The 72,089-nt window shown below is 39.5% G+C and overlaps 2 protein-coding genes across 8 annotated transcripts; both read left to right on the top strand.

Annotated features, from left to right (window-relative positions):
* The first annotated feature begins 16,042 nt into the window (after window positions 1-16,042).
* On the top strand, window positions 16,043-65,027 carry LOC131980032 (BTB/POZ domain-containing protein KCTD1). Of its 6 annotated transcripts, none has more exons than XM_059344163.1 (6): window positions 16,043-16,244; window positions 24,114-24,250; window positions 57,144-57,322; window positions 58,361-58,505; window positions 60,554-60,859; window positions 63,797-65,027. In XM_059344163.1, the coding sequence occupies exons 1-6, from the start codon at window positions 16,187-16,189 to the stop codon at window positions 63,956-63,958; spliced, it is 987 nt and encodes a 328-aa protein (XP_059200146.1). In that variant the 5' UTR covers window positions 16,043-16,186; the 3' UTR covers window positions 63,959-65,027. The 6 variants fall into 6 exon arrangements, with proteins under 6 accessions (XP_059200146.1, XP_059200148.1, XP_059200147.1 ...); XM_059344165.1 differs by having other exon boundaries at window positions 16,047-16,249; XM_059344164.1 differs by lacking the exon at window positions 16,043-16,244 and adding an exon at window positions 22,720-22,900.
* Window positions 25,275-42,777, top strand: LOC131980031 (aquaporin-4-like). Of its 2 annotated transcripts, XM_059344161.1 has the most exons (6): window positions 25,275-25,306; window positions 35,085-37,543; window positions 38,006-38,423; window positions 38,504-38,668; window positions 39,411-39,491; window positions 41,633-42,777. In XM_059344161.1, exons 2-6 carry the CDS (start codon window positions 37,482-37,484, stop codon window positions 41,882-41,884), a joined length of 978 nt encoding a protein of 325 aa, XP_059200144.1. In that variant the 5' UTR covers window positions 25,275-25,306; window positions 35,085-37,481; the 3' UTR covers window positions 41,885-42,777. The 2 variants fall into 2 exon arrangements, with proteins under 2 accessions (XP_059200144.1, XP_059200143.1); XM_059344160.1 differs by lacking the exons at window positions 25,275-25,306; window positions 35,085-37,543 and having other exon boundaries at window positions 37,574-38,423.
* Window positions 65,028-72,089: the final 7,062 nt, after the last annotated feature.

Below are 72,089 nucleotides of genomic sequence, written 5' to 3'. Positions count from 1 at the left end.
AAGTATTTGCATATTGTTCTGCATTTCAAAATAAAAATACAAGCCATTAGACAAGGGCAATTGAGTGAAGTTGTCAAATTCAAGAAGATCTATGGTGTTGATGGAAACAGAGAATACACAGTGCTATTCCCAGATGACGTAGGGGAGGAGGTAAGCTGTGTCTTGCTTTGCCCCTACAGCTTAACGCATAAGCTATTGGCAAGATATCATTTTAACAGTCTTGGTGATAACGCAAAAGTACACTTCAAATCACCTGGTTTTCAATATCTTTCTCTATAATCAATAACACGAGTTTTGAACAAAACTTTGTATTAAAACTCAAAACAAAGATATGACTTAAAGGAGTGTTGTTTTGAGACCGTATCTGAATTACCAGATATGCAAGTGATGCGGAGGACACCAGGGGATGCCTGCAGGCAGCATATGTATTGTTATCATTACGGAGATAACATGCAATCATTGTGGCTGCATTATCAGGGGACTGCTGCTATGCATCTTTTTGTGACAACCTCACCAGTGCAATTCAGTTTGATTACTTTCTCCTCACATTGTAATTGAGCCCATTCAAAACCCGTAGTGAGAGGCATCTGCATTACGATAAAATTGAAGATGCTGAGGAGTTTAAACTATGAACAACGGTTGATTGCTGCTTTGATTATTAAGCCTAATTAGATCATCAAATTCCCATGTCATGAAAAAGATTACTTGTGGCTATTTCCACAGCTTGGAAATGTTTTGAACACTTTGATATTTTATCACCAACACCAGAGTCACAAACCCACTCCAGGCAACCTGATGTGATTTTGCAACAAGTCTGTACGGTGTCAAACATATTTCTTTATAAAAAGCTGCCTGTCCCACACCTTACCCAGGGCTGTGCAGTCTGTCACCCAAACGGAGCGTGTCCATCTGTCCCTTCCCATTTCCGCTCTGTTGTTCTCACCGCGGCTGAGCCCGTCATGTAACGCAGGGATGGTTGACAGCTGTTTGTTGATTCAATGCCACGGCTTATTTCCTCTGTCTGTTTGTTTTGATGTCAGCATTCAGCGGGATCAGTGGGTGAGTCAGCGCGCCTCTGTTTCAAGGCTCACTCCTGACATCAGGACACAGACACCGCAAAGTAGTTGGTCTTTTTCCGGCATGTCCGACCAATTTGGAGTTCACCATCACAGCAACTTACAAGACTGCCTGTGTGGGTTTATCATCAGGTAGATCAGAATCACTCCTAACATGGATGTTAAATAAGTTAAACAGTGCTCAGAGGATTTGCTAAACACAAAAGGCAGTGTATGTGGGCACATGTTCATGTGGTACGTTTTATGCAGACTGGTCTCCCCTCAAAAACAGTAATATAAGCCATATGTACATGCAGCAAAATACGACTCACATTTACATTTTAGACTGTCCTGTAATGATTGACGGTAGGGATGGGAATAATTTGGTCGATCACATGGAATTTGTAATCGATCTGTGTATTTTTTTACAATTTTTATCTATGACTGCGCATCAGTACTCAGCTGAAACACGGCCGAGCGTTCAGTTCTGCGGCCGTACGTAATAATCGTACGTACGTACGTAATAAACCAATGAGCTGAGAATTAAGTTGGATAAAGCTACAGTTTGCAAACTGAAAGTTGCAATAAATTGATAAAACACACTGAAATACAAGAGTATTCATTTGAGCAAAGCTAGCTTACTGTATCAAACCTTGCTAGCATGAATTACTAGGTTTAATTTAATACAAAACTTAAACACACTTAAATATGCAAGATTACTGTGAAAACTAACCTCATGCCTCTTCAGGGGCTAAAACATAAAACATTGAACTCCTTGACGTTATCTTTACTGTATCACCTCACTTCAGCTAGTTTTACGATCGACAGGATCAACTCACTTTTCGTCCTTTCAAAATAAAAGCGTCCGTTCTCAAAACAGGCTTTTGCATAATACTGTATATATATATATATATATATATATATATCTTTTATTTGGCCCATGTATACATGTTTTTATATATACTAGACTATGTATAAAAACATAGCGATTAATTGACCGTTAATGTTATAGATAATCAAGTTGGCAGGTTACTTCCAAACACCCATCACTAATTGACGGCAATGCCGATTTTAAATGGCTCGAGGAGCTAGGGGAGGTGGATGGGTTGAACAAACGGCAGAGTTTTACCCAGGAGAACGGGCTTCATGGCCCTTGTGAAAACTTAAGACGAGATGACTTTTAATGTAACTTTTTTATGTAACTTACGTTTCTTTTGTAACTTACGTGGCTCACGTCACCCCCGTAACTAATTCACTTTCTTACAGTATACCGATTTGTTGAATTTCAACCCTTGTATCATGATGTATCACATCGCCAGATTCTTGCCAATACACAGCCCAATCTGATGATGGTGCTAGAAGTCAGAGGATTAACAAGGTTATTACAATTCATCCTGAGAGGGACATCAATGTCTGTCACACATTTCATGGCAATCCCTCCAATAGCTGTCAAGACATTTAATTCAAATGCAAAAATGTCAACCTGCTGGTGGCTTTAGAGTAAAGGTCAGGGGTTCATTAATGCCAATAGGATTCATAGTCGGGGAACAATGAATATCTGTATTTTGTGCCAATGCATGCTGGAAATGTTGAGATATTCCTCTGACTAAGTGAAAACTTTGGCCTGCTGGTGGCTCTACATGTAAAGTCAGGGGACAGCCATTATTAAGATTCATCCTCTGGGGACACTAATGTCTGTCCAAAATGTCATGGCAATCCATCAAACACTGGATGAAACATTCGAGTCTGGACCACAGTGGTGGCTAAAAGCAGCTTCCCCTATTCTGATTGTTTTGATATTCCAAATATATGTAAATAATGTGAATCATTTTGCCCTTTCAGTGACAGGGTTGGTTGTTTTCTTTGCTTATTTTGGATTCCCAGCCTTGTTTTCCCCCTACATTTTATTCTGTTATGTTCCGATTTTAATTTCATAAGTCATCTTTGACATCAAGGACTAACAGAGCTCCCAGAAACTTTAAACATTTAAAAAGGTGGAGGCCGAGGGTAATATTTAAAACTGCATGTGACTAGATTTTTTTATGACTGTTGTTCTCAGAAAGGATCTACGGTAGACATGCTACCCACTTTATTAAGTACACATTCTCATTTACACAAACAGCTTGCTCCTGCAGACAGCAAGTCATACACTGTATATGAATAATGCATGTGTGTAAATCATGCAAACAGGGTTGAGAGGTTCAGAAACTCTTGGTTACTAACTAAATGGTAGAACGGGCAGGATGTGATCTCTAAATGTGGTTTGATGTTTGATTCCAGATGTGCTAATTCCAACATAAACACATGCACTACTCTGGGCAGGTTACTCACTACGGTGACTTCGGTTTAATCAGAATGGTGCCATGAGCGAAACATATGAACAAACAAACAAGAGAGCTTCCAGTCAGTGACAGGTTTGTGGACAAAAAGGCCTTGTTGCCAGGAGAGGTCACAGCCGAACAACAAGATTTGTTCAAGCTGACAGATGGCAAACCAAAATGCAAGTAACAGCTCAGGACCACAGTGATGTGCAGGACGGCATCTAAAATCAGACAACTAGTCAAATCTTAAAATGGATGGACCACAGCAGCAAAACATCATGCCAGGTTCCACTCTGTCAGCTCAAAACGAATGAGAGGAAGCCATGGTGAGGATGTCATCGCCACTGCACCACAGGAAGCCTTGCCTAGTCCAAAGGGATCAATGTCTGTGCTGAAACATGGTCACAGCAGAGTGACAGTTAAGCATAAACTGCATGAATCCATGGGTCATTTCTGAATGTAGGCTGTGCATGCTGCTTGGTTTTTCTTGATGCATACTGGTTCCTTGAGTGCCAAATGAATATCATTTAAATGACACAGTGTACTTATTATTTCTGTCAAAATGCATATTTTAATGTCCACAGTCTATCCTTTTTTTAGATCCATTTTTCCAGCAGTACAGTGTGTCATATCATCTTGAGATTGTTCCAGAAACATCACAGTGTTGCCAGCTCGCTCCCCAGATCTTAACCCAATAAACCACCTTTGGCATGAGGTGATGCTGAATGTTTACAGCATGAATATTCCACAAAACAGTTTGTGTATTCAGAGAGAATTGAAACATATCCAGACCATAAAGGCCTGTCAAGCACTGATATAGATGTGACTTTGCCTCAGTATGATACAACCCTGCTCAAGTCCAGCACAAAGCTACCTCATAAATCCCACAAATTTTACAATATATATATATATATATATATATATATATATATGTATATATACTGCACATGTTCCATGTAGAACAAGCGTAACTGTTTGATTTTATAGAAAGTGACTGCAATGCTGTGAAAGCAATTCATTCTGTATATTAAAAAGGGATTTATTAAAGTGAGGTTGTATGAGGTACTTATTCATAATCAGTATTTTACCTAGATAGCAGTAGACACGTCACCAGTTTGGAGAAGCAGGCAAGAGTGCACAGACAACATGGTCTCACAGGAATCCGTGAAATTGCCACAGATTCGCTTAACTCAAAATCCGTGGAATAGCCATGGAATAACTCAAATTTCCGTGAAACTGACACGGATTTCGCTACAATGCAAGTTAATGACAGTCATATCCCGTGGATATTTTTTCCTATTGGTTTGTGTTCAAGTCACGTGACTTTCAAGGTTCCGGCGGTCAGAACAAAAAACATGGTGGACAGTTCTCTCATTTTTAGTGAAAAAAATCAATATTTGGACTTAGTTTCTACATAAAAATGGATTTTGATTTCATTTCTAGCGAGAAATATATGTTTTATTTTCTAAATATCCACTCAGTGAATGTACATAATCACTTTGTATGTTGGAATAGCAACGGGATATGATTGTCATTAACTTGCATTGTAAAGAAATCCGTGTCAGTTTCACGGAAATTTGAGTGATTCCGTGGCTATTTCACGGATGCCTGTGAGACCAGGTTCGCACAGAAGTTAAGCAATGTACGACTGAGATCCAGGTTAGCCACATAAAAACATCCCCCCTAAAAATATATAGTATAGTTTACACTATTTAAAATATCTTCAACCCTTTACTTCACACAGCACTGTTTCAGTTTACGCAGGGGGAAATCTATGTTTCTTCAAAGCCACACAGAACACAGTAGCTGCAGCCGTAGACCAGCAACTTCTATGTTCAGCAAGCTAAAATGATTGTTTTTGTCTGGTGGCTTTAACAAGAGCAGAATATCACTTCAACAGGGCTGTCTGACGGCAAGAAAAAGCAGTGAAAATATGCTAAATATAGCGCACACTCAAACTTATTCAGATTTTTTCAGGTGTAACATTTTTTAGGTGGTTAAAATGTGTTTTATTGCTGCCCCCATCCACAGCAGTACATTGTTAAGCTTCCATGCCAGTATTCCTGTCTGCTTCTCCAAATCGGGTGCGTGTCGACCGCCATCTGCTGTAGGTCACACACTGGCTGAAAAGGTACCTTAAACAACCCTGCTTCAAAACATTTTAAACTATCCCTTTAAGGCCATTAATTGGAAATATTTCGTCTAGCATTTTAGTTGTTTGGGTGTTTCATCAGCACCAAGGGCTTCAATTAATTGCTGTGGGTTTTGTGGTGACTATTGTTCACATTCCTCAATGAAAAATGTCTTGTAGTCACTCACATTCTATTCAGAAACAGCGCTGGTTATTTATATATTTGGATATCAAGCTGCTATCCACAGCTCACTAAAGGCTATTCTATGAATATGATAATGACAGGTATGACAGGTTGGAGCTTATTGTTACAGAAAATTCAGAATACCACATAACTGACATTTCTTCATTACACGGTACTGCCATCAATCTCTGATATGAATACATCTTTTGAATCTTTAGTTGACAAACAGATTTCCTGAATAGGCAGGAATAAATTATTCTCAATATTGCACGGGTGAAAAAGAAAAGAAAAAAGAAAACAGAAGCTTTTGAACGCACCCCAGCGTCTTGACAAAGGCACGGGAAAATTAAAGTGAACTCGACTTGTCTTCCCCAATAAGCACAGCTAGTCCATCTTGCACGTTGAGGCCCGTGTGCCTCATGCGAGACGAAAAGTAGAGCCACTCCCTGACTAGCTGCACATCAGATTCATTGTGACTGACGTCCACTGCATTTAGAGGAACATTCAATCTATCATGTGGTGGAAATGTGGTGTTTGGACTCCTTTAATGGTGGGTTGTTAATGCTGTCTGTTATTTCACCAAGTGGAGGAGGAAGTCACATGAAATTGCACATGAAGTTGCTCTCGCTACACTGACTTCAGCTATAGTGAATCTGATTTAACGTTGTGTACTACAGCTGATCACACTTGTCTGCGTTCTTCTCTGTATAGTGTTGTATGACGAGGAACACAAACTATATGATTACAAAATGCACACTTAACCATTCACCAAGGCAAACAAGTACATGTGTTTGTACTGGTTTGTAAATACCCATTTCCCGAAGCAATGCCAACTACTTTCTAGTCCAATTTGTAACCCACTTATTGGAGAGACTGAAAGAGCAACGAGATGACTACGACTTCCTGGATTCCCTACTGTGTTCCTCTCCTGAGATGCAACGCTTTCCATCCCGTCCTAGTCTCACTGATGTAGCAGGACTTTATGCCAGCAATGTTGGTGTATTATGCTGTAGCCTTTAAAAAGATTTTCTCTGTCAATCCTTTTTTTTTGCCTTCTGGGTGCTAGTGAGAAAGTCCATCTTGCTCTTTCTACTCTGTACTTTCTGCATAATCTAATCCATCCAATCAGGTGAACCGTTCATCTTCCCATTTATAAACAAGCCCTTTTCCCCTATCCTCTCTGTTGCTCATCTTGAAACCTACCACCACCCACAGCTCCACCTTCCCCCTCAATACTTGAAGCCACTGTGGCAGGCTCTGCAGCCCTCCTGCAGAGCACTCAGCCAGGATCTGCTCCAGCCTTGGACCATGCTGGCTGTAGAGTTTGCATTTTGATGAGTCAGTCTGCATCCAAACTTCTCTCATCATTTTTGCATTTTGTTTATGCATATCAAATCCCCTTTTGTACACTAATGCATGCCAAAGCCAATAAGGGGGGATGTATTATCCTTAAGTTCGCTGACGATTCTGTCATCATTATCTTTTGTCACCATAATGGCCCTGATCACGGCCCTGTAGTCATCCTTCTTGGACGAAAACTACAGAGAATACAATAGATTAATATAAGATGGAGAGTTTGTGCAGCAGTACAAGTATCTTGGCACTGTAATAGATGACAAGCTGACCTTCAAGCTTCATGTGGATACAGTGTGTGGGCACACCAATAAGTGCATGTACCTTTATCTTAGGCTTCAAAGTCTCTTCACTGATAACACCTTTATTAAAATGATGTATTCCTGATTTCTTGAATCAGTCCTCTAGTTTGCCAGCTGGTACAGGTTGCTTACCCTCAAAAATAGGAATAGATTGCAGGTTAAGTTCAAAGTGTGCAGTGAAATTGCAGGCAAGACCTTGAATTACATTTCTTATCTGTATAAGGTTAGCCACACCCTGTCCAAGGAGTTTGGTTGCTTCTGTCTGACTGCAGATACAATCTGCCAAGATGCAGGACCCATAGACTCACTTGTGCTGCCATTTGCCTTTTAAATAATGCAATATGCTCTTATATTCTATTTATTTTATGTATTGTAATGATGGTTTGTCTGATTGTTATGTGAATACTACTGGCTGCATTTTAAATTGCTCTTCAGAGGTAATAAAGATATCCTTGGGTTCTAGTTGACTTGATTTTATTGATTGTATTTCATTTTAAATAGCATAACTAGTTTGTTTACCTTGATTCATTTGTGCTGAAGAAGGTCGTAGTTTAGGTTAGTCTTCATTTGAGGTTAATGTAGTTTTCTTCGATTCCATTGAATTAGTATGCAGGAGGGACAGCAACATTGCTGAGGGATGAGATTTGCAACCATCTTGAGTGTACATTTACTATTTTCTCATTCTTAATCACTCTCAATTGCCAGCCTTACTAACACTTGTGTTGGAGAGGCAGGTCTTATATAACTGGAAAAAGTGTAAAAAAAAAAAAAGTTACTGTTCTCTAACTTCCTCCTTGCAGTGTTTTAAATCAAGAGATAGGTCAGTTACAGCAGATGAAGTCCTCTTAAGTGCAGCCAAGAAAATTGCTTTGATTTCACTCCTCTCACAAATGGGGAAAGATATTTTAGATCTACCAACACTGCTATGGACAATGTCTGAAGACATATTGAGCTCAGAACCTTTTCATCCTGAAGTGGTGTAGAGTAGGCTATAAACGGGCAGATGGACAGAGAAACTGAACAAATGAAAATGGATGTATGGCGGAAGGAAAGAAGAAATATCCCTCAGATTTTAATAGAATCTTTTCCCTGGGCAGGTTATTACTGAAAAATGTCTTCTTATACAAATAATCCTTTTTTCTTCTTTACCATGCAGCACATTGGACATATATAGTGCTAAGTGCTGTCTTAATGAGCTCATTACTTGTCCTTCTGCTTCAAAGCCAGTTGATTTACTGTCGCTTTACATATTTCCCCAGCGGGTTTAGTTTCTTGTAATATTAATATGCATTCCACTAATGTTCTTTCTGTGTCTCAGCTCATACAGACTACTATATCCTGCTACTGTATCTTTGCAAGCACAAAATCTTTGTAAGTTACACTATTGCCTGCAACATGAGTACTTTAGTCTATGTTAGCAGCACAACTGGCTTATTCAGAAGCATTACAAATCTTTTAATGCTCATTTACGTTTAAAACTGGAGAAATGGCTGCACAGCTCAAATGTCAGTGAATCTGCATAGGGATGGTTGTGCAAAATTCATGCTAATCACATTGAAATCATTGCAGCGGAGGACAAAATGTGCACGGGTTGCTTAAAAGTAAAACATAAGCACGAGAGATAGGAGTTAATAATGCACGTCTGAGAGAGTGGAATGTTAAACTTTTATGAGACAAAGAAATTATACAGACAGAATGACTGGTTTTCGAAAACATGTGAGTCTATAAGGGAATGTATCTGTATTTTCTGTGGGTGACGTTAACATGGATGTCATGCAAGCACAGAGGTGCACAGGGTTGAGTAAGTGAGAGAGAGAAAAAAAACCTACGGAAAAATATTGTTTCACATGGAACAGAAATATTTGGGGGGAATAAGTTGTTGTAACCTGCAGTGGCACATGAGTGACTACATATGCTGCTTTATAACAGGCCAATGATGGTCTGAAGAGGGTCTGACGATGCAGGTTGGAACTCAGCCACGCTGAAGCCTTATTTGCAGCTTCAAAACCGTCCATCGAACAGTATGTCAGGGCTGAAGAAGGAGGGAGTCTCAGGAGAGCAGCATGTTAAGGCCTGGGATAGGATAAGAAGGGGCGACTGCTTCTGTCTGAGCTTGAACTGCAAGTGTAGTGCGGCTTTCGGGCCAGTCAGCAAAATCTTTAAAGCGCTGGGAAGCAGCAGGGGGATGTAGCACTACCACAGTTCATCCATCAGTTCAGAGGTGCACTTCCAAATTAATTCTTTACTGAACAGTTAAAAATAAACTGAGGAATATACAGCACAAATCAATGCTGGTGCAATTCCAAGACAATGTGGAAAATCTCCACCTAAATGCAGCAAGAAATGTAACACACTGGGGTTACATCAAGTATTTACTGTAGATAGACACCAGAGGCTGCACCAGACTATTATTTTGTTTGTAATTATAATACAGAACAAGCTTATAGAATGCACAAAAAGAAAAGAGGAAGAGAGAGTCACTTTTCATGTCGACACCGCAAATCCCAAACAAAATTAAAAGAAAAGCGCTGATGCATCCTCCACTGCACTGATTTTCTTTTTGTCCGCTAATTTATCAACGACATCACAAATATGAGGCTTTTTAAAGAAACCTCAGCCACTCAGCTCCTGTGACATTCTGCAACTGTATGTAACTAGCTAAAGTTAGTTAGCTGCCATTTCAGCAATTCATCATACACTCAGTGCACACAGCACTGCTGTTCCGTCTCCTTGGACACAGTGCTCAGTGTAACGTTACGCTCTGCCGCTCCGAGAGCGTGGAGCTCTGAATAACAAAAAAAGCTCGCCCGGCGATCGGAGTAACTTTTTGCAAACGGATGGAGCCAGCTAAGATCACGACTAAAAGACAAGACTACACAATAATTAATATGCACTCACCACCAACTGGACAGCGGTGTGAACTACTTGGAGTTATGGTACATTGCCCTGATAAACAGCCAATGACAGAAAATATTCAATTAATTTTGGATGGCTGATAGACACTACCGAGACTGTGCACTTTCAAAAATTCCAAATTTCTGTAACAGCCATGTTCAAACAACCTCCAGCTCCAGGTCCACTGACTGCTTATATTTCAAAAATAGATAATCAATTATACAACAGTGTGAAACCTAATTTGTTAACCACAGATCTGTCTATTTGTGTGTTAGCACTAGCAAGAGTAAAGACCACATGCACTACAGGCTACAGAAAGTGTTCTTTTTCACACAGAATTAGCCCAGTAAATTAATTATTACAAAAGCATCTACTTCCCCTCTGGTTCTGATTAGTCACATGCCAACACGGAGTGAGAGTTTGTACCTTAAAACATTCACTCTGACTCAGTTAGCTTGTGTCTATTTAAGATAATATATGTAGGTGAAAGCAGTTCTGGTATTCGTGCTGAACATTTGCCAGCTTTATTGATTCCCTTCTCAGCCTGGGGAAAAGCTCAGTTTTTATGTGATTAAAATACCATATAATCCTATAATTTCACCTGGTCGTTGCAGATATAAACAAATTAGTGATTTGTAGTACATTATATGCTAAGCACAATTTGTAGCCAGTGGCCGTTGTTGTGCATGAAGATCAAAGAGCAGCATGATGCACATATTGATTTTCTTGTAAAGTACACACACAGAGGGAGTTTTCAAACAAAAGGTCAAGAAAAATGAGATGGAACTTTCTTATTATAATACTGACATTCCCCATTTGGTTCAGAGTCATGAACTGAATCCTTGGTCACCACTACACCCCAGAGAGTAATGCAACACTTTGAGTTCATAAGTGCTTCAAGGACACTCTAGCCCATTTACTTGCGAATTGAGGTAGTTATTATCGTTACAATTATGATATCATACACTACAATGTGTCAGTGGAAAACTGGTATGAATGCAAGGTGAGAGAAGCTCTTCTTTATGTGGAACATTTTAAAAGCAGAGGAAGGCAGTATAAAGGGAAAAGAAGGATTATTGGTGCCTGCTTAGTAAGACCGCTTTTTGGAATATAAATACAGAACAGGCTCTTCCCTTGATGAGGATAATTATACTGCTTTTTCTTCAATCAGCTTTCCAGCTCAGCATGAGACCCAGGAGTCTAACTTGGATACATTTTTCATAGCCTTTCAACAGCATTCAGTTCCAGCTAGTAGGAAACTGACATAAGAGGAAGAGGATACTTAGCTAACCCAAATAAACAGCACAAGTGCATATACCCAACAGAAGGACACGGCATTGAATATGCTGCAGCTCTCTGATATTGTTCTCCTGAAGTGACAGGATCCTCTCCTCTCACCATTATGTGCCATGGCAACACATCTGTTTGCTTCATTCGAGATCCTTTTGCCTCTTCCCTCACTCTGCTTCTGTGTCTCCCTACAAGTTGTCAAATTACCTCAGGAAAAAGCATGTTCGGGTACTAGATGCTACTACAGCCAGAGTAAAAATCTACCTCGAAGTTGTACTTCAATTCTCTCCGGCACTACTTTAAATGCATTTCCACAAGTGCCAGGTGTAAACTTGATAAAGTAAACAAGATATTTACAGGTGAACTACAGTGTACTGCAGTGTGAGGAAAACTTTTAGCAGTAACAGTAAGGAATTGGTATCAATACCACTGAGGAAGAAGTGGTTGTTTTTTCATAGAGAGGTTATGCTTCAACAATCAATAAAAACTGACGGTCATTTGATTTAAATATTTAATTGTAATTCACTGAATGATTGTCTAAAGTTAATAGCAAATTAATTGCATGCTAATAACACACTTATTTATCTGTTGAAAATTAAGATCAAGATTAAGATTTCCTTTATTAGTCCCGAAATGGGGAAATTTCAAGAGTTACAGCAGCAAAGTGGATAGCAAAAAACAATAAATAGTAAACAGCAGTATAAAATAGAAATATAAGCAAATAAACAAGTAAAAAATTTAATAAAGTATTAACAACAAAAATGTACCTGAAAGGGATATTTTTCAAGTAATTAATACTGAGAGGGCAAATATGCTTGTTCTATGCAAATGTATGTACATTTATTTATGGAAATCAATTAACAACACAGTAGTTTGAGTGCCCCAACTCCTTTACTACTTGTGCTTTCTGTCCGTCACACAAGTTGTGTAACTGATCACTGATGAAATAATCACCAATAACTAAGTGAGAAAAGGAAAATAATAGAACATCTAGAACAGTTTGGTAACTTAAATTACATCGCTTTACTGTGATGCAGCCTTTAAGAACAGGAAACACTTATGCCATATTAAGATATTCATAATCTAAGAGGATGTCTTGTCTCGTCTCATATCACAATATTGATATATTGCCCTGCTCTAATCAGTGTAGATGTAATAAGGTCACAGGCATGATAATAAAGAAAATGTGCTATTTGACAGGGTTTATGGATGAATACACATTTCATAATAGCAACTTTAACAGATGCAATCAGGAGAAAGAGAAGAGAGAATTTGCTCATTTATTGTCCCTATACACTGAGTGTAGAGTGCATAAAAAATGTGGCCTTCACACAGAAGTTTTTGCATCAGTTTACATTGACTCATGGGAGCAAGTCACATGTCCTATGGAGGTCACATCTCATTGTACACACACGGCATCATGATTACTTAACAAAACATTTCCATCTTCTGTTGTTATTTTTTTCTATTAAGTGTGGATTTCATTTTCTTGTCACAGAAAAGAGAAAACAGATCACTGCACACAATTACTCTCATTTGTTTTGACATTATCCCTTGTACTATGTATAGAATCGAGTGTTGCCGTAATGTGTTGCCATGTGGGAAGAGTCATGAAGCCAGGGGCTAACAGCCGAGCCAGTCAAAGCCAAAGTCAGAGCCATGTCCGCCCTTCACATGCACTCCCCAATACACACATCAACAAGCCTACAGTACATTTTCTACCACTGACTTTCATTGCAAATGACTGCTCTCTGAATGTTTCCAGGCTAAGTACATTCCTCACTGAAAAACGGTTTTATATCATGTATTTTACAGATTTATTAAAGGTAATGAAATCTGTGATCTATATGCTCATCATCCCCTCCCTATTTTTGCCTGAGAAGCAGGTTTTAGCCCATAAATTTAAGTCTATATACAGTAGCTTGTGCCTATGGTGCATGAAGAGGAGGGTTTACTCCTACAGGGACCGGCCTTTGGCAGGCTCACTAATGGGATATGGTCCACAGCTCCACCTGTTCCAATGAATTTCTTTCCATGGATCAGCTAGACAGCGTCACGTGAGAGCCTGCAATTGGGAGGTAATGGGGAGGTAGTGGTTTGAGAGACAGCAACGATCATCCCTGATTTCATGGGTATTATTCCAGCAGCCATTTAAAAATCAAACATTGCCACTCTCCCTTCGAGGGGGGAGGATGCAAGAAGTTGAAAAATGACAAAAGGCTTCAAGGACAAGAACCAAGTAAAAGAGCCCTGACAGCCCAACTTGTCGTGGTTTTCCAGAGGATGCGGCAGTGTCAAATATGATTATATTTTTTGACCGCAACAGAGTGACAGTGTGGAAAATTCCTCTGGCTATTCTATTCCAGAAGGGTATCTCTGCACATTAAGTAACCTATATTATGTGTAAAAAGTGTTTGACAGGTAATTATTTTCGACAATAAAATGGAAAAGGAAAAAAGTTGCGTGCATGCGAGCTGCAAAGGCCAAGTCAAGCCTGCAGTGTGCCTCTCACCCCCGCTTGATGCTCATTTGAAATATAAATCATTTTTATTTCAACACTGAGTCCCACTTATCTTTTCAAATACACTGCACATTTGTGGCAGTACACACGCTTTAGTGCAAATCCATCTTGATAATTGTCATATGCCGAGTGCAGTGTGGACAGAGTGAAACATGGTCATGCACCATCTAAAATGTCCTTAGAAGAATTTGGTTTCATTGGCATTCACACACCCTGCGTAGTTTAAATCATGTAAAATGAAAATGTGCTCTTATGAGGAATGATATTGCAGACCATAGTGACAAGGAGGATATAATCTAGAGAATGGAATCATTAAAATGAGCATTAATATTGAACGGGACTGTCAATCTAGAATGGTCTTATCCTTCACCATATTTATTGTATTCTTACCTAATCACTCTACATTTATAGCTGCTTTCATTCATTCGCATATTGATTTTGTGTGGGCGTGTTCGTGCGTGTGTGCATGAATGCGCTCGCGTTTGTGTGTATGGGTGTGTGTGTGCGTGTTACCCCAGGGTGCTTGTTCGCTAATAGAGTTCTTTAGTCACAGATCTGTGTGACAGGTGGCCCTGCTGGCCTCTAGTGTGTGCTCAGTACAAGTGCTCTCCTGGGTGAGAAGCTGTCACATCCACTTACACAAGGGAACAATTCCTCAGTCCCCCTTTCTTTAAACACAACTACCTTCCACCTCCCTCCAAAAACAGTCCACTTTCACAGTTCCACCATTTCAAATTCACATTTCCACCTCCCACACCTCTCTGCAGCATGCGAGCACATACGGCACAGCCTACTGTGTGCGCAAATATCCCCAACAAAATATCAATACGCTGTAAAGTTCATTGGGGAATCTACTACTGGAGAGTATTGAAATTTGCTGAAATATTACTGGCACAGATGCATGTCTCCATGCCTGTGTCTGGAGGATATTTCACTTTCACTTTTGACCATAAGTACACACACACACCAAGTAGCCAAACAATACACTGTATGTGTGTCTATGTTGGAAAAAACAGTAGGAAGACCTTTTTGTGTTGTGGTCTATGCTGTGAGAGCTGTCTCACCACAGAAAAGTTCTTTTCTGTGCTTTATACTTGGCAGTAGAACCATGTAGGGAAGAAAATGTCATTTTTGTTCTGCATCAACTATATGTCACCACAGGGAAATATTCCTCCTATGCATGCTCTCCAAAACATTCACTGTAGGCTACCAATTATGCAGTTTGAACTCAGGCATAAAGGAGAAAAGAGACATCTGAATTTATGAGTTTCTGTAGCCCTATACTAGGTTACACGACTTTACACAAGAGAAATATTATATTGGAATGCAGACATTTCTGGTGAGGTAGTATCTCTTGTGATCACTGGCTATATTGAAGGTTCTAAGGTCATGTGCGATGACACTGGGGATTATTCATCTGATTAAAGTGATTCTAAAGCTTTTGGGACCTGATTTATTATTATTTTTCACCATTATTGCTGCCAGTAGCCGGTTAGCTTAGCTAAGAACAAAGATTGGAAACAGGGGGAACCAGCTAGCCTGTCTCCTGCAAAGCCAATAAATATTTGCTTGTTTGTTTTATCCGTACAAAAACAGGAGAGTAAAAATAACATGTGTGTTATTGGGGTTTATGTGCCAGACTATTTCTTGGCCAGGTGCAGTAACTTCCAGCAAAGACAAGACTGAAGGAAGTTGCTGCGTCTGGCCAAGAAATAGCCCAGCACATAAACCCCCACAACATGCAACATGGAATTTGTGTCCTTTACACAGGCTAGATGTTTCCACTTAGTTCCAGTCTTAGTGCTAAGCTAAGCTAACCAGCTGTGAGCTGTAGCTCATATCGAACTTACAGACTGTAGAGTAGTATCGATCTTCTTATCTAACTCGCAGCAAGAAAGCAAATATGTACATTTCCCAAAATAGTGGTGCCCTTGCATCTAGTATCCGCAGGACAAAAGGAAAAGCTGCTTTAATATCTTCTTTTATGTTTTCCAGATATATACCTAACAATGCAGCAGTTAATTAGATTATTGCTGCTTTCCAAACAACTCAAAACTAGAAAAGTTCAATGGGAGAGCAAATCCATCTACCCCGGCTTCATGAAAAAGGATTAAGGATCTGACATCACACAACAATGGCAACACCCAAGGAAGCGCACATTAAAAATGGCAAACCATCAACTAAAAGACAATGTAAAGTATGAAATCTTTAATGAGAATATTCACAGTATCATATAGTAAGACTTGTTCTGCATATGTTTCCAAGTACAAAAGGCTGTAAAATGTAATTGTCATCTGTTTGCTCATGCTCTATTTCTCTTCCACTGTTATATATGCGAGGAGGCTACTGCTGCAAGTTCAAATGTGTATACAACTTGGACAAGTTTGTCACGGTCAGCCATGTTTTTTATGGTTTACATTTGGTATTGTGCACCTGGAACATTTTGAGGTCAGAAATGAGAAATTTGAGCAGGGAAATTCAAACCTCCAACCTTGAGTGTAAAGCAGCATAAGACTGAGTGACTTTTTAAAAGCTACATCACTTGGAGGTGAATGTACAGTATGTTAAAAAAAAACACCTTATTAAGCTATTACCTATTACCACTCTTAAGCCATTATGTCCTCAGTTAAGCCATTGCAGTATTCATGTACAGAGGGGGACAGTCTAGAATTTCACAAGCTTGAGATTTCAACACAACTGCAAAGCCATCATCCTGTTAATAGAGGGATGTGACTGATAGAAATATGAATAGCTTCTGAAAGCTGGGAGGGAGCTCGTACTGTGACAGTACATCCACCATTAAGTTAATATTATATAATGCCACTGGAGTTGTCACTCAGAATGCAAAGCCGTGGGTCTGTGTGGAATCTGTAGGTGGCGGGAGGTCTCTGTGTTTCAAAGCACACTGGCGCCATCCTGAGGCACCACACTGCACCTGCAGCAGGGTTATTCTGCAGGCAGCTTATAGAGGTGAAAATGTTTGATATGTTAAATGTTAAATATGTCAAAATGAATACATTTAAAAAGACCTTACTTATGTTACAATCATTGATTTGAACATAGTCTGTTATTCAATTCATATTGGCAGTGCAAGGCGATATTTAGCTGCTCTCTATTTTAGGAAATACCAAATAAAAGAAAAATATTCTACAGCCTACTGAAAGGTGTTCATAATACACACTGTAAGTATCATGTTATAAGACAAATTATGTTTTTCTCCCACATGATGATCAACTCCTTAATTCTAACTTAAATGCATTCTTCCTGATATTTTTGTAAGATTTCGCAGGTGACAGTTGGTAACATAATATAATTCAGGCAAACAATAATACATATTTGATAAAAAAGCTGCAAGTAAATTACAATAGATGTGCTGCAGGGTTTTTGTTTTTTATATAAGTGGGGCTACAGTCCTGCATCCTGACCTGGAGCCATAAATCTTTATTATGAACCAGGCATGCACACAGAAACCCTGCATAACCCATTTACGAGACAACATGCAGTAAGAATAGATTCACTTACTGCTTACTATGTGTATGGTGTAGTAGAATGTGATATGTTGAATTATAAACTATAACTATTTTATTATATTATTTAAAAAAATGCAAGCTAGTATTCTTTTAGACTCATTTTTACACAATAATATTTATATATTTTTGCAGCTTCAGTTAAACATGTACTGGTAGGTAGACTTATTACTGAAACAATTATGATCAAGTACTGCAGTTCCATAAAGTCAGAGAACTCTCTGGAGACGGACAAATGGTCAAAATCGATGTAGCAGAGGCTGATATATGCTAATTTTAGGTCCCTAGAGGTCAAGTTCTAAAAACACATCACACAATGCAACACAATAACAGGCCAAACTGTGATACAACAGATGACGTGATCAAGGTTATTTTTCAGACCTTTGAGAGATCCCATAAAAGCTTACATATTGTAAAATTTGTGGAGAGCAACTCACAAACAGATGTGTGGTCAATTTACTTTCTACTTCTAGTTAGTTTGCCTTTAATGTTTTCTGTTTAATCATTGGCTTGATAGTCTTGAGCTCAGGACATCTGTTGCCCCGTGGGCAGTTCATGCAAAGCCTTCAGTCTGTCTTTTAGACTGCCAGGCGGCTCTACATTCTGTCAGCAAGGTGACAGATGAAATGAGCAAGTGATATATTTCTTTTAGTGGGCCCGACTCCAACATCAGTCTATTTTTGGAAAATGAAGAGGAATAAAATGTTACCAGCACTGAGCAGAAGAGTGAGAGTCCATCTAAGAGTGGATGGGTGTACAGAGTGCAATGAAAAGGACGTGCTTGGCACTGAGGCTAAAGGAGCAATGTTCAATGGCTTTCCACCAGAGACTAATTTATTAGTGGAAGTATGCTAACAAAGGGTTGAATCAATGACTACTATGTATGAGTAAATTAATTCTCCCAATCCATGATTCAATTTGACTTTCAATTTCAAGGTCGCAACGCTGTTAGATTTTCGATTAAACTTTCTATTTCTTAGCACTGACAACTACGCCATCGTTAGACAATCGAGTCAGGGGCCATTTGGTCAATTTTATAAAATGTATTTAAAAATCTAATAACAATAACTTATTCCACTACTCAATTAGGAATAAACTGTTAAACAAAAAAATAAAAAAAGAAGAGCTGTTAGATAGCAGAAGGGTACTTTTATCAACAACCAGAGTTTCCTCACCTGCAAGAGTCACCAGATTCTTGTCAATGTTGTTTTCCCAGTCAAATCTATTATAGCATAGCCATTGCTTGTTTGTTACGTAACTCACAGGGATATGATGATGATCATGAGCTAATTTCTATTCATTTTCAATTTAGAATATAAATCATGACATGCCATGAGGCATTGTAAATTTAAGAAAATTGATTCACTTGGTAGGAAGAAGAGCTACCAGAGAGGTTTTATAAGTAAAAACATGCTCTACTGCCATCCTGTTAAGGAGACTGTGCGGAAGATTCTATAGTAAAATACAAGAAAGGGAAAAACCTTTATTGCCAAAGCAACCAAATGCAGATAAAGGCCTCTATTTGTGCAAACACATTTTCTAAAGTACAATGGCTTATTTATTATTCTACAGCCTCTGCTGATTGTAATCTGTCCAATCAGTTTGAATGGTCCTTGTTTTGTAAACAAGTACTTTGGTTTTCCCTGTTTTATTGCGCCCACTCTTAGGATTGCCCTTCTCAGAAACCTCTTATACAAGACATAACCAAAATCAACTGACAGCATCATTAGGCGGTGCTCTGTCATGCCTGAGATTCAAGATTCTCCTCTAAAACAAGAAGTTCATGTTTTCTTAATGGGGTTCCCTTTAACCCACTGACCGGCGCAGCAGGATGGAGCACAGAGTGTGGATGACTTTAAAGGGTGTTTGGCATTTCCTCTATCTGCTGGCCTTGGTAATTTGAGAGCTAGTGTGACATTTCAGACTGAAAGTGGATGAAGGCAGAGGAATAAAGAGAGTGTTTTGGGCTTTGGCGCAGTGCTACCTCGCAACACTTCTGGTATAAATAAGTGATTCTTTCCCTCTTAGCTTTGATGCCCTTAAAGATGTTTTGCACAATGACGAGCATGGATGAGAGGAGTACTAGAATATTATACTCAAGAAAAAGCACAGTTGCTTTCACACAAGTTAAGTAACAATGATATACTCTTAAGTAACGTTTTACTGATATAATACTACTGTTAAAAAAAATCAAATAACACATTTATGCTACTATACAAATAGCCTTAAATGTCAACATTTACACTACTGTACCAATATCACACCATTAATATAGAAACAAAAACAAAATAATACATTTCTATAGATGCTACTTTGCATCCTGCATACAACTGATGGCCAAATAAACAACCACCTCCCTTAATGTAGCATTATTAGAAATAAGCAGAAAAGTGGATCAGATCAAACAGCAAATAAAAAGTCTATGGACACTATAGCAAGTGCAACAAGCATTATTAAGCCACATAAACTAAACAGCCTCACACTTCTTATAGAATCAACAGCAAAATAAAACAGCAGCAAGTCAGACACCACATAAATGTATAAACAATATAAATTCCACAGCAGTTGCCGCCACAAACCACACTTATTAAAGCAAAAGGAGAGCTGCACAGTTTTTGCACACTGGACACTTGCACACAGCCGGGTGCTTGTAACAATCACAGTTTGTTGTTGTACTCGCCATTCTCCATTATGTGAGTCTTGTGCACATCCTCAATCTGCTCCAGGTTTAACTTCTCTACGTGTTCACTCTCAGTGGAGAATATAGTCTGAAGCTCCATCTAGTTATAGACCACAAGCACAAGGTCATGGTTAAAAAACAGGTCTTTATACCTCTTTCGGACCAACCAGTGAGACTTGGGTTGAAAGAGAAAATTAATAAAAGATTAAATTAATTTAAATGCATGTATGGATGTATTCAAATGCATGCCCCCTTAGTACTTAAATAGCTATCATATCCAGCAAGCACATTTATAGCTTACAGATGCATGCAGAGGTCAGCATATTTTGCAGCTTAATCATAATAATTCCTAAAGTGTAGCTTTACACTTCATACACTCACAAAGGATATGCAATTTGTGCACTTGAAATACACCATAGAAAACAGAACTGTAGCAATATACTCAGTGTAGTATTAGAAGGTAGCGTTAATTGTGTATATTGCATATACCTATAAGGTTTTCTTATTTGTTTTATTTTTATTCTATTTCATTTTTCAATTTATCTATTTGTATATTCCTGAATATTATGCTGCTGTAACACAAACAATTCCCCTTATGGTTGAATAAAGTCTGTCTGTCTGTCTGTCTATCTATCTACTTGTGGCTAGGCTAGGTAAAGTGCATACGTTAATCAAAGATACCGGTAAATGTAGGCCACTAACTACGCCAGGGGCTAAATCTTCATTCATTTGTGTTTGTTCTTTTCTTCTTTCTTCAATGTTATATTATAGCATGCAATTAAGTTTTATGCACCTAATATTTAACTCGAAGGCTAATCTCATGTCATACTTCTTTGGAGCATTGCTTTCAAGGTGTTGGTGAATTAAGATGTAGGCTACAGAACACGAGCTAGACAGTCATTAGTTCATCCTGTAAACTTGTTATCTTTTCCTTTATTTATACTATTCTCTACCTCGAACTTTCATTCCCTTGTTATTGTTGTTGGACCATCGGAAACAAGCTCTGAGGTTTTCTCTCATTTAGTGGGTGAGTCAGAGGTGTTTACCAATCAGCTGCGATGTGTATATAAACTTCAATACTATACAAACTGTGACATCACATGTATAATGTATTTGCTGGCTTAATGACTCTGGAACTGAAATCTTAGGCCTATGAAACATAACTTTTTAATGAAAGAATGCCTATTAAAATGCAGTCTTCTTGGGTAACACAGGGTTACCAAAGATCAATATACAAGGCGTCCATTAATGACTGAAAAAAGCCCAAATAAGTTAAATTTGTCATTACAGAGAGACTTATGCTTGAAAGGAGAATCCTACTTTCAAAAGCTGAGGGCATATCAAAGTTATCCAAAAGAATCGACCATTTGTTGTTTAATTAATTTTGTTTGGAAAAAATATATATATTCAGGACTTCAAAACTTCAAACACCATTTCAAATTAATTGGTTCATAGCATTGATTCATAACCCATCAATTTTGTGGCATCTTATCCTAAATTATGTTTTTAGTGGCCTGCATGGAGTGTCTTGTATTTTGTAACAATAAAATTAATTAAAATCACAATCCAAATGCCAAAACTTTCATTGTGCTTCCTGACTTGGTCTCATAATTTCTCACCACATAGCTTTTATATTTGGGATAATAAGGGCATACTTTATAAAAAAATGGCTCAACCTTTCTTTCCTGTTTTTAAGAACAAACTCAATGAATATGCTATGTGGTTGCCATAAAATATTCAAAGAACTTTAATGCTCTGACGACAGTGCTATTATATGCAACCTTTCTGACTGGAGGGATTTTAAATCATCTTTGAACTGAAGTTGGTGCTTCGACGAATAGCAATATCGACATAGTCCCCTCAACATTTCTGTTCCACCATTGGCATTTCAGCATTTAACATGTCATATCCACACCAGGGACTATACAGATCAACACACAGGACACACACCTGTTGACTCTGTCATTTGTTGGTTTGTCAGGTTGTGCTTAAACCAGTGATTAATTGAAGTTTATTTGTATTTGTATAAAAGTTGGTTGTCTATGAAGTAGAAAGATGTGAATCGTATTTAAATTGGCCCTTTATGACTAGAGAAAACTAAGAAATAAGCCTGTGGTATACCCTTTTGCTAAAGAGTTGGGAAAACCTACAACACCCAGAATGCACCGGGCTTGTTGTTCGTGGGCCGAGAAGCGGATTGGATGGGCTTGACCAGAGCTTCCGGTGTGTCAAAATCTTTTTGGGCGAAGCCGGTTTGCATGAAAAAGTTATGTTTGACAACTTCTGTTCTTCCACAAAAATACTTTTAATGATAATGGTGGGTACATGTATTGTTCCCGGGTTCAATGAGTTGAAGAGGAAACGACGTGCTGGTGTGAGTTATTATCGGCTGCCAGTAAAGGATGCAAAGCGCTGTAAGCAGTGGCTGAGAGCTGGAAGTAATCTTAAAAATGGAGAGAACACCGCTACAGAAAGTCATCAAAACCTCCGAGTTTTTAGTCTCCATTTCAAACCACAAGACTACGAACACAATGTTTTGGGCCAAAAGGGGAAAAAAACGAAATAAAATGTCATTCCGTCTATTAAATTGGACGAAGAATTACCTGCTGTGTAATGTTCTGCCCAACACCGTCACGTACAGGTAAGCTGTCACCCTGGTGATGCCATCTCACGTCACACTTTGAAGAGCCACGGTCGCGTTAGCCTCTCTTAAAAATTGATTGCATGTTGAATTGTTGCAAAATTTCTAAACGTAAGCATAATAAGTATGTGAGCCACAACAAATACATTAATAATACTTCTACTTATATGACAATGATGACTATAAAGTATGACAAAGGTGATGGATTAATAATCAAATTAAAAATATAAAATAGGTATTTTATAATATTTCATAATGTTATTAATGCAAGTTACAGCAGAGAATGCAAAAACAGACAAAACATGGAGTTTCTATCTGGAGTACCTGATGACAAGGTATACAAAAATATGCTGAAGTTTTCTGATAATATTAGTCGACATGGAACTGAATGTACTTGATATCAATTTACTTTCTAAGTATTATGAAAAATATAGCAATAATTGAACATGCAAGGCATGGCAAGAGTGTCTGGAGAAATGTTTTGCTCAACCAAACATCAAAATCCAATCCCAAAGCCAGATAAAAGTACAGATTCAGAGAGTTTAGGAAAACAGAGCAGTAAAGCCTGAGAATCAGGTACAGACTCGCAAGCAAATACCTTCAGCGTAAACCACTGGGACTAACTGGTGATATACAGGTGTATAAAATAACATAGTAGTTCGGGGTGAGTCTGGCGAGCAGGCGGATAAGGCTGATGAGGGGTACAGAGAAGGTGATGATGCTGAGGTTGGTTGGGCTGGTGCAGGGCAAGGAGGGTAAAAAGAGGAGAAGTCACAAGATCAAAAGGCATCATATCATTGGAGTACAACACATGCAAAGTAATATGTGGTCTGCAGTTACCAACAGGTTCAATAGGTGGAGCATGATAAAAAAAACACCTTGGTTTTGTGAGACCTGGCACACCCAAAGAGCACCCAAGCAGAAACCATCCCTTTATTTTAGTGCCATCTGCTGTAACCCTCCAACATCGCAGCTTCAGTTCCACTGTGCATGTGTTGTACCCCACTGGCCAAGTGACTGCTCCTCTTTTTACTCTCCTTGGTGCAGGGAGGGCTGGTGATAGCAAGTGATGAACAAATACGCTGGAATAAAAACAAATTCTAGTGTTTGGTTCATAATGTTCTGTTTTGACTATATTGCTGTTCACATTATACAATACAATTTCTGTGATAAAACCTGCCATTACACTGACTGTTTTATGTTGACATTTCAGTGCCTCCATACAGCGACTTCATCAACAGCCTCCAGTGCTCCGGTGCAACTTTGGCTACAACACCGATCTCAGCTGCAGGGATAGATGATGAGAAATCGGGACTGTATGTCACACAATCCACAAAAACAAGCACAAAGGTAAGAAGTGATGGTGGGTTGTTGATTAACCTTACAGTAACTTACAAGCACAATGACTAAATACCTGTCTTAGATATCAATTTCATTTGAAGCTTAAAAAAATACACACTAAACATATTTATACATTTTATTGTCATAACATATTATGCAGGCGGTAACACTTTTGACCCTGTCATAAGTATGACATGACACCTGTCATGAACAAGAATACATCTTTATGAAGTTTTATGACTGCTGTCTTTGAGTGTCATTTAGTAAATGATGACATATCCCTGTTTAAGAGAAATGTAATATGTGGAGACTGTAAAACATCCCTGATGAATTATAAAAATGGAAAAAATATCAAGCTGCTTTTCCGTAGGCATCATAATGAACACCCCAACTTTTAAAAATTAATTTAAAATGTGTTTTTCTTGTTAACTTGTTTTCTTAAAATGAGGACTAAACTATGTGATTTGCAAGCAAAATCCCCTACCTCCGACAAACAGCTGCTCAGAGCTGCAAAACTCTTATAGCAAATCTAAGTACCTTGAGTCTTGAGCTGAACTCAAAGCTATATTATATGACTTTATTCTGTTAACGTTACAGTGTTTGTAACACTGTTACTGCTGCACTAACTCCATGCTTAAACGTCTGTTTTGATGAGCTGGTTTTGGTTGTTTTTTCCAGTCTCCTTAAATATGTCTCCAGCAGTCCTCTTTAACGTAACGTTACACATGCTTGTGCCTCTTACTCTTCAATGCACGATTCCCCAACTTCATCCAAAAACACTGGCCTCTGTGAAATTTGCTGTTGCACAGTGACTCCAATCCTGTTGCTGTGGAGTAAAACATGAAGTATCTGTGATGTGACTTGATTATAGTATAAATATTGTTAATATCTAGTCAGCTCACATCAAAGATGTTGATGTTTGAGCTGAGTGATCATTTTCTGGATTGTACCACATAACTCTTGCTTGTGTATTGTCACATCTCGATGTTTATCACAGGGATTTGTATTTAATTGGCTGAGCTTGGACTAAACAAGAGCATCTTGACATCTGGATCAATATCTCAAGTGAGCCCAACTCTATTACTCACAATAATAACATATTGAGCACTTTGGTCAATACAGGAGTTGTCAGTGGGTGTCTTGGTGGATTTCTCTCGTTGTAATTTCACAATAAGTGTAACCACAATGTTTTTTTCCATCAGTGATGAAAAGAGGAGATGGTTGTGCTATTGAGACATCCAGATATCTTCTCTTCTGCCGTATTAGTGAGATAGTTAAATCTCTCCACTGGCAGCAATGACAGCAGATTGTAAACTCAAACTGAACCCAATGGACTAACACCTTGTGGAAGAGTCGGTTTATAATCAAAAATTCAGTTTGAATGCTTTCCCCGTAAATATTTTCTTTCCCCTCTAATGCTGATGCTAGCAGACATCCCATTTCCTTCGCTTTGAGAGTTGAGGCTGATGGTTTGCAGCATCTGCAGTAGGCTCCTGTGGGTTTCAACCTGACAGCTTGTCTCCACGAAGGCCTGGTAATGAGAAAGACTGTGTTCATTCTGTCTACATGTGTCAGAATGACACATACACAAGTGTTTTTGGAGCGTGTGTACACTGTGGTTTTCCTTAAGCATTGCTTGACAAGTATAGCAACCAAACACCAGTAACAGCATTGGCTATTTATCTTCAACATCTATTTGTCTGTGTTTGAAGTTATGATCAGCGGCTTATTAGGTGTTTCTGGTGTAGGCTCACGGCGCGCAATAGACCCTTTTAACGGCAGACATTTTATCTTGTCAAAGCAGGAAAGGCACAGGTGCATTTACAGTGGCTGCATTCCATTAGGTGAGCCATAACCAGGGCCTTTGCATTGTGCATGCTCAATCACTGTGACACTGAATGGAATAAGCCATTGTTGATGTTATTATGCACACCTGTGCTTTTCCTGCTTTATCAAGTCAAAATGTCTGCAGTTAGAAAGGGTCTGTTTCATCTATATGGGACACACTTAGTAAAATGCAACGCAGCTTCGTCACAATGATAGGATGTAGAATGAACCAGATTCAGAGATATGCAGAAGACATTTTAAAGGCCAATTTTGTTAATTAACACTTGCACTAATTGCAGTTTTGCCCACTTGGGGGCAGCAGGAGAAGACATACATGCAATATTGACTCAAAGTATTATGACCATGTAAAGCTGTTATGGAGAGAATATAGCAGTATTTAGTGACTATTTTTTGTTAGGTTCACCAGCTAGCCAATAACTTTGTTTGTTCTGGTGCTGCTGCAATTAAATGAATGTGAATGTTTAGAGGTATTGTCAAATAGGACTCAAAATTATTTCTGCCCTAATTACATTTTGTTTGTTTGAAAAACATCTAAAGAGAGAAAGCTCAATGTTTTATTGTGTCTGCCTTCTGTAAATAGGAAATGATTTGTGAGCTGAACTGTGAACAACAGGGTGTCAGTGTTTAAGGGGAAGTGTTAGCATCCTCGATATGATTTACTCTGTTTAAGTGGTGTAATTATGAAACCTATAAATTGTGAAGCGGATGATGGATATTAGTTTGAATCCAGCAGTGCATTTTACAAGAGGTGAACAAAACCCAACTTAATCTAAAGCACTGAGCAAAGCAAAGACAGTGAAAGTCCTCCCTCATGTGTTTTTCATGTTTTTTACCTGACATCAACTGCCATAATAATACATCATTTAAAATCTGACTTTCACAAGACTTTCTCTGTGCTTCAAGATGGATTTAAAATGTGCATGGCCTTGAGGCTGCTTTGCAATAAAGGCTGAGACTGTAGCAGTGTTCGCTCAGTGGCTGCTCTCTGTCCTAAGTTGGCCTAACAGGCAGAAAGCCTTTTAATTAGTCAGCAGCACTCTAAAAGAGAACAGGTTGTTGCTAACTTTTCTTTTTATTTTATACAAGGACAAAAGGAGGAACATGTACTTAAGGGAACAGAATAAGAAAACCACAGCAGCACAGACAGGGGTCAAAGAGGTGAAGCTCTGAAATATTTCAAAAATAATACAAAGATATGAGAAAAGCCTTTACAATGAATCCCATTATATGCAGCATAACATTTTCAACGCTTTGTTCCATCATCTCATAACCTCTGACTCTGACTCTAAACCACAGAACTGCATATAGAGTTAGAAGAACTTTCTTCTATAATGGAATATATTTTTTAACATTTTGGAGTTTGATGAAGTAAAGGATGTGGATAGTTCTTCTGCCGCTCTTCAGACAGTATTTTATAGAAATTTCGGAAAGCCCTTCCCTCCCCATCACACTCTGCTGCTCCAAATGGGTATTTGTTGCTTGGGGAAAACATGGACTTACAGTCACCAGTTGTGACATGTACTAATTTAGAAATACCGAGCATCAATCACAAACTGTCAAACTGGAAAGTTAGAAGCTCAAACGCCTGGGTGGGATGTAACAAGAGGCCGGATGTGCTATGATACGGTCTAGGAGACTGTCTGTGGATGTTGTCTGAAAGCCCTGGAAACTATAGCATCAGTATTTACTCACACTGGCCCTCCCACAACACAGAACAATTTGTTCCTCTCTAATGCCCCGGCCTGCCCCCTGCTCAAACCAAAAAAAGGGAAAGATATAGACAAAATCACTTAATAGTGCTTAGTTGCTGTGAAAGCAAGATATTTATGATCTTTGCTCACTGAGCAGTGGATCACAAACTGGTCTTAAGAGAACAGGGACAAGCTTTTTTTTAAAAGCAGGAAGAGCAGGGGCCCAAATGGCACTCTCAGTTCACAAGTGGACTGAAATGAAGACATACTGAGGCAGGCAGCTCATCCTTCAGTTTAAAATGACTCTGCAATGAAAGTCTGTCTGACAGGGTATTAAAAACTTAGAATGCGACTGTGCGTGTTTGTCACATCTTGTAAAATATGCAACTCAGAGGGGTGAAACTCAGTGTGAAAATGTGTTTGTTAGAGAGGGAGTCCAGTTACGTGTTTGCCATTTTCCAGCTGACTGATCAAGCTGAAATGTTGCTGGGTTGGAGTGCTGATAGTTGTTTTTTTTGTATATCGTGATCCCTCAATTTGTTGTCTTAATGTTAACATACATTTATTTTATTTTATTTTTTTTCAGCAGCTCTATCACCGTATCAGCAGTGGCAATTTCTTATCGAGCCACTGAATCTCTTTGAAGTCAAAATTAATGAGTGAGACAGACACTGAGACAGACGGGGGAAGAGAGAGAAATGGGGTCTTAAAACTAAATCCCCAGCAGGTGATGACTTATGCTGAAGATGATGCGATTTTCCCATAAAGGCACCTCATGACATGAGGTATTGTCACATGGCATGACTGTGACGTGTGATCCAGGCCACGTGATCAGTTAGGTGAATATCATAACTGAGAATAAATGAACATAGATTTGTTTTGCTCCCTTTCTGATGCAAATTCACCAGGGACATTTCCTGTAATTTTGTATTAAGATGAAACATTTCCTGTCCTGCATATCAGGAACATGGTGGAGACTGCAGGACTACAGCAACAACAATAGCTATCTATTCTATGTATGGGATTACAAGCTGAGCCCCCTTAGCCATCAGTGGTTGCATCTGTTCACATACAGTTTGCATGTTAATGCTCTGTAAATTAGGATGAGCCTTTGCAAACCCTGCGATGGCTGCCCCTATCAAGGGGCACAATGGTCACACTGTTCTTCATCTGCCCAGCATTAACAGCATTAGATGGCAGGGTGATTTAGGACCAGAATTCTCCACTAGAGGGGGACTTGCTTGCTGAGTTGAGGAAGGCAAAGTTGGGGGCTCTCACTCAAAGGAGCTACCACCTCACACTGCCAGGTCAAACAGTCATAAAACATATTTTTAATGGGCTAACCACACTGGAGCTAAGTGTGTCGCTGACCCTTGAAGCAACTGCCCTCCTTTTTTAGGCATGATATCTTCATGTATGGTACAAAACATCAACAGTTCCCTTTTTTAAGGTAAAAAAAAAAAAAACATGGCTTGAATTAAAGAAAAACATTGTTTTTAGCTCTATATTTATTCCACAGCAAGGATGTCTTTTGCTCAAGTTCGGCCAAGTAGAAAATCTGAGTATACTCTCTGGATGATTGAATAGGAGTAATGAAGCTTACATGGAATGTGCCCTCTCCCCACAGCAGCAAACATTGGGATCTTGTCAAGTTGTTTTTGTCCAACAGCACTATAATCTCAAGGTCTTCTGAGTGCTTCTGAGAGACAGACAGGGAGAGTGAAAGAAAGAGAAAGTGTGCGTGTGTGTGTTTATCAGACCATAGGATTTGCTCAGACTGCCAGCTACTGGAACTAATTACATTTTGGTCGGCTGACTCTCAGGGAAAAGTTTTATTGATATGTGAGAGCTGAGTATATGCAGTTAATGTTTAGCATTTTAGACTCTGTGTCATCACGCCCTGCAGCGTATACGGTACTTGAGGCAGCACAAGGGGAGATTGGGAATGAAAAACCTTCCCCCTTAGGAAAACTAGAGTCAGTGCCTAAGGGTGGGGTTGATTAAATAGTACAGGAGCAACATAATGCAGTGATGCTTGCACTGTTTGTAGCCTGAGAAAAAGAGTGAGCAGAGCATTGACAGCTTACTCCATTTTAAAGATTACATTGTTGCAGTGAGTTGAGTCAGTCAAACTCCCACAACAGGTCACAAATTGCATTACAGTTTTTCAGAAAATCTACTGGAAATTAATTTTGGGCTGCAATAATTATAATCAGACTATGGACTAATTAATGATCTGCTGCCAATGGCCTTCGGTTACTGATACTAATTGTCATGACAGATATAGTTTAATGTCCATAGTCTTGTGTATTGATGGGAATAACTTGTTGCACTTTGTACTTTCCTTTTTCTATTAGTGCTTTCCTATGTAGTTGGTTGGCAGAGGCCCTGTCATAGTTTGGAGGCCTGTCAAGGCTGTACCCTGCCTTTGAGTGTTTCATAATAATAGTGAGTTATGTTTTAAATACAATAATTACATTTAAAAAAAGCTGAATTGTTATCAGATTTGGCCAATAGCCATAATTTGGACTACAAATGGAATCCAGAAAGTTTCCAACACCAAATTTTTGTCCTGTTGCCAACAGTTTCTGTGCTCATATGCGGATAAATGTGTCTTGAGATTGCTAAAAAAAGTTATTTTTTTTTAAGTTTTAAAAAGTTTGTTTTTTAGTAAGTGATTAACAATTATTTTGTACCCCGCATAATGATATGTTTAAAACGGGATCCCTCTGCCCTGCTGCCAAACTTGGCAGGGCCATTGACATGCCTGTAGACAGGAGATGAAAAAGCTAATTCTTGTAAACATACTTTTAGTTGCAGTCAGAAGTCAAAAACTGACTTTCAGATCAGATCAGGCCACAAACAGAATGATAAATACTGTAACTGTAGTTTCATGATCAAAGTTGAGGCCTTAATGGGACTCTATGGGCTATAAATCCATGCACTTGTACATTGCCTGTGGGTGTATTGTGATCCCATTTAGCCCAATGGTTCTGCAACTATAAAAGGGCAGCAACAACCCTGTTTCACATCCTTTATATCTGGAGTGGCTGTAACATAATGAGAGAGTAAGTAATTTAAAGGCTGTACTGGTGATCATAGAACTAGAGTTACTAAATGTCACTACTGCATTCACTTACAGGTGTGTTGTGCCAAAGCTGGGCCTGTTTGTGTCAAATCCAGCATTTAAAATCTGATGAACAGATATATGGGCATCTCATTTTTTTTGTAGCTGGATCTGAGAGAAAATACAGCCATTGTAGTTTATTTGCTAGAAGTTTCTCCTATCGCCTTGTAGGGAAAAAAATCCATCATTGTAATTCCTGGAAAAGGAAGTCGGATGTATGCACACACTAGCTGTACCATTCTCTTGCATGACTGCATGATCACCAGATCTAACAGTTAGCAGCTTGTTTTTCTCTCTGTGCCAAAGGTTAAATGAGCTTTCATGGACAGATTGTTTTCATTTGGTTCATTTACTTCAATAAAAATCAAAGCATTAACGTGTCCTGTCTTTCAAGAGGAGGTCACTGATTTGGCTCCCCGTCAGGCCTATAGATTATATAACAATGTTGGGATTCTCTTCACTGTGGCATGTAGAAAACTTGGCATGGTGCTGCGCTAACAAAGGCGGTAGCTTGTGCCTAACGAAGCATGGCGGTGATACTCAGCAAGGAAAACATGTTTGTCACCAGAGACAGTCTGCTTATGTTGCCTTTGGTAAATCCCCAGGGATAAAGCCTGAATTGATTATTGGGAAAAAATGTCTAGGTATTAATTAAATGGTTTTGTTTGACCATTTGTCGTGTTTTATAGATTTCAGTGGTTTATTTGAATGTAAGAAGGACCAATGCACTAAAGTGTTTCAACAGAAGCAAGTTGATGTTGTTCTTAATCTCCACTTTACTTCGTGCTTTGTTGTAAAGAACTTACTTAAACTGTGTTTCGCAGCAGAAAAGATAAGCAGAGACACATTAACTAATTACTCTTTCACACTTTAAGAATTCTGTTTTAACAAATCACTTTACTTGAAACCAAGTAACCTGATCTGGAGGACAGCTCTCTAATCAAACAGAACTCACACTGTATCAACAAACATTAATTGACTCAACTGTAATTTAAATGCATGCAAATCTGAAGAATTAAGGCACGCTTTGAATTAATAAAGAAGGGACTCCTCTGATGTGTGTGATGCCTGGAGGAGCCGTAGAAACAGGATAAAGGGAAAGAACTCTGCATGATACTGAGAAACTGTTTTATAACAATTTATGTAGCTCGTTAATATTCATCAATTCATTTGTATAGTGTGCAGATTTAAATTTCAGTGTAAAATGAGCAAGCCTGGTGGCCATATTTACCATTGTAAATAAAACCGTATCACATGCATAATTGTCAAATTATGCATATGGTGCAGGTTGTGTCTAATGCTATGGTGATACAAGGTGCTACTATTTGCTCTCTTATCAATGATGTTGACTTTTTATTTGAATTTTTCTTAATTGAAATCCTAAACCTAGAAGCAATGCTTTTCGTCAGTGGGACCTCATTTGGCAAAAGTTACTTAACAGACATTTATTTTGATGTAAATCTTAAAGATTATCAATTTAAATTGCCCACTAAAGTGGATAGTAATTATTGGAGATGCATTTTTATTTTAAGAGTAAAAAGGAGAGCCTCCTTTAATGACAACTATGTTGCTTTGAACCGGAGATGCAAGAGGATACAAGTTGGCATTGATGAAGTGATGAGTGGGGACAATATATCTTCCTCCTCTTCCCAGGAAGCATGTCTTTACATCCAAATTGAGACGGCAAAATCTCCTATTTGAATGACAAATATGTCGATCCTATCTCAGGATGAACCGTGTTACTCCAAAACAGAGATGCACAGTTGTTTGCAGTATGCATTCCTAATATTCTGGCAAGACCTCCAAGTGGTGATATTCTAGAAGTTAACGTCTACCACCTTTGATGCCCAACCCCAAGAGAGTAGGTGAAGTATCCAGAGCAAAGGTTAGGAAGCAACCAACCTTTGGCATAGAAGCACAAATCATCCACACAAGTCATTCATTTATTTGAAACATGTATGTATATATATGTGTATGTATGCTGGGCGTGCAGCAATGTGCTACCAACTGCTCCTAAGCATGGTGTGTTCACTGGTGTGTAGAAATGGATGGGTTGAACGCAGAGGTTGCATTTTCCCAGTGTGGGATTAGTAAAGCAATCTTAAATTAAAACATGACATGTTAAAGCATGTGGTTTGCAAGGTTATTATAGTTAACGAAAACTAACAAAATAACGAAAACTAAAATTGAAAAAACATTTTTGTTAACTGAAATAAAAATAAAAACAAGAGTTTTTTTTAAAAAACGATAACTAACTGAAACTGTATTGTGTGGTTACAAAACTAACTAAAACTAACAAAAATTATAGTGAAAATGTCCTTAGTTTTCGTCTTTGTCAACTTTTTTCATACATAATTCAGTGTTTCTATTTCAACATGCAGGAACACATGGTAAATATGTTTACTGAGACTGGGATGTCTACACTTCAACCAAAATACAAAAAACCCCGAACTGTAAGAGTTAATAACCTTATTGGGGCTAAGATGGATAAATGAAGGCACATACCCATTACAAAAAAACTAAAACTAATAAAAACTAAACTAAAACTAGCAAACTCACTCTAAAAACGAACTAAAACTAACTGAATTTGAAAACATAAATTCACAACGAAATTAAAACTAACCTAACCTTGGTGATTTGTGAGTATCTAGTAATTATTTTTGTCCTCACATAGAGGGATAACAATGATTTCATTTACATCATGAGTAATATAGAAAGAGAGAGGACAGAGAATGAAAATAGCTCATTACAATAAATAGTGTCTACTTAATTATGAAAGCCTTTTTTATTGTTGTGTAAGACCAGATGTGCTGGTAGAATTTTTTTGAGCAGTAATTTTTCAGTCTAGCGGGCCTTATAATATCTCAATATCTAAAATCACCTTCACCCTTCCTGTTGACCTTCTTGGTGGTGAACACAAGGTTTGTGTTGGCCTCAAGGAGCATGACGGATTTTGAAGGCAAATATTAACACATGAAACATTAACGCATGAAAACTCCAGGGAATGCCCCTTTCAGAGCAAGGTCACTTACAGTGCCATTGAATGCATCATTAGGTTTGGTCACACAAAATAAGCATGTGTTGTGTTTGTAAATCATTTTACATGAGCCTCCTGGGTCACTGACTTTTATATAAAAATTGTATTCTCTGAGTGCCACAAGCATCTAGTTCACAAAGGACACCAAGGTAGATCCTTCCATTTAATGGAGGAGGTCGGGGTGGATGAATGTGTCAAATAGACACAGGACTTTGACCAAGGAGGTCGCTGATTGGGTCTTGTGTGAAATTAAGAGTCAATGCTATTTTTAAACTTGTGTGCGTATGTAAGTTGACTTATGTAACATACTTAACTTATGTGGCATACGTAACAAGCTCAACTTACACCATGTACGAAATATGCTTAACTTTCGTTGTACATAACAAAAATAGGTTACATTTCGTACTTAAGTTCTGTATGTAAGTTAACTTACATGACATAATGCTAGCTAACTTACATCATGTATGTAAAGTACTTACAAAGTTACGACAAAGTAACGGTAATCCTAATCCTAACCACACTCACCCTATGTGAGATTTTAATTTATGTACGTTATTTAAGCTACCATGACCTTTTCCTAAACCTAACCAAGCAGTTTTGTTGCCTAAACCAAACAAACTTGTCACAACAACAATGTGTTAGGGGCCGTTACTTTTAGGAATGAGGATGTCGTGATCTTCTGACACCTGTAGGAAACACTCCCGTGGGTCATATTAGAGGATGGTAACAAAGGATTTATGTGATCGTATGGGTCCTGTTCCATGCCAATTTTCATTATTAAATGAATAATTGGGGGAAAAAGTCTAGTGTTGCTGAACATTTTTAGCAATGGGGGCTCTGACAATGTGTTTCACAACGCAACCAAGTCATAAAATATTATGTGAGTCACAGTAAAGCCACTGTTTTACAGCCATAACAAGCTGATGATAGCCGTAGTGATTCATGATGTTTTCTAGAACAAGCAGCCAAAACAATAAACGCTGAGCGTGTCCACTGAGTGTTCAGTACGTACTGTTGATGGATTGTGGATTCAAAACTTCAAACTTTCAAAGAATCTACATCAGACCATCTGATAAGAAAACCCCTGGCCCTTTTTAAAGCAGCATACATTATGTTTGTTTTCTGTTTTTTTTACCACAGTACAAAGACAGGACACAATGGAACAATACATATTTTAAGGATCCTGCACTTATCACTCATTATTTGCTGATATTAAGAAGAAGCTAGACCACAATGCTACAAGGAAGTAGGAATAATGACTTTCTTTCCAGTGATGATATACATTGTCCAGACAAAACATCATCTGTGTTGCTTGTTTGTTGTTCATACAATCATAGAAGTGACAAACGTCTACAATCAAAGACAGAGGAGAATTGAGAATCCTCTGGGTGCCATTTCTGTCTGAATAGTTACATGGTTTAATATGTAATCCAGTTCAAAGTCACCTGTCATAAAATAAAACCTCAGTATCTATAGTATGTAGTGTATTTTTTCCAGTTTTGTTCATTGTATTATTATTATAAGAGTGAACGCACACAACACACTAGGCTTCCAAAGGTTTATTGACTTTGTTGGCTGGGAGTAAAAGTCGTGATCCAGTTAGCAAGGTGAAGAAAATGGAAGTGTAAAAGAAGGAGAGAAAAAAAGTGCTTCCACCCAAAATAGTTTCAGTTTGGCAGCTCTCACACTTTTGACACATTTTTTCCCGAAGAAGCTGGAGATATTTTTTACCCTTCAGATACAGGAAGGAGGCAAGTGTGTTGTGATTTTGTGGGCTTCATGGCCTCAAATTCTCATGGCAGACCAATGGAAACATTGGGCATTTCTAACATTATGAGGCATATAGCTTTTCAAATTTTTGCAATCCCTATTTCCTGAAGATCTTAGACTACAGTACTGTTACAGCTACAGTCACTGTATATTTGTTGCCTTTGTCTAACCTTGAGTAATAGGAAAACCTCTGAGTGGATAATATTTTAAAGTAGTCCAGAAATTAGTAAGCAATTCGTTTAAAAGGTCTCAGGGTTTCTGTGACCAAAAAGTCACCAAAAGGTGTGTGTGTGTGTTATGTCTATACTCATTCTATAAGGATAATATTTGATCACCGTAAAGATAACATGTTTATCTTTCCTTTCATACAAAATTAGCCACGTCCTCCTGGAGGCTTATCATGGAACAAATGATGAAGGAAAACAATGTGCGTGCGTGTGTTTGCTAATGTGCAAACACTTAACCACTTTATCCTGATAAAATAGAAATGTGGAATTTTATTTGCCTATTTCTCAACACAGACATAAACTTACGGTTTATGGGTTTCAGGGCTGTTACACATCCTCTAAACCTGGATGGTAAACCAGGACTTTGTTGACTTTAATCCTCAGAGCCAACCTGTTACACAATAACAAGACTGTTGGCCTTTTTTCAACTATGAGGTAACTTCAATCAAAAGGACAAATCATTTTTTGAAATTGCCCTCTTTATCCTGGCTTTTCTAAAGAATAAAAACAAATGTGTTACTTTACTTTTACCAAAACATTGTGTGTGTAAATGCGTTACAGTATATTTTTACCAGTGAAAGAATCGCTAAAAATACCAATACCACATTTTGAGAACACAAGTCAAAGTCCTGCAGTCATAAAAAAGTTTTAGCGACAAAATGTACTGAAAGTTTTGAAAGTAAAAGTACTTTTTATTTAGGCTCTTTCAGAGGTTTGTGTTGTAATATATAATATATTATTGTATAGTTATTGTTACATAAGCTTGTTTAACGTCTCAGTAACATTTTATTTTTGCAAGTAGTTGAGCTGGAATAACTTTTCATTGTCATAACAATGTATCATGATTTATGTTTTGTATGATAACTTATTTGTACAGCGGTCAAATACTTAATTAAGTACAAAAAAGCACAATATTTGCCTCTGAACTGTATAGTAGATTTAGCAGAAGTATAAAATATTTAAATAAATACAAATAAATTACAATTATGGCCACGTTTAATGTATTTGTTACCACTGAATTTTACCACATGGGATGTTGCATCCCCCTATGATATCACCATAACATTAAAGCAAAATAAAAAAAGGACCATAGTTTGGTCACTATTAACAGAATTTGACAAAATATCCATTTACAGTATAGTTCTGCAGTGGTTTTGTAAATGTTGTGCATACCCCAGCGTGTTTTCAAAGCTCTAACATGACTTAAGATGCTGAGGCTGACTGAGTCACTGCGGGTCGCACTTTGTGCAACAGAGCAACTGTTTGCACAGCAAGCAAATCCAATGACTCCTCCCCCTGTGCAGGCTGTTTAATTCCCGTGAGGTGATGCCCAGCTAGTAACTTAATAAAGCTGCTGGATGCAATCCCGGGGCACAATGTGTGGATCATGTTCGTCTGACAGAGCTGCTCTCTGCTGCTCTCCTGCTCTCAGACAGCCTGCTGCTTTCCTGTAAGTACTACGGGGTCACACAGCCATTTCAACTTTTACATGTGATGAAGGGAGACATGTCCCTGCTGGTTGAATAACTCACCAGGACTTATGAATGAAAACACATCAGACACAACGAGGACAGTGAGAGGGAGAGCACAGTATCGCATTCGGTAAGTTTTAGCCTTTTGACCTAGGAAAAGAAATGACTGAAGTTATCACTGCAACTTAGTTTCCTTTGAGGTCTGTTGATATTTCATTTTAATTTATTGACATTTTCCTGAGTGTAAAGTACTTAACAGATGCTTTAATTCATGCAAATCATGTTCTCTTTAGCAGAACAGTCAAAAGATGTAGTTTTTCTCACCATCCTGGTTGAAGTTCAATAAGTGACAGCAATTAAACACTGTATGCTTTGACTCGAAGTGTGATAATTTGCCCCTGTACACAATGTTTAAAGAATGCTCTGTATGGCATTTTGTGATGGAAAGTCACTGGCTTAAATCCCTAGTGGAGTTATAAATGTTGTGCCCAGAGGCGGCCATGCTGATAGGGTTCAGTACATTTCCAGCCACATTCACACACCAGGAATACATAAGTAGGCTAATCATTTTGCTCATTATTCTTTTTGCCAGAAGCTTCCTGTCCTGGTGTAACTGTCAGAGCATAATGGTGGCATTTAAAGGGATCTGGACCAAGGACTTCTGGAGGTCTGTGTCTGGAGAATACCTGGCCACTCTCATCTTTGTCTTTCTCGGTCTGGGCTCCACCATCAACTGGGCTGCAGGGGAAGAGAAGCCTCCCCCAGCTGACCTAGTCCTTATCTCCCTGTGCTTTGGCCTGAGCATCGCCACTATGGTGCAATGTTTTGGCCACATCAGTGGCGGACACATTAACCCTGCAGTCACTGCAGCGATGGTTGTAACTAGAAAGCTGAGCCTGGCAAAGGCATTGTTCTATGTGGTGGCTCAGTGCCTGGGAGCTATTACTGGAGCTGGGATCCTCTACTTTGTCACACCTGCTGCTTTTAGAGGCTCCTTCGGTGTGACCACGGTAAGAAGCTGACCATACTTATTTGTACTTGTGTGCATGATAGATTGATAGAGTTCATTCAGAAATGTTCTGTTCCCAAGGTGAACTCCAACATCTCGTTAGGACACGGCCTTCTTGTGGAGCTGCTTATCACATTCGAACTGGTCTTCACCGTCTTCGCCACCTGTGACCCCAAACGCACAGACCTTGGAGGCTCTGCTGGCCTCGCCATCGGCTTTGCTGTAGCCATTGGACACTTATTTGCAGTAAGTACTTTTAGTAAGTTAGATGTGAAATAGATATGAGATATGAGATGTGAAATGACAGTTAGGGTACAAAGGTTATTTATAGCAGGGATCTCAAGTACTTTTGGTCATGTGCCAAAAAGAAGAGTAATACCATCTAGATCACAAAGAAACAATGTACAAACAAAAGTATTTATACAAAATTAAATAAAAAATTTAACTACGCAACCCCAACCTTAGAAATATTCTGCAGCCCCATCGAAGAGATTCTTCTCCAGATCTTATCAAATTCAACACACTGCATGAAAGAATTGCAGAACAAGACTAGTTCCAAGTGCAAACCCCTTTAGCATACACTGAAAGCTGGATGCTTCTTGAGAAAGAGCAGGTGCATCAAAGCATCTATTCTTCAATGTGTGATATTGTACGCTTCTCACTGATTCACACCCACGTGCACATCTTTATTGGAGGCTGCCATCGCATAGCAACCAATCTCTGGGGGCTCCCTGAACCCTGCAGAGCAAATGAATGCACAGGGAAATGGATGTTATCTCTCGCACTGCTCAACACATTTCTCCCTGGGTCTGTTTAGGAAATGCATATATACATACAATGTGTCATGATCTGAATTAGATAGATTTTGCAGCATAAGACACTTTCTGAAGTCAAACTAAGTTAGTCTAGTGCTTAAAACATGTCTGATTGTAATCATGTACATGTTTTATCATGTGGACTGAAAACAATGCTGTTTTGTGTCTTCCAGATCCCTTATACAGGAGCCAGCATGAACCCTGCTCGGTCCTTTGGGCCTGCGCTGATCACACTTAACTTTGAGAACCACTGGGTAAGAGATACTTCCCTCACAGGATAATCTTTCTTCAAGGAGTTTGTGTGGCCAAAAAAATTACCTAGGTACTCTTGTGTGTCAGTTTGACTAAGTATTTAGCGCTCTAGTATAATAAATCTCTCACTGGTGCAAATGTTATGTTCTTGTTCAAAGTCAGTGCTCTGAAATCATTTGTAGTAGCTAATGATGTGCTGAAGAGGGCAAGCCCTCCTATACCAGGTTGAAACCCGGTAAGGTCGCATTTTCAGCCCCAGAGCCAAGATCGTAAAAACAGCTGTCACCTAAAAATACAATCAAAGAAATGGTCTTTCACTTATATCAGTAAATGCAAAAAGAGACCTTGTGAGGTGGCTTAAAATCTCTTCTGTCACCCCTGGATTTATGACTTCATGCTACAAAAGAAGTAACAAGGAATCACATATTTCCTGCATTTTATCCTCCAGCTGCATAATGAGATGTTGCTGAAAAAGGTGTAAAATGGCATTAGCACTGAATTCCTGTATCCTGGCAATTATTTCCACTGAGCTATTTGTAGACAGCAGGGTGTCAATGTTGTGAGTGTGTGTGTGTCTTGGGTGATGTGCTTGGGTATAACGCTGTCAGTAACTGTCACTGTGGTGGGTATCATATTCAGAAGTGTCCTCTCTTGGAGGCAACTGCGGCTGACACTGATCTACCTACCTCTGATTAAGGCTGACCCTCTTTTCCCAATCTGCCAAGGTATCCTCATTACAGGCCCATGATATCCTATGAAAACTTATGCAAAACGATTAATGTGCTATATTACAAATATGACTGTTCGATTTGTTTTATCTGTTCTATTTTAAGTTGTGAAACAGTCAAATGATCGCTGCTTCAAACACAAGAAAGAGTTTGGACGCTGTTTAAAACGTAAATACAAACAGAATGCATCAAATTCAGAACTCAGAGTATATTTATCAGTACTGGAAGTACATTTACTCAAGTACTGTAGTTGAGTACAATTTTGAGGCACATATGTGGCTGTATACTTCTACTTTACTCCATTTTCAGGCACATATTGAACGTTTTACTCCACTACATTTAACTGCCAGCTTTAGTTACTTTTCATGTCAAGATTTAACATGAAAAAATACGATCAATTTAAAATGATTATGCATGTTTATTATGAGCCCTTCCTTGGCAACAGTAAATCACTGCTCACATAAATGCTTATATAATGATATATTTGGAATATACAGCGAATAACAATATGAGTGGGGCCACTCTGCATAAAGAGTTCTTTTACTTTTAATACTTTAAGTACATTTTGATTCTGATACTTTTGTACTTTTACTGAAGTAAGTTTTGAATGCAGGACTTTTACTTGTAGTGGAGTCATTTCACAGTGTGGCATTAGTAATTTTACTTAAGAAAGGGATCTGTATACTTCTTCCACCATATTTACAAAGAAGTTTATCACTTTGTCTTTGTACAGTTTTTGATTGTATGTATGTAACAAAGGATTAGCTAATTATTGCGTTCAGTTTTTATACCTTATATTACGTTTTGGCACCGAAACTACTTGGTTGAGGTTAGGAAAAAGGCACTTCAGTCCTTGACCTGTCAGTCGTGGGATTCAAACTGGCAACCTTCATGTTACCAGCCCCATTTCTAACCTCTAGGCCCTATGTGCCCTATGTAACTACAGGACGCTGTTATGACAATAGTTATGTGACATAGAATTTGACATATCTATTTTGACAGTTAATTTAGTTACCTTAAAATAGGGGCATTAACTTTTGGTTTAACAGTGGAAATGAACAGCGTTCTCCTGGGTCAGTCCTGTGTTTGTTTGACCCGTCCATCACCACTCCTGCCAACTCTAAAGAGGCTTTCTCGTCGCCTCACTTCCTCCCTTCCATCATAATTATGCAGCCACTGAAGGTCAGAGCCTAACAACAAATGTCAAGATGGGTCATCATAATCTACAAAACAGAGTGCATTACTTTTCTTAGATATAAATAGGAAGCAGTTGAGCCAGAATCTGTAGCCTTACTCAACAGGATACTTTGTTCAGTTGTCGAGTGATGCATTTTGTCAACAGTAATAAAACATCTCCCATGGGCACTCATTAACCGGCCAACTAATTAAGCTGTTTGTTCTGCATTTAATGGTAGGTGTACTGGGTGGGACCCATTCTGGGCGCCATCCTTGCTGCTGGTCTGTATGAGTACCTGTACTGCCCTGACCCTGAGATGAAGAAGAGGCTGAAGCAGGTCTTCCAGAAAGATCCATCAGGGAAATACAGGGAAGTGGAGACAGAAGACATTGCAGTCAAGCCAGGATCCATCCACACTATCGATCTGGAGAAAGCTGAGAAAAAGGATCCTTTCCCAGACTCGACGGGAGAAGTGCTGTCTTCAGTATGACTATCACGTGCACTGGAAATGGAGACCAATCTGTAGAGCAGAATGACAATCAAAACTTTGGAGTATCCATCTTGAGCTTGTCTCCCCTCCAAAGCAGAATGTAATTTCGGCCCACGAGGCTTCACAGCAAGGCCGAATTACTCTCATTGTCATAAAGCTAATATGATGTTATGGCTCAATCCCACAAACATCTACAACCTGTTCAATACTCCTCCTGAGGCCCCGCTTGAACGATTTTGTAGCAGTGGTGGCATGCGGCGCACATTGCACGCTCCAGAATGACAGCCCGCAATACATTGTGTTAGGGAAATATGTGTGGGGTCAACCAATTATGTGGGGTCATCACGCTGAATTGGAGAAATGAAGAAGAAAATGCAGGCTTGTTATTTTTGGATTAGTGTCACATTTGGTCCATGTACTGTATATGTAACAGCAGCAGAAATGTTCTTTGTAATCATTAAGCACATTACAGGTTCCAAGCAATATAAGGCAGCTCTGACAAGCTTTATTATCAGAGTTGTATTACAGTGCTCTCTATTTTCAGTGCATTAGTCAGGGAAACAACCAGGTCGTGTTTATGGAAACACTGTTTCTGTTAAAGTCTATCTCCACTTTTTCATGTTTATTGTGTCTATTACTACATAGTGATTTATTTATTTTTCTATTTAATAGAAATCACGATACTTACTGTAGTTGTTTTTATTTTATAGATCTAGATTTCATTGTAATATTTCTTATTTCTCTGTATGATTCACTGTATTTCATACTCAAGTTCTTAACTTATTGATAAGATATTTGGCGTCATGATTTTGCTCAGTCCGTGTATTTGCTCACAAACTCAAAATGCTACAGGATGTAAAATTTGTAATAATAAAGTTGTTTTTTTTATTTCTATGTCATTATCAAGGATTTATTTTTAGCTCATTGGTATGTTGTGGACAGGATAGATGCACAAACCAACATAGGACTGCACAATTTTTTGAGATTTTATTAAAATCTCAATTTTATTAAAATCTCAATGGTGCAATTTCTAAATTGAAAGATGTTCTGACCTACAAATCCTTTTCTACCGTCATTGCTTGGTACAAATTCTCACAAAAAAATCACACCATGATCATTTTAATATATATATCAAATGACAATCACGATGCAACAATGAGCATTTCCTTTAATCAGAATTGCAATATCACTCAAAATAATCACAATTAGACATTTTTTTCCAAACCATTTATGTCTAAACCTACTTCTTCTTCCTAATCATAAGACATCTACTTGTTCCTGGCAGTAGGAGCTGAGCACCAGAGAGAGAAAAGGTTCAGATCAATGATGGATTGACTCATCTACCTTTAGATTATGTCTCCCTATGGCCAGATAAATGTCCAGGATGTGTGTTCCTTGTGAGTTAAATCTCTGAGAATAGCTTCATGTAATCTCATTCCATCAGCAGAGAGCAGAGGAAATGATACCACTTTGTGGTACGAAATGGAGGTGATCTGTTATGTCTGCACTTTATTTCCTTTTCTAAAAGAACAGGTGCAATTCAATCTTTTTCTGTAATCTGGAGGAAATGATCAGGTCCACCGATCCCGCTGCATCAACTGAAGTTGTCTACATGGTGCAACTATATTGCGTTTGCAAGACGAGAATGCCGGTATAATTCAGACACACAAATCAAAATGGTTTTTACTCCTACATGGACTAACTTGCCCCATTTCACCCTTTTCCCCATCTTTATATGTGACAACAGCATCACCTACTGGCCACAGTAGGGATCACCTACTGTGTATTAATGTTCCCATTTGTATTTCTCCAGGGGAGGGCACCCACGAGCCTTGGATGTACAGGTTACACTGCAAACGTGGGTAGACACAAGTCAGTTTTATTCATAAGTCTGAGCCACATTTCATTTGAAATTGGTCCAGGCCATTAATTCAGAACTACACAGGAGGATTAAGTGCTGCAAAGCCTTATAACAGGAGCCCAGTACTCATACAGGAGCTCATACTGAAATACTTTTTTTTCTCTCTCAACCTTGGTATTCTTAGCATTTTTACAATTCGGTGACTGGATTCTTATTTCCACCTAAGCTGCTGCATTCTGAATACTTGTCTGTATAAAGGGGTTGCAGACAGTTGCCACAGGTTTTTAGAAACCAAGATTGTTGATGCTAATGAATGCTGTTCTTCAAGGCCTACTAGAGTTGAAAATGGACATCACGATTTTCTCAACAGCGCTATCCTTTACCTGCAGGCATGCTGCCTGTATCCCTTAAGGCTTCAGTGGCTCGAGGCCAGCACCCTCTCAGCTCCCTTTAATCATCTTTATAGCCAAAATAAATGAGTACATAAATCTGACGTTTCATGCATTGACTGTTTCCTCTTGGGACAGACGATGGGGAATGGGCTGACACGGTTTTGATTTATTGGCCTTTGCTCATCTGGAGATTACATAGGGGGAAGACAGGTGAGGAGAGAAGTCCCTGTTGGATTGAAATTTTTGGTTATAATTTCATACCGGGGATGAGAAGTAAAAATATGTGGCTTCTGTGTGCATACAGAGCAAGATATTGTCTAAAGTCTTTTTCATACTCTTGCATAAATGAGCAGATGCTGTAAACTGCCAATCAAATCCTAAAATGTCATTACAAAAATGTCCTCTCCGTGTGTTGACAAACTTCTGAAGGCGTGCAGCAGACACCTCAATTAGGAAAAGGCAAATAAAAAGTGACAGCGAACGAGAGACCGACGCTTTTTCAGCTGTCTGTCTGTTAACATCATTGCTTATCAGCGAGATGTTGGGCAAAAAACTGATAATGCATGTATAGCCTTCACAGTGGCTGCCTCCCTAATTCATTACATTTACATTCACAGTAATTGCAAATACCAACAATGCCTATATGATGGGAATATTGTTATAACTAGAGCTTCATTTGCACATCATACAGATGCCAGCAAAGTATATCTCAAAGTGCATCTTATCTAACTGAGTACAGGCAGATTTCTTGCGACTTGAAAATTCAGATTTTCAATTCCCAGCATACAACAGAAGGGGCAAAAAGATAAAACACACACCTTAAAGATCATTAGCAATTAATATTTGGGGATTCATGAAGAAAAACAGCGTTAAACACTTGTTTAATAATTCATACTATAAACAAGAAAGTCTCCCACTTCCTTAATAATTTAGACGTAAGCTAATGTTGATTTATTCAGGAAGGTCTCTGCCACCAGCACTGCCTGGAGTGCCCAAATTTGAATTAAAGTAGGACAGTAGCAGGCGAGTCTGTAATAACATTTGTATAATTTTATTATTGCTCTGGGCTCAGTTCATTTCCTCCTCCAGTAGCTGCGTGAAATTGTTTGATTCTGGAAACTGCCTTGAGTCTGCGGCTCTGGGGTTGGAGGGTGGTACAGGAACAGGAAGGCATGCGACACTTTCTCTCTCTCTGTCTGATGCTGTCAGACACATAAACACAGACGCACACACGTACACACATGCAGAGAGAGAGAGAGAGAGAGATAAATAACTTTGTTATTCTGGGTTTTGTAATACTGTTACACTGGCTCACTTAATAACTCAAGCTGTCTTGAGAATATGATTGATATTCTCACTCACCTTGTCACTTATGATAAATATTTCACTGTGTTTATGCAAGATAGCTAGGAAGCCGAATAACTCATTCATTACATTATCAAATCATATAAATATGAGAGGTTGTGTTTATGTCTTTTTTCCAGTTGGGAGATTTCTTCTTAATATTCGTCAAACAAAGTCACTTCCGCTGTTCCTGCAAAAAGAGTTTATTTGTATAAAAGCTGATCTGATCAAAATCCAGCTTTTTGTAACTTCACTAAGAAATATTTCATTCTGCTCGGCCCACGAGGAAGAATTAAACTTCATCATCATTTACTAAGCTATCCAGGTCTTTTCTTGTTTGCCGTGCTCCTCTACTGTACTGTGATGTTGTTTACCAATGATAGCACTATCATTTCCAAAATGGTAATTTGCAAAACTCTGATTACTGGAACACAAACAATCAAGTTTGGGAGGTATTAGCTCATGTAACACACACCTGAGACCCCGGTGGCTTTGACACGGGAAGGGCGGGTGGAGAAGTTCTGATTGGTTTCCTCGGGGCTCTGCTTCAAACTTCCCACCCGCACACATTCCCTCACTTCCCCCCCTCTTCAATTCCTTTATGCAGAGAAGCCCAAACTGCAGTTTGATGAAACACATTTGTTTGACTTAACTCTTGCCTCGCCATCATGGCTAAATCTCGAAGGCCTGTCGGTGTAATGTGGCCCAACAGCAATTGGGTTAATGAGAGGATATATGTACAAGTGTGGGACTTGACCGGAGGAGCTGTTTTCCATTTGGGTTTGGTCTGCTTGTGTTATTAGGGAAACCTTTATTATTGTTGCCCTCTAGTGGGAACCATATAATAGGATTACATTTTATTAGAGCCTCCCAGCATTACCCAAGCAGCCCCCTCCTCTTGTCTCTCTTCCCCTCATAGTGGTGGCACTGACTCCTCTGTCCACTGTGGGTGGGACGGGTGGATCTGGGGTTGAAAGGGAAGTCATCCCATACAGTTGGGATCCTCATCTTTTCTTAGTTACAGAAAATAGTAACCTGTCAATGTAAAATCTTGATTTAGGATCACTTTTGTTGAATACAAAACAAAGTATTTCATGAGCAGAATAGAGTCTGATGTGTGTACTATGCTTGTTGTAAGCTGTAATCATCCCATTGTACCAGTGAGTCAGAGACATGTACATGCAGCTCCACACAGTTTGCATAGTCTCTGGAGCAGAGCCTGAACAAAAGACACAACTATAGTGCACAGTGAGATATTGGCACGCTTATTTGCTACTACTTACTTAACAAAGAAGCTCTTCTGTCACATAATTACCATTGTTAATATTTAGCCTTCCAATGCCACATTTGATGGTGTGACTTAGACTACATTGTAGCAACAGAAACATTCTCCAGAGCTAAATTTCATTGTGCCAAAGATAATATTTGATGAGCAGTTCTGGCCTAAAACTGCGCAACCCTGCAGGGCAGATTGAGTCAGGCTCTGGAGCAGCTTCAGCACTTTCCCTTATCCATCCCACTCCCTTACATAACCACAGGCCATTAGAGGGGTGTGGCAAGTATAGCAGCAGTTATTAACGTGGTCTGAGGCGAAACCAACATCTCTCTTATAGTCCGTGCTCACTGGTTTGTGAGGACCAGGAAGGTCAGTGTAGGTGTTCACATGGTTTAGCCACACAATTTGAAACAAATGCCATAAAGACCCAATACGGTATCTCGGCTCCTAGATATTAAAATATGTATTCTGTTGCTATGAAGTCTGGAATATTTAATTGTTAAATTAATAATGATAAAACAGGCTCTTCCTCTCAGCATGTAAAAAATCGGTCAATTGAAGCTTGAAGTGAAATGATGAAACAGCCGCTTTGGTGACATATACATGGTAATGTTAAAATGCTGTGTTACAATAGCATAAGTTTAAAAAAAAGGTCAAAGGGCACACTTTACACAAAGGTACACACATTTTGAGTAGTTACCAGGGAACAAATGACAAGCTAACCGCTAGCTAACCAGTAATAACCAATAAGTAGGTTTTAATCAAATTTTCTAAAATAAACTATTTTAAGATTAGATACGTGTCTGCACACAGAATTGAGAGCATAGCGATTGCCTGCACACGGCTCTCAACCACATGGCAGCTGGCTGAGTTGGCGGCTAGCTGCTAACATTGCTAACAGTCCTGAAACCGGCCAATAGTGGGGACAGAGCTAACAGTGTAACATGAGGGGGGACCAGCAGCTAGCGTTATCAGCTATAACCGTACGCCGTATGAGAGCAGTGAAAAGTCACACACAGGGACTCACATGCATGTACATGAACACGCAGTCAAAGCAGCTACCACAACAAATTGTTGTTCTCTGTTGTCAACAAGGAATGAAGAAACTTGGATTAAAAGACAGGATAATTTCTCCATGATATATTTACATCGTTTACTGCAATATTAATCTTCTAAATGTTGTGTACACCCCCTTTAATAATGATAAGTTGGTCAAGGAATTAACTGCTGTGAACTATTATTCAGTTAATATTCTCAGGGACTGTGCATGATAATAAACTGTAAATTAGCCAGTAATTAATGAGTAACGTATTTTATAGAATATGAGGGACAACTTTCTACTATTGTACATCTCTTCACAAAATCGATTCACAGATATTTATTAACTAATCATTACTTAATGATTCATTAATATATTATATCCTAGTCTGTTTAGTAACTCATAATTATCTACTATATAGTCCTCCATTATGAATTATTACAACATTCCTGATTCATTCCTCACTCATTTCTGGCTAAGTAACTAATCATTAGCTACTCTATTAATTTTGATGAGGAGTTACTCATTAAATAATGGTTTACTAGCAGTTAGTTCCTTATTTGTTCCCTGGTAATACTCAAAATGCACGTACCTTATTGTAAAGTGTTATCGCCACCATAAGCTACTGGTCATACCAGACTAAATTAGGCTGAAGCTGTAAATAGTCTGAACGGGGAGAGGATTGCTCATGAACTTTTCGTTTGTAAAAGGAAGAATGTTTTACATAATCTCGCTTCAAGTGTTTTTAATTGTGACAGAAAAGTTTTGTGTGTCAGTTTCTCATAATTCCAATGGGCAGAATAGGTTTTCCAGGGTTCCTCTCTCCGCTGTCCTGCGTACGCATTAATATCCCTATGATGTCATTCGGGCAAGGCAGTTTCTGTTTGGGGCAAGCTCACATCTGCAACCAATCTGGATAATTTGTCCACCAAAATATGGTGCAGCCAGCCAATGCTCGCATGCTGTTGCTGCTGTAGCAGTCGGATCCAAGGAAAATCCTCCCCTTCCACAGCGGCATTAGAACAATGGCTTTGTTTTTTTAATATATATATCAAACACCACATGTATTCAAAGATCTCCACTGGTTAGCTTCAACAACATCTGATGCATATTTTGAATACTGAAGTGAGAGGATCCCATTATGAATGGGCTCCATTTGTGTGGAAAATGGGTAACGCATGGGATTTTAAGGCCTGGGGGTGTTCTCCGTTCACTATAGTTTGTCAGACTAATGGCATAAAAATGTGTGTGTGGGATGATAGTTGGGGCTTGGTGCATCGTGCGCCAGCCAGTAACCTCTGGGGCAAATAACTTCATTGTAACACTTTAATCCTGTGTTTGTTTTCCTGTGGGACATACTGGTCAAAAAAAAGTGGAAAGTTTAATGGTCCTTGGATCAGATGAGCGAAGGATAGCTGGCCTTTCCTCAAAAAGCAATTCTGTTTATCATCTCCAAAAGATGCAGTGAGAGGAAAAACTCTTTTGATGAAGAGAATTGGAAAAAAGCTTTTGTTTGTATGCATGCATCCATCAGTCACAAGTCCTTTGACGGGGCATTTTTATTCCACTGTAGCTTAAATTTGAGATGAACTTGGATTCAGTTTTATCCCTGGATAAAACAGGAAATGTTTGTTTTAATTTCATATTTTCTATGTACTTTTCACCATGCTTTTGGCAAGTTGGTACATGTTACAATCACAGCAAAATTGATTTGCTCTCATAGCTGCTGTTGAAAAAGTTGATGCTCTCACCAGTAGGGGGGGCAAGAGCGGGCATTTCAGCCTTATTCCACTGTGTATGGGAATGGGGATAACTGTTGAGAATGTAAAGAAAAAACTGTCAATTCTAAGTCCAGGTGTGCATGAAATAGCACCCTTGATTCAGACTATAATAATTATGCATGTTCTCATGAAGGGATTTGACAAAAGGAATGACTTTAAACATGTACTTCCTTTGCTGACTGCATTCCCCAAGTAAATCTAAAAGCCTCAGAAGTGCCTCAATCTTCCTGAAATCATGCATGGTTGAACATTTGAAATGAGCTCGCACATCACCCTCAGGCACTGATTCAGACTTGATTGGGGCAAGGCAAGCTGCAAGTGCTTATTTATACAACTACGTCATTTGGAGGTTGTCCAAAGGGAGGAAAGAGGCTGAAAAGACTACAAAGGGGTGAGAATTTCATTAAGCACATTCCATTAAATTAATAAGTTGATTCCAGGGCTAATCAACAAGTTGTGTTATCCACATGCAGCGTGGATGGTGTTAAAGGAGCACACCAGATAGGTTAGATGTTTTGAGAGGTAGGGGGGAGAAAATCAAAGGACTCCACCAACAATCTATATAATTATCATCATCTGCTGCTTTTCCTCCCTGGCAAAGAAACACTCCATCCATTTGTAGCAATCGCCCGGGGGAACGTTACATCAAAACTAATCATAACGATTAAAATCAGCTTCTCTGCGAGAGGGAGGCAATAGGCAAGTTGGAGGCAGGAGGAGTGAGGGTGTTGTAAATGCAGAAAAAAAAAAGATTTCTTTATTTGATTTTATAAAAACATAAACTCAACAAAGACTGAGGCACTGCTGCTGTGATCTCTTCCTTTGCTGGGAGTTTTTTATTCTGCAGATTGGTTTAGACTGGGGCAGAGACATGAGCTAATTGTATCCTGATCTTTGCCTTGAGGGGTTTCGGAGCCCTGGAGCAAGTATTCTCTGTATTTTGTTCTGTCTACCTTAGCCAAGCTATTGCATTTCTCACTGGTGTAGGAAGAGAAGCAGATCGTGGGCCAAATCGGAGGGAAAAGGTGCACAAAAAGATACTTTATGCCGGTCCATGTATCAGGTAAGCGGAGATTTATTTGGTTTGCTATTATTTCCGAGGCTGGGTGGACTGGGACATTGAGGCGCAGCAGCTTTTACGCATGTGCCAAGCGATTCGAGCGGTACAGTTCTTTAAAAAAATATTTAACCACTTCCTGGCTATTGTTCCTCAGTTACTGTACAAATGTATACGCGTGGCTACGATATACGAGGCTTTGCTACATGTGGTGTAAACGAACTGCGGATTAGACTGCGATCTTGTCGAGCAAACACTCTACTTGTCCACCGTGTGAATTCGCTCCTGGCGCGTTTCAGCTCCGAAACACACCGCCGTCTCCGCGTCGCTGTTGCTGTACAACTTGCTCCTAACTTACTCAAACCTGCTTTCTTTTTATCGTTTTAGTGAAGTATTTGTTTGAAGTCAGTTTGGTTGTGAATATTTTCTATTTCCTGGCTGCCCCAGATCTTCTAATGAAAGACGCCATTGTGGAGTAATTTTGCCGCAGGCGTTTTTCTTATTCTCTAAGACAGGATGTACCTTTTTTACACACGTCAATGCAGAATCTGTGACTCATCCTTTAATACAAGCCGTGCCCGTGTTAAGATAATCATATTTATGTGTAACGAAGGCTGAAATAGGAGCGAAATGTTGTCCTTTCCTCTTCTCTTGGCTCTCTGACCGTGCCGTGCGTAATCAACTTCAAGGTCCGACAGCGAATCGGCAAATATAGTTTCCTAAGTAATAATCTGGAGCTATTTCGCTCATGGGTGCGTTTATTGTGTAAATAAACATCCACTGAGGCTCATAAAGTTTATACTGTAAACATATATATTAAATCCTAAACAAAAACATAGATTTGGTGACTTCAGATTTCTCGCTGTACTGCAGAGGGGAGGAGACTTTAAATGCGATTTATGAAATGTAACATTATGGGGAAAAAATCCTCCTAAGTTTAGGTCACCTGCAATGGAAGTCACTCGGCTCCAGCAGTTTCAGAGGGGGCATGAATAAACAGAATGAGATTGAGATGTTGTTGGACTGATCACTTGATGGCGCTGTAATGACAAAACCTTTCCACTCTACTGTATGTACAGCATCTGTACATCTGCTTCCCACTACAATTACACTGAACAAACTCACTGATATGGTAGAAGATAAATATTTAAAAAGCAAGTCAGTTAGTCCACGTTCAGTTCAAAGTTTGAGTTGCTTTGCTTCTAAACTGAAAAGAGAAATGCTGTTATTACATTTCATATTATGCCTCTGCCACTCCTGTGCCCTGGGACAGTTTGGTCTGTGCCAGAGAACATGCACCACTGTCTCCAATAGCCTGAGGCAACCAAGTGTTGATCACACTTCCTTCTTTGTGATGTCATGCTGATGCACTCCTACAGTAGCGCCACAAAGATTCATGTTGAAGTCGGCAAGTAGCCCTGCTTGTAATTCAACTCGGGGCATAATTGTGTGTTTCTGGAGCTCTGCTGTGATATGTAATGTAAAATCTGAAACTTTGTATCAGTTGCCTTTTAGTCGTGTTAACAGGGTGTCTCAAGTTCTCTGACATTATCGATTCTGCGGATTCTCAAACACAGATCGGATCACCATGATCCAGAGGCATTGCGGATGGTTATTTCCCTTCTTTGCCACCTTTACTTTGCAGGGTTAAAAAGTGGTTTATCCAGAAAATCACATTTCTCTTAGTTTAGGAGCAGGTCAGTAAGGTCTCTTTCCTCTGGTAACTTTTTGTGTCTGCGAGGCAACCTCTTATCCTTTCACTAAAGTAGTTTTCACTCTGAGAAACATTTCTGCCTTTGTCACTACAAACTTACAGAACTACTGCTGTTACTGAGAAACATGCTTGAAGATGTGACTTGTGAGGTTGACATGATGCAAGCCACAGACAATAGCTGTGTTCCAAATCAAATACTTTTTCTTTTTTACTTTTAGTACAAACTGCCCTTGCAAAGAATGTACTGTTGCATGCAGTATGCATACGATTGGGACACGCTACTTCATCAAGACATGGCTTGAACTTTGACCCTCTACCTCATATACTGTATATGCTGCATGTGCAGAGGATTGTGGGTAAGATTAGTCAGAAAAGCTGACTGCAAATTGCAACTGAGTGTAATTTTACTTGTACTTTTGACATACTACATTTCACATACTATATATGATATACATAATATGTATTGGAACACACAGTAAGTTTACATATTAGTGCTGCCCCCTCTTAGTCTGTTAGTAAACTAATATGTAATTTTAGTTTTAGTCATTTAGTCGATTAGTCTTTATGTTCTTTTCATGCTGAATGACTTATTTCCAAGAAACTTATGAGCACATTTCTGGTAAGCACAACATTCAAAGTGGTGTTTTTGCATGATTATTTGTGGACTAACTCCACAGAGGTTTTTACTAGTACTGTCAAAATTAGCGTGTTGTTGTACATAAGTACATAATTAACATAGATAAAAGCACCAGGCTGAAGCAGGCTGAGTTTTAAAGATACAGTGAACAAAACTTAGTTAAGAAATCCATCTGTACTAACCATGAAGCAATATCTTGTTTAGAAAGGGTCTAAATAATGCTCCAGAGTTAAGCAAAATTTAGATAAGGAAAAACTGGCAGAGCCATATTCAAAGGGATCACTCTTCAAATATCTGAATGAAAATGGGTTTTATGAATACCCACAAGTCCTCCCTTCAGAAACAAATATCTGTTATTACAAGCTATGGTCTAAAGAGAGAAAAAATACACAGCAAATTGTGTATACTTGATGGACAACTCTAGTTTTTACAGATCTGTCAATTAAATCAACTTATCAATAAGTCAACAAAAAAAGTCGATAAAATAATTAAAGTGTCAGTTGAATTAGAATTTCTTCAGTTGAGGAAAGCATTATTACACATCCCTGCATTGATGACAATTTGCTGTAGTCTTATTAAAATGTTTAAACACCACTGTAGATGTGGTTTTGCTTTGGAGCTGTGGGTCGTTATCTTATAATGCCTACTGACCGTTTATAAAATCCTAAGTGATACACACCTGACCAGACTCCCAGCCCACAATATTTACAGAGCATTCCGCTATGACAGCCTTGCTACCTGTTTTTTTTTTTGCCTTCACAGCCGGCTGTGACTGAAGTGAACCCAAAGTCTGTAGTTGTCTGTGTGTGGACATTTGAAACAAATGGCCACGGGCAACAAAGCAGAGACAACCCATCCAGATTATGTAAATACCAGTCTGCCTGCCTCGAACTGAATGTTAATGCTCTGATCTGAAATGCTAATTGTGTCTTGTGCGATATGTCGAAACACTGAAGAGCTGCATTGTGGGATGGAAAATTGAAAGCCAGTTTGTTGCTGATGTTGATCCCAACAGGCCCTTTGATTATTGCAACAGCAGACAGGCACTTGCGTTTGAGGATAATGCCGTGCATTCGCTTACTTAAAGATGCAAAGAGAGCTATAGTGTGTGTTTGTTGAGATGTAATGAAGATGGTAAAATGATGATTTTGCATAAAAGGCTTGAAAGACTTCTAGACCAGTGATGGGAAAACAACAGGAGTAACTGGAGCAGCCCAAATACTCTGGGCTTTGTTGCCTGTTTTAGATTTGTTTGTGCATACTGTGGTGCAGCAAAATTACACAAGCTGGGTAAACGAGCAAATTTGGACTTGTTTCACAAAGGCTGGAAACTTTGGGAACACATCTACAAACACCCGTACATGGGAGGCTGTTTTAACACTGTGCTAAATTCAAAATGGCAACAGGTTAGAAGAAGCAAATCTCTAAGTTGATTGCTTTTACGTGAGCATCGCTGATCAGACGTCCATCACGCACTTGTGCCGTCAGACTGTGAGGACATGGTGACCTATGAACTGTCCTTGAGATAAAAGACAGAAATGGGATGTGGGCATAAGTCCAAGAAAATGTCCACGACATATGTATCTTTACTTCCAACAACTCTGAATGATTTTGTGATATAAGAGCTCATTCCCACCACCCGCTTAGCCCCCCTCCACCTCCCACCCACCCAACCACCCGTCCTCTTTCACTCTCTCTTCTCTCTCCCCTGCAATTTTCCATAATGCCTTACAGATTTTACACTCAATCCACCTTTGCGATGACAAGGCTTTGAGGAAATCCAATTCCACCAAGCTGTTTTCAGAACTTACTCTCCACAGGCACACACTCACACACTCACACACACACACCACCATCTCCACAAATTAGTCAGGGAACAAATTACCTGCATTCTGAGTGTGATCCCACGCACTTTGCCGGCTGCCTTACACAGGTCCCCTTTTGAAGAGCAGCCATGTGATTTCTCTCTCTTTTGCCCTGCAGGCCCCTTTGCCTTCTGCGAGGGATTCTGGAGTTGAATTTTAAAACTATGTATGGCTGCTGCCTGCGCTTATCAGCGCGTGCACAAGCAGCATGCAAATCAGACCAGGATCACACACCGCATTGGAGGCCTACACTCAAAGGCAAGCTTAATTGCTAATTGGGTATCTAGGTGTGAAACTCGCACTGCCAATGAGAAGCAGGAATGTGGATGTTTTAAGGCCAGTGGTTGAACTAATTAATTTTAATCTGAATGTTATTAAAATTTGTGGATTCCCTGCATTTTCTATGAAAAAAAAAACAGCCCAGGAGAGTGCTGTGGCAGTACTTTTAACAGCAATTGGACATGTTGTGGTCTGGTTTTATACTCCATGATGTCATTAGTGTGGTGGTTTTGCAATGCTGATGTGGTCAGTGGAGGTGGTGTTTATACAAGCCACAGCCATCATGGTATTTGTGATGCGTATAGAGCCAATGAGATCAAGAAGATGCTCCAGGTGTCCTCTCTGATGGAGGGATGTGAATTGATAGTTGAGCTGTTCTTTGTGCACATAAAGGTTACTTATTATTAATATGATTACAAGAGTGTGCATGTATTTCAACATAAGTGAAAAAGCAATCACTGGCTGCTTTTGTGTGATTGCAAAGATCATGATTACTCAGGTGCTTGTGAGTGATGTGTGTGTGGGTGGAGGGTGTTATAGGGGCATTTATGTCCAGGTGCTTGAGTGGGTTGGTCACCGTTGGTGTTTCACTGAACTTTGGACTTTGTGGGTATTGCTGTGAAGGAGGACTGAACAAAAACTGCTGCTGAACAATAAGCAGGAGGAGAGGGCAAAGGGCAGAGGGCAGCTGTGGCCAGGTCCAGATGTGCGTGTTGACCACCGACTCGCACATTAACCAGACGATCATTTTCTGTCGAGCAGGATTTGTTTTATTCTGAAAATGCGACACACATACCTGCCACTGAAACAGCGACAGCCCAAAAGAGCCGCGGGCGCTACAATGCTAATGTTGTCGGGGGCTTTGACTTCTCCCAGCCATTGCAAAGAAGCTGCTCCGTGTGACAGCCACGGCGCCGCTCTTCCCCCGGTGTTCGCTATCCCCGCTCTTCACGCCTCTCCACATTTGGCAGGTGCGTTGAGAGAAAGAAAAAAAAGCCGCGTCCTATCTGTTCACCTTAACAAACGTTGTAATGGACGAAACGGACATCATGGACTTAACGCATCAGAAAGCGAGAAAGCGACCGCGTCCAATCAGTTCCGTGGATGAGTCCGTGCACGCTTCTCTCAAACGGCTGCCGATCCGAGCGGCGGAGTGCAGGGAGCCCTCGCTGATGTTCGCAGTCAGAGGAGAGCCGGTTCCCGCAGCGTCTCTCAAGCAAAATGACCATTCGGTGACTTCCTCTCCAAACACAGTGATGCCGGCGCAGGTAAACGCGTAAAAGTCCGATATTGTGACTGTAAGACCGGGGCTGAAGTGTCAGTGTCAGGTTTGCTGGAAGTGACGGGCACTTAGGTTTTATTGAATGCAGTGTGTGAGTCGATTGTCTTCCTGTTGTCCTTAAATGTAGAGTGCGCACTATTGTCACGTTATTTAAATATCCTGCACGCACAGTCCAATGTTTCCTGCTTTAATTTATTACTAAATTACTTTTAATTTAATCATTTTAAGAAAACTCCCTTATTGAGGCGTCTTTTCTCCCATCCTTACTCAGGCTCTAAAACTTTTAAGGGGATGAAGTAATTTCCTTTTTTTTCTAAGAGCTTAACAGAAATTGTCTTCTAATGGTGTTTGTAGGTTAACAGGCGCTAATTTCTCTAAATCCTATTACAGTGTTCAAATCAGGAGTCATTATTGCTCATTTTCCAAGACTATGAGATTGATGCTCCAAATTAATTTGGTTTTGGAGATTATGGCCCACAGGAGTGGATGCTTGTGGATTGTGGCAACATTCAGGTCAAGGTCAGGCTGCTCTAACTTGCAGAGAAGAAAATCTTCCATTTAATTCCTCACTGTGGAGTGTGTTTTGTTACAGAAATATTAAACTTGTTGTGTCTAATTATTTCCCCCATAATATTTGAATGTTTTAAATCCTAATTCTCAAGTCCCCTCATGGTTGTTATAGCGTATTTTATAATCAGAAGAAAAACTGATTTGATTTGATTTGTTTTACAGGATCATCGCTCCAGCATGTCCAGGCCCATGATCACACGATCACCAGTGTCTCCCTTGAGCAACCAGGGCATCCCAACACCTGCACAGCTCACCAAGTCCAACGCCCCTGTGCACATTGATGTGGGCGGACACATGTACACCAGCAGTCTGTCCACCTTAACAAAATACCCAGAATCCCGGTAAGTCTGATCTGCATGCATCTGTATTTTAGATAAAGTTATGACGTTTTTATGACCGGTAGTGAATGTTTGTATCTTGTATTTTTCCTGAAATCCAGAAAGGAAGGAAGGTTGTGTAAGATCCTCCACTCTTTCTTTTCAAGCCAGATTTATCAGCGTCAGAATGTCATCCTGTTTAATCTTTAATGTCATCCTGTGACATTAAACAGTCAAATGTCACATCTCGTCAAATCACTGAAATATCTCATGAATGCTCTTGGTGCAGAAACTGAGTATAGAAGATATGTTTACTCCTTGTGTCCAAAGAATATGCAGCATCAGTTGTGTTTGTATTTATCAGGTAGTGTCCCTGTGTATGCAAGTAAAGCCCACAGTTATTTTGAGCAGTAAACAATTTGTAGGAGTGCAGGATGCGGTGCACAGACAAAAGCAACTTGGTTATTCTGACAGATGTCACAGCAGCAGTAAAGGGCTAAAGGGCATGGGGCCATCTGGAGGCTGGGAGGCCGCACTGTCGCTCCGAGCCCGGGCCCAAGGGTGACTAGCACCCTGCCTTAAGCGACCAACCACCAGCTGGCCCTGACCTTTTCAGACCACCTCTGTTTTTAATTTCTCTTTCTTTCTTTCTTTCTTTCTTTCTTTCTTTCTTTCTTTCTTTCTTTCTTTCTTTCTTTCTTCCTGCTTGATGCTGTGTGTGCTGAGTTCGGTAATGTGTGTGTGCATGTCTATGCGAAGGTGTGAAAAACATTTCAGAGCTTGAGAAAATGAGTGAGTCACATCCCTTTGCACAGTGTATAAATCTTGCCTCACTCTCTTTCTTTTTCCTCTCAGTTGCCTCCCACTATACAAGGTGCAAAAAAAACATAAGCTCAGGAGTACTATATGCACAATGCATCTCATTATTTCACAGCTGTTATGAGCTTGAGCATGCAAAAAAATCAAGAAATGTAAGATTGTTAATGATGACATGCTGTCCCCCCGCCCACTCCTTCCCTACCTTTCTGCCTCACCCACCACCCCTCCCTTCTCTGTGGTTAGAATTGGTCGTCTCTTTGATGGCACAGAGCCTATAGTCCTGGACAGCCTGAAGCAGCACTACTTCATTGACAGGGATGGACACATGTTCCGCTACATCCTCAACTTCCTCAGGACGTCCAAGCTCCTCATCCCAGACGACTTCAAAGTGAGTGGATGTCCATCCTAGACACTGTAAAGTCCCATCAGCCAGTCAGCAGTCCTACAACTTAAGCACACAATGCATGCCAAGGCTGTGGGATGCCTTTGGTTGTTGGTCCTCCTTGAATTGCTGAAAATGGTTCCCAAGCTGGAGACAAAATATCAAGGCAAACAAAGCTCAATCATAATGCATTTCCTCATCATGAGATGTGATTCGATCCCCTCCAGCTCTTAGATTCTTTTGAGATATGTTAGGAAAGCAATAAGCTTGCATCAAGACAAATAAATAAATGCTCTGGCGCCCACGACAACATTGCATTTACTATAATTCATCAGTGCTCTGTGTTCTCAAGCCAAGTGTCCATCCAGGGTGAGTCTCACTGTGTGTGACACATTAAAATTCCTTCTTTTTTTATTCTTATGTGTCATTTAGTCAGTAATTACTTAACTTGCCCTAGGAGAAAACAAATAACCACATTATCTGATGGACTGTCCACAGTGTGACTCAATCAGTGGAAAGTATGTCAGCTAAAATAAGCAAAGACAAAAGACAGGCTCAAGTTCAAGCTGAGGCCACATTCACATTGGGTAGATTCTGAGAGGAGCATGAGAAAACTTGAATGTTGTGAGATTCAGGCCCTGCAGTCTTGCGGGTAAAGGATCTGCTCCTCTACCCCGACCGACCCTGTGTTACATGTCGCACCACATCTCCTCTACTCTGGATCTTTTGTAATTTTTGCTGAATGGTGTCTTCGCAACGGTTTATTGCTCGTTCATGTAGAACAGTGGTTTTCAAACATCTTTGTGGTTTCTTATTTTGCTTTGAATTCACATTAGAAAGAAAATCACAACCGTAAACTGAGTAGCTTATGCTGTTTTGGGGTTATTTTACTGTCTAGTATAGCAAGACTATGTACTGTCTGCTGCATTCAGGCTACCAGCGTCATCCAATTCAGCTCAGTCTACTTCAAAATACAGGGGAAGCATCTTACAATATGTCTGAAATGGGTTTTTTTGTTGGATTGCTTGAGGGAATTTCTGAGCTTTATGTAAAAAAAAAACAAATATAAAGAGGTGAGATTATGGGCTGTTGCATTTAAGATTCTATAAATAAAAGTATTGAAACTAAAAATCCCTTTTCCACACATTAGATTAATTATATTCACAAAGTAAGTATGCTAATCTTAATCTTTCCAGTGTTGACCCTTATGACCCAGCATGAGTCACATATTCACAGTCTCACTGACAGCCTGTAAACTTTAACCTCTTACACTTTTTGTGTAAATATTCCCAGTTATTTACTGTGATATTTGATCCACAAACTCTGTCAGGTATAAAAATGTTCCTGGATTAATATTAAACTGGAATGGCGATTACATGGTCAGTGTCTTAAACTTGTTGGCCACCAGAAAAGTCCAACCCTGCTCTGTATAAACAGTCGGTATTGAAGACTTGTTATTTAAAGATTCATAACTCTGATTCCAAATAAGTAGGGATGCTGTGTAAAATGTTACTGATATAATGCATTCTATTGAGAATGAGTTTATATATTTACAAAATACAGACTTTTATTATTTTTTTATAGCGTCACAACTGAATCAGCATTGTAACATGTAACTTCACCATCAAAATAAAAAAAAAACCACACACACAAACAGCATCGGAAAAACACTGATTTTTAACATGACACTGCTTTATTCAGTGTTTTTACCGGTCTCGGTCACCTGGTGTGTTTATTTTGGAGAGGGGGACTTCTATGGATAATTTGGCTACTGGTAAAAACCTGAAACCTGAAAAATTAATATTGACTTCTCATAACTGGGAAAAAGCCGACTGCAATGATGGTGAAAACAACTCCCATGATCTCACGCTACTTCACAACATCACTAAACTTTGTCTTTTGTTTTTGATTTGATTTAGAGACCCCTAACGGCAGAAGATTACATATTGTGTGTTTAACCTGGTACAATGAAAAAAATTGACATAATATGAACTACCATATCAAGGAGATCATCCTAAAATGTCATCGTCCTTTGCTCTGTCTGTCCCCTGCAGGACTACAGTCTGCTGTATGAGGAGGCGCGGTACTTCCAGCTGCAGCCCATGCTTGCAGAGCTGGAGCGCTGGCGTCAGGACCAGGAGCTGGGCCGGGTGTCCCGCCCCTGTGAGTGCTTGGTGGTGCGTGTTGCACCTGACCTGGGCGAGAGGATCACGCTGAGCGGCGACAAGGCCCTGATTGAAGACGTGTTCCCGGAAATCGGCGACGTCATGTGCAACTCTGTCAATGCCGGCTGGAACCATGACTCCACGCACGTCATCCGCTTCCCACTGAACGGTTACTGCCACCTCAACTCTGTCCAGGTAATGGGAGCAGTGCTGTGGGTGTATTGCCATTTATAATGAGCACTACATTATTCAGCATTTCTCATTTCTGAGTATAAACACTCAAAGGTTGGATAAAGTATGTTTTTCTCTCTTTTACTATTCAGTTGAAAGCCTAAGGAATTGACTGAGGTGATGATCTGTTCATTCAACTTTTTCTCATCTGCCGTTATATTGTAGACTTTTTTACTGATGTCTGATTGCAAAATCTTATCTTTTTTAATCTAATCAAGTCACAAGAACAGCCTCGCGGAAACATGAGTTCTTTGATGAGTTCATCAAAGCTTCAATTTAGCAAGCCATCATTACACAGAGTCTACCACCATCTTTACTTTTCTGTGATCTGACCGGAATAATGATTTCAAACTTCGGCTCCGGAGCTGGTGGACGGTCAGTTTTAATATCAAACATCCCTTTGCAGCACTCATAATATAGTCTTCACCCAAATACCTTGTGTAACATGTGGTTGAAAAACACTTAAACACTTAAAACCAGTTAGATTGTTTTAAACTTTCTCTTTAAAATGGGCATCGGTGCCAATCTGCACAGCAGGGACAGTAAACGGGTTAATGCTGGATTTCAGCCCATTAAGTAAAGGAATGGCTGACACCTTGAATCATAGTGGAGAGACACATAAATCTGCAAACTGAGGGGGAACTGGCAGACAGAAAGAGGAAGTGGGCAATTCAGGATGCAGTGAAACACTTAAGTAGACATAAGATGATTCCCCGGAGTGTCTTAGAGGGTTGTTGGATCGATGCTCAATTTAAAATAAGAAATAAAGCCAAGCAACTTCACATGTTTGTATTTGTAACATCTGAGAGTGGAACACATTTTCTAGGAAGATTTTAAACCAAATAGTTCTGCAGAGGCGCAAGTCTCCAGATATACTTGTATACTATCAGTTATTTCAGGCTTTGCATGGTAACGGTAGATCCATACCAAAACAAAAAGAAATGTTAGAAAAGTAGTCCGGCCGTTTAAGGTTATTTTTGTTGATCAAAGTCTTCCTTTTATCTTGTCTTGATTAGCGTTTTCACAATACAAGAAAAGTTGTGATTTATAGGGGAGCGAAACTATGACTTGAAGTCTTTAATTATCAGAACTGTAATATGAATATTACCCTCTCATAGGCATAATGCGTTCCAGGCAAAATCATATTTGTAAGACGATAGCAAGACTTTAAAAAGAAAACTTTTGTGTAAAATTCATCTTTTATATTCAGCATGTATTTGGCAATATTGTATTTCCCTTGTTATATATTGATATTCCACTAATTCATTGATGGTAAAATCCTCAGATACGCATCAATAAATAATGGAGGAGAGGCATATTTGAAAAGATTTCACAATGATTTGGACTGTGTCTCCGTCTGAGGAAGTCAAATCTCCATCTCCCTCCCAAAAAACACACAAACAAACCCGTCTCTGAAGTGTGTGAGTCGTGGAGAGCAAGCAAGAGAGTGAGCATGCTCCCTGGCAGGTTGTCCCCAGGCAGGGCCCATAATCCTGTTTGGTTATTAAAGCACGCCGGCGGTGGATGCTGTATCTGCGGCTAATGGAGGCAGGGCGGGGGTTTTGAGAGAAGGAAGGGGGGCAGAGAGAGCTGCCAGCAGTAGGGGGACCTTTGTAGTTTTGGCGGAGGCTTGGGCCTGGGGGCTGGGGGAGAAATGGGGAGAGGGGGTTTTGCTGAGCAGCCCACACTGAGCCAAGTGGCAGAGAGAAAGCCTCACTGCTCCCTGGGGCCTCTTCGATGGAATGTGATCCTACAGCCCCCCCGGACACGTCTGTAGATGTCTGCAAGGCTGCGAGATCAGGAACAGCTACACACACACGCAGACAAACACACATGTACACCAGAAAACAATGAAAATGAGGCATGAGGCAAAACGAGAGGCTCTTGGTTTTGTGAAAGTCTTGTGAAAGTCTCATCCAAATTCCCGTCACAGGCCGTATGTTGCAGCTTACTCCCAGAGCTGTTTCCAATGCTAGACTAAGCACTAACTCGGCAGCATAACTAGAAGAGTTTCGGATGAATTCTGTGCTTTCCAGTTTTGCTGTAGTAGACAAAAGGTTAGAGGTTATGTTAAAGTTTTAGAATCACTATTTATGGAGACTGGTAGATCTACTTGAAGGATTTATTAGGCATCTTGAGCAGGTTGGCACAGTCTAGGGTAAAAATTGGACTCAAGTCATTGAGAGTTGGACTCTAGCCAAATCAATTCACTGTTTTGATGACTTGCAATTTGACTTGACAGAAAACAAATGACTTGAGACCAAGTGCCAACCTCTAAAGCTCAAAAGTGAAGCCAATGCGGAAGTGCCCAAAACTTCAATTCCTCAACTGGCCACTAGAGGCTGGCTCTAAAAGCGAGTCATTCCTTATAGACACCCATATTAAAATATGCAACTTTACAGCAGAAATCAAGTTAAATGTATTAAGGCTTAACGTTATGTATGCCCGTTTTGAGTGAGTCAGGCACTGCTGAGATGGCGACAGTTGGAGCCACAGTAGCCAAACATTTTGAGCTTAATTTCTGTTCTTCAGAAAGCTAGAATGCAGGACCTGCTCTTCAAAAATTTCGGAGACCACAACTTAAAGCTTTGCTTGTCATTTAAAGACTCATTCAGATCATTTAGTGTCCGTGAGGGTCTGGTTAGATTCAGGCACAAAAAGTGGCTTGATTTGGGAATTGATTTGCCTTAACTAAAGACTTTACTTGACTTGCCCAAGAAAAAATTACTTGGGACTTGAACCGAATGACTTGAGACACATCTGCTGACTGTAAAAGACATATGATCCTTTTTTAGCACTCTATCACCTGAGTGCTAACAAATGATGCTAATGATGCTTTTCCCTCTGTGCTTGATGTCTTATTAACATCTTCCTCCTTCTCTCCCATTCCACCTTTCCCAGGTTCTAGAGCGCCTCCAACAACGTGGCTTCGAGATCGCCGGCTCCTGCGGTGGAGGCGTGGACTCATCCCAATTCAGCGAGTACGTCCTGAGGAGGGAACTGAGGAGGACGAGTCAGCGAGGATCCAATTCAAACAGGATAAAGCAGGAGCAGCTGGACTAGAAACCTCCCGAGCAGCAGGAGGTGCTAGACTTTTCTGTGGCAGCCAAACGCTCGATGCTGCAGAGCTCTGTGGACTCTGTTTTTCTTCGTTTCCTTGTTGATGTTTTTGTTTTCTTAAACTTGAGAACCATCTAGAGAATAAAAATGAGGTGCAACAGGAGATTTTTTTGCCATAAGAAGATACAAGACATTTGATAAGTTTGAGATTGCAAGGACATTTGTGAATGTCTAGCCCCCTTAAACCAATTTAAAAAGGATTTATATATATGCTGGATCCCCAAACAACGTTTGTTTTAAAACTTGGAGCCTACATTAGGTTGAATATGATTTCTATTATACCCATATAAATTTTAAAAAGGCTTTTATCGCTTATGTAGTACGTTGCATAGCTTGTGACTTGATTTTGATGTCTCACTGGCAAATTGGCTAAGTCTGTTTTGATCCCTCGCTGTAAAAAGGTCACTAATGTGTTGCTTACAGTACGGAATGTCTCAGTTGTCATAAACAGTTAGTTTCAACAAAGCATCTTTTTTCACAATTAACATGATGTTGAATATTGTAATACCAATGAAGTGTTTTTTTTTTTTACTTTAATGGAAGTTATGTTATTGGATCATGCCATGAAATATAGTTGACATTAGTACCATCAAATTACACATCAAAGACCATTATATACACATACAGTAAAGAAAATAATTTAATAAATTATCACGTCACACCATTTGCCTCATTGGGGAGTATGAACTACTAACTAATATGCTACCCTGGGAATTATTTAATTGGATCATAATATTCCTCTGAGTCATGACCTGTACATTTTTTTCATTGTATATGTGTTTGTGTTTTTTTACATTGAATCTTTTTAAAGCAAATTTGTTGCCTCAGATATGACTGAACAGATTAAAGGTTATTGTACTACCCACGCCAAAATCACTTTTACTTGTAGCACATATTGATATGAAGTTGGATATAAAGTATTTCTAAGATGACTGACCCACCTACGCTCCCTAGATTTGAGTAAAGAGGAATGTAGCAAAAAAAATGTGAAATAAATCTCAACTAAAGTTGTCATGGTGTCTGTTCGCTGTTTTTACATCGCTGCTTTCACATCTCTTCATAATTCCTTAAATGTGAATTTTCAATGCTACATATTTTTGTAGCATCCTGAATGTGTTCAGAGACAAAAAAGAAACAAACTCTTACATTATGTAGTGTTTTAGCTCTCTACAACCAGAGAGTTAAAGCTAACTTTACAAAAGCAATATTGTACCTTGGAGGATTTATGCTGGTGCATCAGTGACTACATGGGGCATTCTTTACTTAGTTATATTGAATGGAGCCGACTTCTCCACGCAAGTCCTGTCAGTTGTGCTTCCACATATCCCTGCAGGGCCAAAATCCAAAGTGAAATCCCACACGGAGCCCTGTCGTCTTGTCTTCATCCCTTTTGGCAGAATCTCCACTTTCTTTGGCTATCTACGGTTTATGCTATATGTCTCCCTTTCAGGCCTCTTTGCCCTAGATTCCCTTTTGACTGACTGTTGTTCTCATAGGCTAGAGGTGCAACTTTGAGTGGTACACAGCGATGCTTTGCTCTCAATCATAGAATCAAAGTAGTTATGGAGCAGGCACATCAACACTCTGCTAAAACTCTTAGTTAGCAGACTTCAAATAAGTTCAACTCAGCATTCAAGTGTTGAAAGGCGATCACTGTTGATCATATTTTAAATAAGTCAAAATATAATAATTACAATATTCCACTTACATCATGAGCCATTTTCTCAGATTTTCCAGGACTATTAAAATACACTTATTCACTTTATTGCCAAGAGTTAAATAGGAAGATTGATATAACTCTCATCTCAATACAATAAATATAAAGCTACAGTAAGCAGATGCTTGGCTCAGTATGTACAAGCTGCTTGTTCAAGATTTCATGACCCATACTTCAGATGGTTCTTATTCTCAGGTAGAGGGCCGCTTTGTCACGGCCTTCGGCATTTGATTCCGACACACAAGGTCCCCTTCAGTATCTGTATGAGATGACCTGGGTGCTCCTGATGTTATGTGATATAGTATAAAGAGCGAGAAAGTCTTTATAGAAAGGGGTCAAAAAAACACATGAATTTTACCCAGGAGACCACAGCAAAAATAAACACTGACTTATTGGCATCAACTGCGTAACCCACACAATGATGTTTTCCAAAACTTGACTAAGTAGTTTTGTTGCCTAAACCAAAACAAAAAGTAATTTTTGCACTTTAATTGTTGACATATTAAACAAAGGTATAACATGGTGAATAATGAGAATGATTCTGGTAGGCAGATTTTGTTTTCACAGGGCTGTTTCCCTCTGTTTTCAGTCATTGTACTAAGCTAAGCTAACTGGCTGTATATTTATGGTACAGACATAAAAGTGATAACAAAACTCTCATCTCATCAATTGTCAGCAAGAATGTAAATAAGTGTAATAACCAGAATGTCAAACAGTTCCTATAATACATTGGTATCAAGTTTTAAAATGTAAATTATTGGCATACTGTATATCTGTCTTGTAAGTTTGTTTAGCTATATGATCCCCAATGGATGGCCGTTTTCCTGATATAAAATATTGTTAAGGGTGGTGTAAGACAGATAATGAACATGCGTTTAGTTTAAAATTCAGCTACTTTTGTGCACCCTATGTGATTTTTAAGTGTGTTACCTGTGGGGCAGCCTGAGTATAATGAGACCCCGTCCAGCCCTATCTCTTCACACTTCCTGGATTGAGACTAACTTGAAAAGGAATTAGAGATATCCTCCTCTCCGGACACAGCCTGTTGGAGAAAAGATGAATGGTATTAAGAAGCTGACTTCCAGTCCTTTAGAGGACAGGGGTTTTGAGGAGAATAAAGTAATTTGAGATCCTCCTCTCTTCTGTGGTGAGTCTGTGATCATGTCTCTCTCACTCGCTTTCTCTCTAGTGATTATTTCCAGTCATCAAAAGGCAGAGCAGGGCCTGGAGAAAGTGGCTGTGGCCATCTTTCCCTCATTCCCCAGGCTCTGCTAACTCACCACTAGTGAAGGTCAGTGGATGGACTCATTCACCTCATCTTCAAATCATCAGCCCTCACAGTGCTCACTCCTTTAGCTCCGTGCAAGTAGTGGCGACTGTTCCTAATGAATGTCCTAACTAAATACACTTATTAGATGATATACTTTGTACCCTGGATTTAGCCTTATTCTATCTGCAGTCCTCTCTCTTGTTCTGTGTTGATCTGTAGGTAATATTCTGTACTGTAGGTGCCTCCTACCTTTATTGAAAAAGCCCCTTGGCCATTTTATGCCAGCAAGATAATTATAAATGTAACCCGTGGCAAAAAAGCAAAACACAACTCCCACATCTCTCCCTTGCCATTTCACTCTCTCTCTCTCTCTCTCTCTCTCTCTCTCTGTCTCTCTCTCTGTCTCTCTCTCATCCTCCCTTCCTCCCCTCCTCCCCCTCCCTATGCCTCGGGAGCTGATTTCAAATTTTCAAAGATTTCTCATAGTGAGGCTGTGAGATTGAAGGCTCATAAATACCTTTATTATAATATAATGGCCACATATTTCTAGCCATTATTTCTAGTGGAGAAATTAGTTCATCTGTGTGATGAATGCCTGCACAGTCTTTGGGGCTTTAAATGTTCTTAGATGGACAATCGCTGGTAGGATAATATCTCAAATGGACGCTCGCTAGTAGAATAATATGTCACAGTGGCTTTGCTTGAGTTGTAGAAAGTCTAAGCTTGTAAAATGTAGGCAGTATAAAAATAAAAAGTGGAGCTCAGCACCTGGACTGATGGGTTCATGGCCTGGAACTTTCTTGAGAAGAAGGCTGCATGCAAAGTAAAGGAGAAATCCCTGTTCTTTTTGTTTCTGCAGTACCATATTAACACATAATCCTTAACGTCCCCCATTTTTTTCTATTTTTGTAGGAGCCCAAGGCAACTTGTAATAATCCACTTTTAATGTATAACAGATTGTAACCCAGTAAGCTTTGATAACGTCCATGGTGGTTTTCTCAGCTCGGCCATACAAGACATTCTGGCAGCCGCACAGTTACTTGGTTAGTGACGCTACAATGGAGGTAGATGGCTAGTGACAAAAGCCAACAATTACAAATTTCCTTTCACAAGAGCTTGTATTTTCTGATAACTTTATATAGGCTGTGAATTTTCAAAAATAGTACCACCACACCACTTTTAATTTATTTCAAGTACCCCCTTGATTAGTGTCACTCTTGCAAGAAACACATCTAAAGAGAAGGTTGCTATCAAAATCGATGCAAAATCGATTAACCTGAGGTATCCTAACTTTAAGTCCCTTGCCAGGGCTCTATTAGTCTACTTTGGTGTTTATGTGCAGTCTAGCACCTTCTTTACATTCAAAATACCAAATAATTCCCATTGTGAATCTATTTATTTTTAATGAAAATAACAAAATGGTTAACCTACCATGGGCCAGATTTGGCCCCTGAGCTGTACTTTCAGTGTCACTGGTCTACCCCCACAGTAGCTGCTTATATATATGCTGCGTTCCATTTCCCTCGGAAGTTGGAGCTGGGAATGACATCACACCCAAAGTGGCAGTACAATATGTCTGAAAAGCATTGTTAACTAGATATTTCAGTGATAAACAAAAGTGTCAACCTGCTGGTGGCATTAGAGGGAAAGTCAGGGAATATTATAGGAGTCATCCTCTGGGGGTCAAGAATGTCAGTACAAAATTGTATTTCAATCTATTGTATTGTGGTTGAGATATTTCAGTCTGGACTGACACTAGTTTCACTTGCAGTCACAAGCATATAATTTGAATACTCAAGTGATGTCACTAGAGTATTTTTGTCCTACCTGACAATGCTTCCCCAGAGCCACAGTAGACATTATAGAACTGTTAGGCTATGTAGTATTCTCCATGACTGACTTAAGGCGCGTTTCCATTAGGTACTTTTCCCTCTAGTGAGCCGCTATGGGTGTGGCTTGGGAGAGAGGATCCACCCATGATCCGCCCAACTTCAACGATTAGCGGCTCAGGTAGCAGCTCAGAAAGTACCTGCCTCAGGTAGGTACGCTGCGTCGGTCTGTTGTCATCGTTGCATCACTAATGTCACGATCCAAATTGTCGCTGAATAATCACATAAGTATCGCAGAACTATTTACGTCACATTCCAACTCCGTTGGTTAGCTGCAAAAGTACCTGTATGGGAACAGAGGCCGAGGGGAACTAACTAGTGGGCGTAGTCTAACTAGTGGGCGTAGTCTAACACTCAGCTGCTTTCCAAAAAGTACTCAGTGGAAACACACCTTTAGACATGTACATCGGTTGGAGTGCCTTTTGAATAAAAAAGAAAATGAAAATGAATGAAATGAAATGTGTAATCACAATCATCAATTACCGACAATTTTAATCTTTTTACATTTAATTAATAGTCCTTAAAAAGGTCTTCAAAGTGTACACCAGTTTTGTACAGTGTAATATGCATTAAACTGTACCATACTACAGGATACCAGCCTTCATCAGACCCTCCACTCATCTCACAGTGACTGGGCTGTAATATGTGACAGTGCTCCAAGTGGAGGATTTACGGTAGTGCTCCACAACATGCTGCACTTTCCATTGTTTATTTATCAGTCAGGCCTTGAGTTATGGTACGCTTGCAGTGAGGAATTTTAGACCGGACTATGGTCGCTGCAGGCCCCTTGGCATACACTGTACACTGAGAGGGAATCATTTATATTCTACTCCAGAGGTAACAGAAGAACATGAGATTGGGAAACAGCTCAAACACCACTCTGCTTGTGAGGCTTAAGGCACAGAAAAGTCAAGCTGTTTTTTTTGGGCTGCAGAGTATATTCAAGCAAGTTCTGTTTTTCTTTTCAGTTTTTTTTAAATAGTTTCTGCAAAAAATATCTAATATATACTCTGTGCTCAGTTATACCTTCATGGTCACACACTTGACACTGCGTGGCTCAATGGAGGAGTGATGGAATGTCGGCTTTGGTGAAATTTTCAGCAGCAATGAAATCTGACCAGTGAAGCTGCCTGTAAATGCTATAGGAGCCACTTTCTAACCTGTGCTGAAAAAGCCTGGAGGGCTTTTTAAGCCATTGAGATAATTGCAAATGTATCCTTTGGCAAGAACATCAGCAAACTTGCCCCCTCCCTCACTCCATCCCTCCATTCTCTCACTTCCTCCCCCCTCTTTGTTGAGAATTAATAAGGGCTACCTATCCTTGATTAAAAGGTCTCAACTGTACTGTATTGCTCACCGGTAACACCCCTCCCTGCGCCAGCCTTTCACATGGGTAGACCTGCATGTTAGGAGTGCTCTAATGATTCTGGAGCTTGCCATTCGAGGGCCACCCATCCATCATAGTGGTAAGGCCAGCGGCTTTATTATAATACAGAGGACAGACATGCTCTGAGGCTATGTGGGACACAATAGAGGTCTTTCAACAGACCTATAAATACATGATCTGTCAGAGTTGCTGTCCTGAGGGCGCTCTCAGCTAGGCTCTAGCCCTCAGGTCGGCCATCACTTATGCTAAGATATGCGCCAGCCCCCGGGCTAAGGCTAAGGCTCAGTTCATTTCAGCCCCTCATCAACCACCACATTCTACCTCCAGCCATGGGAATAAATAAGAACAAGATGAAAAAAGTGATTCATTATGATGGAGAGTAAAACATTAACAAAACAAACAAATGGAGGGAGTGAAAACAAACAGTGATAGCCTACTATTGACTCTTTGGCAGCAGTATCTGAAAAGCTGTTGCTTGAATAACATGCAGGGATTTTGATCCAGCAGAACACTTTTGCGTTAAGAAAAAATGAATAAACAGATATCTGCCTATGAATGCTGTATCTGTAGGAAACTGGACCATAGTTTGGCATCAGAAGCCTTGTGGTTTCCATTTGTAGTCCGTTTGTAATCAGAGTAGTACCGACCATCAAGTTTGAGTATGAAGCTCAAATACAATCTACAGTATCGCTTCCAAAATGTGCGTGCTTACGGTTGGCAGGAGAACAACACATCCTCATATCTAAAAGCAATGGTGGCTGTTTTAAACACGTTGTTAACATTGTGAAACAGTCATAGTTTTGTTAAGTTTAGGCAGCCAAACTACTTGGTTGATTTTCGGAAAAGCTCTTCGTAACAAAACCCTGTCAAAAAAAGTACATGGTTAGCTGTTATAAAAGATAGTTAGTTAGATAGTGTTATAAAAACCCTAGTTGACATAACTAGTTGGAGTGTGTTAGTTACACTGGTGGTGTAAAGCGTTGAGTTAACGTTACTTTGTCTGAAATGTTTTCAAGTTTTTATTTTTATTTAAGGGATGGACAATTTTAAATATGTATTACTGTCTTCTAATGCACCGATTGGAGCTGAAAAGAAGCAGTATTTTGTTTCTTTTGTGTCTGAAAATACTCAGGGATATGACAATAAAGTGAAGCTTGAAGCTTGAAAAAAAAAAACAACAAACATGAAAAAACCACGTTGTCTCCTCAGTGAAAGTTGTGTGTTTTTTATACCCGTTATGAACAATTATTTCAGAATTCCGACAACCAAAACTACACCTGCAAGTGTAAATAAAGGCATGACTTCTGGATTGCTGTCTTGTTTAGAGAAAGAAGTCGAAGATCGCTGTCTCCCATCAGCATTTCATCCAATATCATGCTTTTGTAAGTATATTTTAAGTGATATATGCAACTCCTCCTGCTCCTCTCCTCACCTTATCTCAGATGAGAATCTCCTTTCACTGTTGCCTCCAAGCCAAGATCAGCAATCTGGGATGTTGGGTGTGTTCTTTTGGAGATTAGTGTGGATGGAGGCTGTTGCATGTTAGAATAATAAACAGGTGAACACTTTAACTCTGCATAATTCTCTATCTCTGCGCCACCTTAATGTATTAAAATCATATTCTTCCTCGGGGCAGAAAACCAGCAGCAGATTATGTCCAGGGCACGGTGAGTGGAAACCCAATGACAAATCCCACCACTCGCGCAACAATGATCACCTGGGCAGGAGGTTGCTATTTATCATGCCTTTCACCAAATCCTGGCATTTAAGGGTGCGATTCTAGCCGTTTGAATTGTAAGTATTGCTAATGT

This window comes from Centropristis striata, chromosome 11 (assembly GCF_030273125.1).
Source record: "Centropristis striata isolate RG_2023a ecotype Rhode Island chromosome 11, C.striata_1.0, whole genome shotgun sequence".
NCBI lineage: Eukaryota > Metazoa > Chordata > Actinopteri > Perciformes > Serranidae > Centropristis > Centropristis striata.
Note: the sequence above shows the minus strand (reverse complement) of the source record. Positions and strands in the feature narration are given on the sequence as shown.

Coding starts and splice junctions, on each gene's coding strand:
- LOC131980031 (XM_059344160.1), top strand. CDS start 37,893: ATGTTGTGCCCAGAGGCGGCCATGCTGATAGGGTTCAGTACATTTCCA. Junction 38,669..39,410: donor CCATTGGACACTTATTTGCA/GTAAGTACTTTT, acceptor TGTGTCTTCCAG/ATCCCTTATACAGGAGCCAG. Junction 39,492..41,632: donor TTAACTTTGAGAACCACTGG/GTAAGAGATACT, acceptor ATTTAATGGTAG/GTGTACTGGGTGGGACCCAT.
- LOC131980032 (XM_059344162.1), top strand. CDS start 56,161: ATGGACGAAACGGACATCATGGACTTAACGCATCAGAAAGCGAGAAAG. Junction 57,323..58,360: donor ACAAAATACCCAGAATCCCG/GTAAGTCTGATC, acceptor CTCTGTGGTTAG/AATTGGTCGTCTCTTTGATG. Junction 60,860..63,796: donor GCCACCTCAACTCTGTCCAG/GTAATGGGAGCA, acceptor CACCTTTCCCAG/GTTCTAGAGCGCCTCCAACA.